Genomic DNA, 71,019 nt, shown 5'->3' with positions numbered 1-71,019 from the left:
TACAAGCCTAATATTCAAGGGGTGGAGGCAGGAGAATCAGGGCATCTTTGGCTTCATAGAAAGTTTGAGGCCATCCTGGGCTACTTGAGGTTCTGTTTCAAACAAAACAAAACAAACAAACAAACAAACAAACAACACCAAAGACAAAAGTAAACAGAGCCAAGACTGTTGAGTGTTCTCTTCTTCACTGGGGCTGTGGCACTGCATAGGCTTCAGGAGGCGGCTGCAAACCATCTGACACAGGGGAGACTTCTGGAACCTGGGCAGAAATTCCATAGCTCTGCGATCATCATCATCATCATCATCATCATCATCATCATCATCAACAACAACAACAACAACAACAACAACAACAACAGTTGGAGTCTCAGTGTCCAGGAAATTAATGTCCAGGGCTAAACTCTATGTTGAGACTGAACAGTGAAGAGGGAGAGAGAGAGAAAGAGACAGACTGTGGAGCTTGTGTGTCAAAAAAAAAAAAAAAAAGCTATTTGGGACAGTGGTTACTTCTGGCAGAGGGGCTCGTTTTACTAGTCCATTGAATCTAATGATTCAACTATCTACATGTGTTTGACACATATTCTTTTTTTTTTCTTTTTTTCAGAGCTGGGGACCGAACCCAGGGCCTTGTGCTCGCTAGGCAAGCGCTCTACCACTGAGCTAAATCCCCAACCCCGACACATATTTCTTATGTACAGTTTATGTTGCCAATGATTCAAAAGTGGCTGGGTGATGGTGGTACACATCAGGAGGCAGAGGCAGGCAGATCTCTGAGTTTGAGGCCAGCCTGGTCTACAGAGTGAGCTCCAAGATAGCTAGGGGCTACACAGAGAAACCCTATCTTGAAAAATAGACAAACAACGAAAGATTCAAAAGTCTGAGGCTGGAGAGCACCTACTGCTCTTGCAGAGGAACTGGGTTCAGATCTCAGCATCCATGTCAGGTGGCTCAAAGCTACCTGTACCTCCAGCTCCGAGTAATCAAACGCCTTCTTCTGTCCTTCACAGTCGCCTGCACAGACACACACAGACAGACAGACAAACACACACACATACAACACAGAGACACACACACAGACACACACACAGACACACACACAGATACACACAGACAGACAAAGACACAGACACACACACAGACACACACACATACACACACATACACAGACACACAGACACACACACATACACAGACACACACACACACAGACACAGACACACACACATACATACACAGACACACACAGACACAGACACATACATACATACACAGACACACACAGACACACAGACATACACAGACAGACACACACACACAGACAGACACAGACACACAGACACACACCCACACACAAATTTAAATTTTGTTTTTCTTTTTCTTTCTTTTATTGGTTTTTCCAGACAAGGTTTCTCTGTATAGCCCAGCTGTCTAGGAAACTCACTCTGTAGACCAGGCTTGCCTCGAACTTGGAGATCTCCCTGCCTCTGCCTCCCTAGTTCTGTGGTTAGAGGTATGTGCTACCATGCCTGGTTAAAAAAATGTTTTTAAGGTTCAAAAGTAAAATAGTAAATCTCAAGTGTCCCCCAAAACTACCTCCCTTTTCCTCGAAGGAATTCAGTCCTCTACTTCCCTAACTTCTGCATACAGGTAATATTTGACTAAAATAAATAACCAATCGGGTTGGGGATTTAGCTCAGTGGTAGAGCGCTTGCCTAACAAGTGCAAGGCCCTGGGTTCGGTCCCCAGCTCCGAAAAAAAGAAAAGAAAAAAAAAAAATAACCAAAGCTGGTCTGGGGATATAGTTCATTACTAGAATGCTTGTATAGGATCTATCCACAAAATCGTGAGTTCTGTCCTCAGAACAACCAATCAACAAACCAAGAAAAATAGAATTCTGAGGACACACAATGGTGAAGATATTATTATATTATTATTATTATTATTATTACTGTCTTAGGGTTTTACTGCTGTGAACAGACACCATGACCAAGGCAAGTCTTATAAAGAACAACATTTAATTGAGGCTGGTTCAGAGGTTCAGTCTATTATCATCAAGGTGGGAATGTGGCAGCATCCAGGCAGGCATGGTGCAGGAGGAGCTGAGAGTTCTACATCTCCATCTGAAGACTGCTTGCAGAATATTCATTTCCAGGAAGCCAGGATGAAGGTCTTATATCCCACACCAACAGTGACACAGTTAATCCAACAAAGCCACACCTATTCCAATAGGGCCACACCTTCTAAAAGTGTCACTCCCTGGGCTGAGCATATATAAACCATCACAATTACCATCCCTATTTTTCAGATGAGGAAGCTGAGGTTCAGCTTGGCTAATGTCACACAACTAATAAACAAACACTCAAATCTAATGCCTCAAAAGGTACAAAGGTTTGTCCCTCGAGTCTTCTGTGTAAAGCAGGAAATGTTGCATTTTGTTAGCCAATAGCTTAACTGCAGAAACATCAGGTGTCAAGAAGAGCGAGTGTGTTTATTTAAAAGAGTAAATAGTCAAGAGTTAATTTGCTGATTGCTTATATGAACAATAAAGGGGAAATGACAGATGTGGGTTCAATACCATATTTAATACAGAGCATAATTTTATACAAGATTTTTTTTTTCATTTTCTTTTTTTCGGAACTGGGGACTGAACCCAGGGCCTTGTCTCGATAGGCAAGCGCTCTACCACTGAGCTAAATCCCCAACCCACAAGATATTTTTATTTGTAGTCTCAAGACATACTGAGGTAGGAGAGTATTTGAAGTCCTTCATCAGAGTGTTGTCTATGTGACTCTAAATGTCATCTGGACCCACGAATGTCATTTATGGCATAAGTTAACCCTGAACTGTCCTCATTGGTCTATGTCTTAGTTAGGGTTTTACTGTAGTGAACAGACACCATGACCAAGGCAATTCTTATAAAGGACAATATTTAATTGGGGCTGCCTCACAAGTTCAGAGGTTCGGTCCAGTATTACCAAGGTAGGGGGAGCATGGCAGCATCCAGGCAGGCATGGTACAGGAGGAGATAAGGGTTCTACATCTTCACCAGAAAGCTGCTAGTGAAAGATTGACTTCCGGCAGCTAGGATGAGGGTCTTAAGCTCATGTCCACAGTAACACACCTACTCCAACAAGGCCACACCCTCCAAATAGTACCACTCCCTGGGCCAAGTATATTCAAACCATGACAGGTTAACAGGATGACCCAGAAGGGCTCATGTATGAGTTAACCCAGTGCTAGGTCAGATGAGCCCAAGGACTGGGCTTTCAATGTCCCTTTTCCTTGTCACCAGTTATTGCAAGGTGCTATGCTCCAGCAGCTCAGCAAGCAGTGATCATTCCAAAGAGAAAACCCACCTTGGGCTCTCTGATGGAGGAACCCAAGAACTGAGAAAGGCCATCAGTGTTTGGGACCCAGAAGAATATGTCTGGTAGCTACCAAGTCAAAGGAGTCAGCTTCCCCAGAAGAGAAGTCATGAATAGTGGCCGCCATGCTGACCACACAAGTGGAAGAAATGCTTCAGTCCCAGCCATGAACTCACCGTCCACATTGAGATTTGAGGCTGGTAGAAGGATAGCAGAGATGTAAGCAGGCTGGGCAGCGCTCTCTCTCTCTCTCTCTCTCTCTCTCTCCCCTGTAGCTGAGAAGTACTAGGTGCTGCTTTCTTGCTGCTGTTCATGTCTGGCAACTACAACACTCGGTTCACTTCTTTATAAACAAAAACGAAAACATGCTGTTTATTAGCACACGTTAATTATGCATCATGGTGGGAGTCGCTCTAGCATTTTTGTAATGTGTTTTGATCACCCTCACCCTATCACTCTCTCTTGTCTTCTTCCCATGCCTGCTCATCCCCTTCACCTTCCCAAATTCTCTACCTAATTCTCTGCCTCCTGCCGTGGGTGCTAGGATTAAAGGGTTTTCCCTCATCTCGAAGGAAGTGAATCACAACTTAAATATTGAAATGGCCTCATCTCCTTTCAGGCTGTCAGCTTCATTCTGGTGCGTGAAAAATATGATCAAAAATCATACACACGTTGGCAAAAGCTAGTTGAAAATAATGTTCACGATGGACATGCAAAGTGCTTTACATGTGTGCAGGAAAAACACACAGAAGAAAAAGTTTTGGAAGGCTGCAGAACAATTTGGTTCTTCTACTTTGGTGTCTTTTCTTGAAAGACACAGGCATTGTGGGTTTGACTCCCCTTAAAAGGAACATTAAGAGAACACTCTGGGGTTGGGGATTTGGCTCAGTGGTAGAGCGCTTGCCTAGGAAGCGCAAGGTCATGGGTTCGATCCCCAGCCCCGAAAAAAAGAAAAGAAAAAAAAAAAAAAAAAAGAGAACACTCTGAAAGGGAGGGTGGCTCTCAATGACCTGGGAGTGGGGAAAGGTCACCTTCCCCTTATGAGTATGGTATCTACCTCATATTCATATATACATACCCATCCCTTAACCCAGCTCCCTCTAAGCCCTGAGTATACCGATTTTTTTTGTTGTTGTTGTTGTTGTTGTTTGGTTTTCTGATTTGCTAAATAAAGTCTTGCTTAAACTCTGTGTCTTTCTGTTGAATGTTTCCCTCTAGGAAGACCAGAATTGGTAACACCACCCCAGCCACTAAAGCGAGATGGCAAAACAATCCTCATTTTATTGAGTGAGTTGTAGAAACACCTACGACAGATCCAATAGATGGTCCTGCCTGTCCCACAAGCAGTGACCAAAAAACTTCTCACAGGAAGCCAGGCACTGTGGCTCATTTTCTGATTTCTGGTGTCCAATTTTACATCTGACAAAGAGTAGGTACAAAGCCAGTAAGATGCCCTGGGCAACATGAAACCTTTTAATATTTAATTTGTTCATAGCTGCAAAGCTCTGGCTAGTATATGTCCAGATAATTTTTTTTCTTGAAATGACTTGGGAAATTACAAGCAAGTCTAGAGTTTTTCTATCATAAACTCAAGAATATATTTTAAATAGTGATACAGGTAAAATTGAACATTTTTAAAACTTTATATGGTTGAGAACATATTCTACTCAAAAATTAAACCTTAGCCAGGCATAGGTGTGCACACCTTTGATCCCAGCAAGCAGGGGAGGCAGGGGAGGCAGGGTGAGCAGGGGAGGCAGGGTGGGCAGGGGGGCAGGGGAGGCAGGGTGGGCAGGGGAGGCAGGGTGGGCAGGGGAGGCAGGGTGGGCAGGGGAGGCAGGGGAGGCAGGGGAGGCCAAGCAGGTAGATCTCCGAGTTCTAGGCCAGCCTGGTCTACATGAGTTCTAGGACAGCCAAAGCTACATAGTGAGTCTCAAACAAAAACAAAACAAAACAAAAAGCTTAAACCAAGAAACAAGTTGGAGAGGAAAGGGTTTATTCAGCTTACACTTCCACATTGCTGTTCATCACCAAAGGAAGTCAGGACTGGAACTCAAGCAGGCCAGGAAGCAGGAGCTGATGCAGAGGCCATGGAGGGATGTTTCTTAATGGCTGCTTCCCCTGCCTTGCTCAGCTTGCTGTCTTATAGAACCCAGGACTATCAACCCAGGGACAGCACCACCCACAATGGACCGGGTCCGGGGTTGGGGATTTAGCTCAGTGGTAGAGGGCTTGCCTAGGAAGCGCAAGGCCCTGGGTTCGGTCCCCAGCTCCGAAAAAAAAAAAAAAAAAAAGAACCAAAAAAAAAAATGGACCGGGTCCTCCCTCCTTGATCACTAGCTGAAAAAAATGCCTTACAGCTGGGTTTCATGAAGACATTTCCTCAACCGAGGCTCCTTTCTTTGTGATAACTCCAGCTTGTGTCAAGTTGACACACAAAACCAGCCAGTACAACCACTATACCTGATTCTCACCCCTGCCTTTCACCTCCCTCCCCAGGAGAACCACCAAATTGTTCTGCAACCTTCCAAAAGTTTTTCTTCTGTGTGTTTTCCTGCACACATGCAAAAAACACTTTGCATGTCCATCATGAACATTATTTTCAACTAAATTTTTCCAACATGTGTATAACTTTTTGATTATATTTTTCACACACCAGAATGAAGCTGACAGCTTGAAAGGAGATTCAATATTCCATTTCAATATTTAAGTGATTCACTTCCTTCAAAGGGGAAGGAAAAAACCCTACGCACATCTTTAATCCTAGCACCCATACCCAGGAGGCAGAGGCAAGTGGATGTTGAGTTCGAAGGCCAGCCTGGTGTACAGAACAAGTTCCAGGACAGCCAGAACTAGGAAGAGAAATCGTTTCTCAGAAAGGAGCAAACAAACAAACCAAAAACAAATGAACAAAATGAAACAAACAAAAACAAAACAAAAAACCCACAACAACAACAAAAACAGAAACAAGATATTGAGTTCATACTAGTGGCATTTTGTGTAATAGTCTTTGGGAGCACTAAAAATAGCCAGAGAAGCGCTATATGGATGTAGTTCAGTTGGGAGAGGGCTTGCCTAGAATGTCTGGAGCAAGGCTTCCATCTCTAGCATCACATTGAACAGGGTGTGGCCATTCACCTCTAATCCCAGAATTTGGGAGGTGGGGGCTAGGGAGTATCAAAGGTTAAAAGTCATCCTTAGTCACATAGTGAGTTGAAGCAAGTCTGATCTACTCGGGTAGACACCCTGTGTCAGCTCTAGAATTTACCACCCCAGCATTGCACTGACTGTGATACCAAGGAATGCTGTAGATGGTATGGGCTGATGTCAACCTCCAAGATTAGAGCTATGCTGAGACACCCGTTATCCTGCATGACCCCCAATGCATCTGTCCTCCGCAAATGTATTGAGCTTCGCGAGAACATGTTTCCAATTCCAACTTGCACCATCTTGAGAAGGCGGTGAGGTAAACCTGTCTCGAGAAGGAGGTTAATGGCTCTTAGCCATCGTCTGCACTTGGTCTCGTTTTCAGGGCTATCAAAAAAAATTTTTTTTCCTCCAGGGAAATACACAGATATTCTATTGTTGGTGTGAACAGTGGAGGGGAAGGGTGAGGTTAGGAGTGATTGGTGGCATCTCTAGCCGCTACTTTCCCATGGCAACCAGAGGCTGTGATGGCCCTGCAGATGAGGAAGATATGGACACGAAATGTCTCCCATTGGGAAACCATCTCCTGGGTGGTATTTTAGGACATTAGCTCAGGCCGCCTTGTCCTCAGTCATCTCCCTGGCATTTAAGCACCCCTTGGGTTACAGAGCATGGCAGGTGCTGGGAAGTGAAGAAGGCCATGCTAAAAATACCGGCCTCTTCGGGAACTCAGCCGACGGAGAGCCTGGAGAATGACTTTCCCTCCTCCAGCAACAGGACCTAAGAAAAGGAATGGACAGTTTCCTCTGCCTCAAGCCCTAAGAGAGGTCTGACCCACTCCCTTGCTGGAGTTGCCAAGGTGGAAAGAGTTCTCAGAAGACACTGAAGGAAGCATTTCTCTCTGGAGGAAGAGTGAGTAACACAAAATCAAAAACCAAAATGAAACAATGACAACAACAACAAAAACCGAAACCAAATCAATCAATCAAGCAAACATAGACAACCAACCCTACAAAAACCCACAGGTTCTCTTAAGGAGAATGCAGGGGCCCATTGGTAACCTTGGGGAAAACGTCTTACCAGAAAGGAATCTTTACCAAAGCCAAGCCCACTGCTCACTCTGTTATCCAGCTCCACCCACATATTCCCAACCAATTCACCTCTCCAGAAAAATGAGCTGCTGGCAGTGCGTCCCACAAAGAGACCCAGAAACAGGATGCGGGACACCTGAATTTGAACTTGATATTTGTTTGGGGTCAAGATTTGGAATTTCTAGGTTCTTGGCCTCTTGTTTGGGGACTAAAATTAAAAGCACAAATAGATTTGCAAAAGTGGCAAGGAAACCGTACTTAAACAATGGAATGGATCTGAACACACTGTGAAAGAGTGGGCCACATGAGCAGGGAGCAGAGAGTAGGTTACCGCATGAGATCTCTTTGTGTGAGGTTTAAAGGAAGGAAGAGCTCGCAACTGAGGGACATAGTTTGGGTGGTTCTCTTTTCTGGTTGATAGACTAGGTTACATAATCATTTTCCCCCTCCAGCACATGTTCCCTTCCCATAAAGCATCTGGTGCTGCCTGTGTGCACTCAACTATACATACGTATTAGCTGATAAATAGCAGGACTGGGGAACTGGCCTGCAGTCGCTGCTCTTGCAGAGGGCCCAGGTTTGAGTCTCAGTACCCACACCGTGCCTGTAACTCCAGTCCCAGGGAATCTAGTTCCTTCTTTTTAGCCTTCATGGGCACCAGAAACGCACATGGTTCATAAAACATACATGAAGGTAACATGCTAATACACATAAAATATTAAAGATTTTAAAATTTAAAAACGTTTTTATAAAAGATGGTAAATAGGGGATTCTCCCTAGAAGTCACGTGGAGAGCAGTGTGTTTCACTGCACAGGCACCCAAGGCCGGCTCAGGCTGGACCCGCGTTTCCATTCTGCATAGCTGGGTATGTGAAATATGCTCGAACAGAAACGACGAGGTTTGATCGTTGTTAGGGGAGGAGAAAACTATTTCACTTTTCAGAAAGGGGCATTTGTGTAGCTCAGCCAGGCGTGGCGGGGGGGGGGGGGGGCGGCGGTGTCCATGGTTGGTCTCCAGGTGCATTGCTCACAGAGAGGTGTGAGTGTGTGTGTGTGTGTGTGTGTGTGTGTGTGTGTGTGTGCATTGCCCATGTAGGTGGAGGAGCTGGGCTGCCAAGTGCAATATTATAAGGGTGTGTTTGTGTATGCGTGTGTTTGTGTGTGCATGTGTGTGTGTGTGTGTGTGTGTGTGTGTGCATAACACAAACCAAACAGAGTCCCAGGTTTCTAAGCTGTTCCCTGGGCTTGTCAGCCTCAAACTTAATTAACATGGAGGCACTCCCTGAGCCTCAGTGAGGTGTGGCTAGCAGACAGTCCCTCAACAAGTGCCTGGTCCGCACTCCTCCACATGTATGGCTTGTGGCTGCAGGACCAATATGGTACATGGGCCAGACGTTCTGAGATGTGTGTGTGTGTGTGTGTGTGTGTGTGTGTGTGTGTGTGTGTGTGTAGGGTGTGTGCACGTGCTCTTCACACTCATGTGCAGAGGCTCTAAGCCAATCTTGAGTATTGTTCCCCAGGCACCATCCACTTGTCTTAAGCTAGAGTTGGGCAGAGGCACACACCTTTATTCCCAGCACCTGGGAGGTAGAGGTGAGCTGATCTCTATGAAATTGAGGCCAACCTGGTCTACAAAGTGAGTCCCTGCCTCAAACAAAAAAAAAAAACACTCTCCCCACCCCCTCCAAAACCATAAAAGGGGCGGGGCTACTCCCTACTGGTCTGGAACACTGGGCTGTCTGGCTAGCAAGTCCCAGGCATCTACATGTCAATGTCTCCCCAGTACTAAGATTACAGGCATCTGCCACCCATCCCCCACCAACCCAGCCCCCAGCCTTTTCGAATGCCGGCCCTGGGGCTTGAACTCAGGTTCTTGTTCTTGCAAGGCAAGCACTTTGCCAACTGAAACATCTTCCCGTCTCCTTCTCCCCCTGTTTGAGACAGGGTCTCATACATACAAGCTGGCCTCAAATGACTGTGTAGCCAAGGATCACCTTGAACTTACAATTTTTCCTCTTCCACCTCCTGAGTCCTGGGATTACAACCTGAGGAGCATCCACTTTATGTTGTGCTGAGGACTCAGCCTAGGGTCTCCTACCTGTGAGGTGCGCATTTACCAGCTGAGCCGCCTTCCCTGCCCTCCGAGGCCATTTTGCACTGGGCTCACCACGCAGGTCCCTCTGCAGTGACTCTGCAGAGGTCACTTCCACATGTGTTACTATTAAGTACATCAGTGGAAACTTGAGAACCAAGTACAAAAATATATAAATGAACAGGTGGCTCTCAATAGGAAAGGAATGCAGAGCTCACTGGGAAGTAACGATGAAAACCCAAAGCCCAGATGTGAGTCCTGCAGCTGCATGGGTGGAGCTCTGATCTACAAGGCCTAGAGGTGCCTTTGTTTTCGCATGGGTTTATCTTGAATAAGCCGTGAATGCTGTCCTCCCACTGTGGGTTTTTCATCCTCTCCCCAACCCCCACCCCATGCCCTACACACACACATACACACACACACACACACACACACACACACACACACACAGCCTGGATGGGTTGGTGGCACAGGCATGGCCAGACTAAGGGTATTGGGGGGTTGCGGGGAAGGAAGCCTTGTGCTTAATCTTCATGGTTGATGGAGATGAAGCTCAATTCCTGGTCTTTCCATGAAAACCTTCCAGGGAGGATTAACCAACCCTGTAACAGAACAGCGGCACCCATGGGCTTGGGCATGGGGCAGTGCAAAAGTTGGTGTAGGAAAAGCCAGCTGAGAAAAAGCCAGCAGCAGGCCAGCGTTTGTTCCCTTTACTTCCTAGCCGGCAGTGATTGGAACGCTCTACTCCAGCACATCTTCCTGGCTGAGGGACTAAGACCCTCTGAAACTGAGCCCGAGCGACTCACTCCCCACTGAGTTACCTCCGCCAGGTATTTGCTCACAGGGACAAGGGAAAAGGAAAAAAAAAAGAACTTTGGGGACCCCTTCTGATCTTTACCTTATAGTATTTTAAAACACGAAATGAAATATAAAAATTACAGTAGGCTTAGGAATGAATGGGGCAGAGCTTTCCTGTTGGGAGCAGGAACACTTGTGTTCCTTTGCTCCAACTGTCATCTCCCAGTGAGGTGGACTCCGACCAGTCACTGCCCTGGGTTTTCTCATCTACAGTGTGGCCCTTACACCACTCAGCCTAGAGCTCCCCTGGTTAGGGAGGTTAAGGAGGGGATGAACTCAAGAGCGAGTGCTTTCTAAAACTTTACCCAGAAAAGGGAAGGGCTGGAGAGATGGCTCAGCAGTTAAGAGCACCGACTGCTCTTCCAGAGGTCCTGAGTTCAAATCCCAGCAACCACATGGTGGCTCACAACCATCTGTAATGGGGATCCGATGCCCTCTTCTGGTGTGTCTGAAGACAGCTACAGTGTACTTATAATAAATAAATCTTGAAAGAGAGAAAGAAAGAAAATACAGCTTGGAAAAAAGGGAAGTGAATTATTCTTAAGATGGCTAAATTCCATTAATAACTGGGCTTGATTAACTTGATTAGGTTCACACAAGGATACTTCCATTGAGAGACGGAAGAGGAAACATAAAGAAGAAAAATCCTTGTGCTTTTTTTCTTTAATGTACCTGGAAAATTACTTTGCCCATGCTGTTCTCTCCAGAGGGTTAGTACACTCTGGGGTCTCAGCAGAATCCAGGTGTGTCACTAAACAATGAAGTCAGGTGCCCACACTGGCTCAAAGACCCCCAAAGAGTGTTCTCAGGGCACCAGCCCCACCTTGCCCCAGGCAGAAGCTGTTTTCTGTGTGCCCTCGATGACCCTTGGGAAACAACACTCCCCTGTGTTTGAAGAGAACATGCTGTATCTTGTTCCGTAGGACAATGAGCCATGGGTATAACATGCTGCATTCCAGAACCTAGTGGAAGGAGCATTGTCTCTGGGTTTAATTATAGAGTCTTCACTTTCTCTTCATTGTGTGAGTCAGCGAGGCTGACTCTGGGGGAGTCACAAAGCACAGGTAGGGGCTCTTGCTGTTAAGCAAGGTGTGACCGTCGGGCAATGAGAGTCTTGTTTTGTTTTGTTGTTTTTTAAAACAAGCAATCCCTCGTGTACACATTCAAGTAAGCATTCCTGTTGATGGTGTCAGTGAGCTCTGCTCATGTTGACTCTCGTGTAATTAAATATTGGGGAATGTAGTGTGGTAAGTACAGGCGCCTTACGGAGGGGCAGGGACGTATAAAACTCTCCTAGGAAAACTGAACTATCCAGACGTGAGGGTACATTCATCTCTGCGCTTGGGGAGGCTGAGACGGGGATGGCCTGTCTAGGCTACATATCAAGTTTGGGGCAGCTTAGACAATTTAGCAAGACTTTGGTTCCGAAAGAAAGATGTGATAAAAAAGAATAAAGGGAAGGAAAGGAGGTCAGGATAGAGAGGAAGAGAAAGAGGGAGAGAAGGGGGAGGAGTAGGGAGAAAAGGAGGGGACAGGGAAGCTGGCCTGCTATCCATGTCATCCTCAGAGCTGTCAGAGACCACAGGCTGGGGCAATGATTGGAAATACATACATACCAAAGAAACAGAGTTTCTACCCAGCATTTCATATAGGTACTTCTCCTAGAAGAAATTATTCATTTCTTCTCTATAGTATGAACCTTGGCTATCCCCCAAAACTATGTGTTGAGCCCAGAGGAGGTGACACACTCCTTTAATCCCAGCACTCAGGAGCCAGAGACAGGTGGATTTCTGAGTTCAAGGCCAGCCTGGTCTACAGAGCAGTTCCAGGAAAGCCAGGGCTACCCAGTGAAACCCTGGGCTACCCAGTGAAACCCTGTCTTTAAAAAACAAACAAAACAAAATAAAACAAAGCAAAACAAAAAAGCCATGTGTTGAAGGCTTGGTGGCCATTCAGAAATGAAGGAACATACAGTTGGTGAGACCTTGTGGAGGGAAGTTACAACATGAAGGCATACCCTTGAAGGGGAGATAAGGACTGTGGCTCCTCCCTCCCTGTTCACTTCCTGGCTGCCTTGTGGTGAACAGGCCTCTTCTACCCCGCTTTCCCATTGTGGTGTGCTAAATTGTCACAGGCCCAAAATAACCACGATCTGAAGACTCCCAAACTCTGAGCCTAAATAAATCTTTGCTTCTCCTGTAAGTTGATTGTCTCAGGTCTTTTCTGACAGGGATGGAAAACTAGCTAGCACTCCTCTTTACCATATTCCTGATCCCAAAAGCCCTAAATATTTTGCACAGAAAGATAGGCCTGGCGTCTCATGACTATAATCTCAGCATTGGAGAGCTGAGGTTAGAAGATTCCCATAAATTGAGTTCAGGCTGAACGACAGAATGAGACTTTATCTCAAAAATAAAGGGAGGGAGGGCGTATACAACCCAATTCATCCAGCACGTTCAAGGTCCTGAGTTTGATCCCCGGTACTGATTTTGTTTTAAAGGTGCCTAAGATTCACGAGCCATGTGGCAAACCTTACTAGATTTCTTATATTCCTTCTTCTGAAGACAGAAGTCCATATTTTGAGTGACAATAATAACTTTTGAAAGCTGTTTGGATACCTTACCTCACCATCTCTGGTGGTTAATCTTAATCGTCAACTTGCCGGGATTTAGAATCACCCTCCGGGGTGGAAATGAAGCATTATCTGGATAAGGAGACTCACCCTGAATGTAGTTGTCACCATTCTATGAACTGGGGTCCTAGACTGAGTAAACAGAGGGCAGCAAACTGAGCACAGGCACTCCTTGTGCTGACTGTGGACACAATGTGATCAGCAGCTTCAAATTCCTACGGAAATGACTTCCCCTCCATGGCGAACTGTATCCCCTCAGACTGTAAGCCAAACTAAATCTTTTCTTCTTTAAGTGTACTTCTCATCAGGTATTTGGTCACAGGAATGAGAAAAGTAGCTAATATGCTGCCCCAGATACTAATTCTCCATCATGTCCATTAAAGAACCATTCAGTAAATACTTGTGGGGAGATGGCTGAATAATGGTAAGCGTGGACTTCTAGCCAAGCGAGTTTCAGTGTTCACAAGGAACCTCACAAGGTTGTCATGCGTGTTCCCACACCACCATTACGTGGCTACTTGTTTTTGGTTTTGTTGTTGTTGATGATGTTTGTTTTAATAGGAAAAAAATTCAGCTCTTTTACAGTCAAGAAATGCGCTCTTTCTTATATATCCTTGCGAAATGAGAAGTATGAGGCTTTCTAGAAAATAAATTAGATCAGATAACCTCTAATCTCCCACTGAATTGTACTTCTGTTCACCTTGGTATGGCTGCTGCATTCTCCTACCTCTATGACCAGAGTTCCCTGCTTTCTCCTATCTGAACTGGCCTATGGGGGTGTATTAGTCAGGAAAAGTCGCTCTGTTTCAGTAACAAACAAGCCCCAGATTTCAGTGACTTAAATCAGGAAGGTTTGTATCTTGGTCTTGTTACATGTTTACCAAGACATAGTCAAGGTGTGTGCATGTGTGCGATGTCACTTGGGAACCCGGAAGGACAGAGAAATGATAATCTTAAAAAATAAATTGGTCTGGAGAGATGGCTCAGCAGTTAAGAGCACCGACTGCTCTTCCAGAGGTCCTGAGTTCAAATCCCAGCAACTACTTGGTGGCTCACAGTCATCTGGAATGGGATCCGATGCCCTCTTCTGGTGTGTCTGAAGACAGAGACAGTGTATCTATATATAATAAATAAATAAATCTTTAAAAATAAGTAAATTAATTAACTGTGAGGCACAGGCTTAATAACATGCCCAATAACAAGCCATTCATGCTCCCATTTTCTTGACCAAAGCAAGCCCCTAACTTACTTTGGTGAAGATATACAACCCTGCCAAGGCACTGGCTGGACAGAAGCAGGGTTGGGGATTTAGCTCAGTGGTAGAGCGCTTGCCTAGCATGTGCAAGGTCCTGGGTTCCTGGGTTCTGTCCTCAGCTTGGGAAAAAAAAAAGACAAAAAAAAACAAACAAACAAACAGTCTGAACATATAAAAATAATCGTAATCACCTTTGCACATGGCATCTTCAGCCCAAACTCTAAATCCTTTTCATTTCATCAGTTAATAATTCATACTTTCTGTGTCTCTTGGTGTAAGCTACAGTGAGAGAAACTGAGTAGCCCATCTCGCCTTTGCCTGACAGGCCACAACACTAGCCCCTTGGTTCATCTTGATATCTCTTCTTAATCATGGTCGATTGCTGGAGAGCAAATATACACCATATAGCAAGTGGCTATTCAGCCTTCTCTTCACTATCCTCTTTGAGGCACAGAAGACGTGCTAGGTATAGAATCTGTTATAGAAATCATGGTATTTGGTTTGCCATATTCCTTGATGAAAGGCAGGTCATGGGCAGTATCATCTGTGAAGCTGGGTGGGACCTGGCCAGCTGTCAGACTATTCAAAGGGGTGAACTGGTAATGACTAAACTCGGGGACACATCATGTCACCCCATTGGTGTTGGTAATGTGGTAGTTCTGGAGCTAGGGAGCTAGCTCAGCAAGCACCTGATTTCACCCCCGTATAATGTATGCACTCCTGGCCATCCCAGCACTGGAGAGTTGGATTCCTGGGGATCTTCACCCAGCAAGCCTAGTCTACATGGCAAGTTCCAGGCCATTGAAAGACCTTGTCTCAAAACCAACAAAGATGGCATCCTCAGGAGAAACACCCAAGGTTGACCCCTAGCACGTGTGCCCCACCCCCACAAAGTTAGCTCAGTGTAACTCAGTGTAACACTTGAGCTCCATAGGCTCCAGCCTTCAAGGATAGCTGTGTGTGAGAGGGCCAGGGCTAAGAAGAGGTAGAAAGAAATCTATAGTTTCTACCCACACAAGAGCCATGTACTTTGCAACCCCAGGACTCAGGAAGCAGAGGAAGGAGGACAGGAGTTCAAGGACAACCAAAATTCCAAGTTCTTTGCCATCTGGCCTCAGTTGCCTATTCAGTCTGATATCCAGGAAACCCTACTGACCAACCAGTGTTAATGGCTTCTCAATCCCTGTTGTGACTCTCCTCTAAAATCTGTTATAAAACTTCCCAAGGAAGCCTTTTCTGTCTGCTCTGACCTGGTTCTTCCTGTGTCTTCCTTTTTGAGGTCTTACATCGCTGTTCATTCTCAACGTCTGGATGAGAAAGTTGTATGTCATCCAATTTTGAGTTCAGAGTCCAGTACTGCCTGTCATGCATGTAGCAGGTATCCAGTTGTGATATATTTAATGAGCTTATTTAAAATGGATTTAGTGAGTTTTTCAACTATGCCTAGCACATGGAGAAAGTCAGTATCTACACCAGTACCTCATTAATAGAAGAGAATGGAGGCTTTAAGGTTGTACCATGGCCAAGGCTATATAAAAAGAAGTGTCCACATCCTTTTTGGAGCTCAGCTTCTAAATTCCAGGGTCCCTATTCTTCTCCTCTGTTAAACTCCAGGCTGGAGAATCAGCTCCCTATAGCCCACATATCTGAGTACTGCTCATGGCCTGGAAGGGTGTCCATGCCCTGAGCCACTTAGCACGTGGCAAGGAAGGGTTCTGGTGCATTTTCTGTGCCACAAAGCCCCTGTGCATCCTGTTCCATGATGTTCTGGTCATTACCAGAGGGTCTGTTTTCCCTGCTGGGCAGCCAGAAACCTGATAAAATCCTAGAGAGGAATTTGATCATTCTTTTCTTGAAGGACTTAGCAAGTCATTTGGCCTGCCTAATCTACTCAGACACTGTCTGGGGAATATTTGATATCCATGTAGTACAGGCTGTAAATTATTCTGTTGGGACTGGTCACAGGACCCTGACAACCCTGTCTCAGTCATCGGTAAGGTTTGGGGACGACCCCCCCCTTGCTTCCTGAAGCCTCATTGCAATGGAAAAGATCAGACTTCTCCTCCTTGGAGACTAAACCAAGGATGGCACAAGCTTAAAGAGATGGGGGGGGGGGTGTCCTCCTGCCTTCAGTGCAGACCTGGCTGGCCCCTTTCCCTCTGCAGAGTTCACCCTACGGATTGAACCATTTCCGTAGGCTAATTTGTAGCATGTTTTCAGCACCAGCACCCAAGTGCCTAACAGAGAAAAGAAGGACGCCCACCCCCCACCCCCAATAGATCCGAGCAAGGAAAAAAATGAAAAGCTAGATCTGAAGGGATTTTAGGAATCCACTACCCTCTGAATTTAGATATGAGGAAACTGAACTAACAAGATGGATGGCTCAGCAGGTAACGGAGCTTGCTATCAAGCTCAAAGACCTGTGCAGGATCGAACACCCACATGGTAGAAAGAACTGATTCTTAAAGAGTTGCTCTCTGACTGCCACAGCCCACCACGGCCACGCCCACGCCCCTATAAGTAAACGACTAAAGTAAGGGAAGCTACAGCATGGAAGCTGTTTCTAATCACAGCTACACAATGTAGCTGTTAGCTGCTAATGACTGAAGACCAGACCCCTCCCACTCCCCACGTTAACTGAGTCTAAACTCAACACACACACACACACACACACACACACACACACACACACACACACACACACACCTTGGCACACTCCTTCTACCCTTTCCAAAGCACAGCACAGGCACATAACTCAGCAAACCGGGCCCTAAGTTCCTAATGTATTTTACTGCCCACCTCCAGCTTGGTGAAACGATTGGAGACTTCCTGTGTGTATCATTATGCCCACCATCACGGGCAGAGAGACAGGGCCTCAGGAATGGCCCCCACACCTTCCTCCACCTCTATTTCTCTGCGTGGGTTGAAATTTCCAGACTGTGAGAGCCCAGGACTATGACTGGTGGGTGGACTCAGAGCTGCTAGAAGGACGCAGCTAGGTACTGAGAACTCCCAGGCCCAGATGCAAGGTGCGGTGGCTGTGACTGGCAGCCCCCGGACCTTACAGTGAGCACCCCAGGACCCGGAGGCCAAGTGAGATGGTGCGCACACACCACCTGCCCTGTTCCCGGGATTCCCTGTGACTCCCGACAGACTCTTCTGGGGACCCTGACCGCCAGGCGACGGCTCTGGGAGGTGGCTAGAGACTCTCGCCCAGTACCGGGCTCCTCTCCAGCGAGGTCCGGGAGCTCTTTCCCAGGCGTGCAGGTTTAGAAATAGGACGGCCTCGCCCGGCCGCGGTCTCGGAGGCTCGGGTCCCCATATATAGTCATATCCACCGTCAACTGGGAGGCCGGCAGGCGGCAGCGAATGGGCGTGAGGCCCCCGCGGGAGGAGCGAGGAGGGGGCATGGGGCGGAGGCAGGAGACTGGGAAAGGGGGAAGGAGGAACAAGCTTTTCCAAAAAAGTATTGGCTGTCCTAAGGAATGCGGTCGCCCCCCTGGGAAAGTACATATCAGGGAGCAGCAGGCAGCTCCGCGCTCGCACTCCGGCTCTGCCACCCTACCGCGCTCGCGTCTCCTCTGGCTCCTCTGCCTAAGGGCCCCTCGCCACCGCCACCATGGACGCCATCAAGAAGAAGATGCAGATGCTGAAGCTCGACAAAGAGAACGCCTTGGATCGAGCAGAGCAGGCGGAGGCTGACAAGAAGGCTGCGGAAGACCGGAGCAAGCAGGTCTGCGTCTACCCCCAACCCCCACTGCCCCAACTCCGCGTCAGTCTCTCAGTCCGGGAACCCGAACTGGCTCCCTTTCCCCATCCTATCCCCAGCACAGGATGTCCAGGGGCGCGCATTTAAAAAAAAAATTAGGAGAAGAAGCTCGAGAGTTAGACTGATTCTAACTTTTCTGTCTCGCCTGAGGACGCTTGTGGCCCTTCTCTGGCTCCCACGGTCCGCGAAGTCCACTGAGCTCCGTAAAGAGGCTCTTGACTCTTAGGATTGGGGATCAGTTTTGAAAGAGGAAGGGAGAAAGGATACAAGTTCCCGGGATGCCTGGAGGGAAGGGCGGGGGAGCGGGGCAAGGATTAAGTCCTAAGGTGTCCGAAGTTCTTTGGACCTTTTGGTTGGGGAGAGAGAGCCCTTAAGATGGGATTGAAAACTTTGAAGCGCACTGAATTATTTCCTAAGAACAAAGATGGGACAGAATGGGAGACACAGACGGAAAGCTAGCCAAACAAGGGCGTGTTTCTTCAATCCCTCAAGTTGGGGACCTGAGCTTGCTGTCTTCGGCCGAGCGTGTGGTCCCGGGGTGGCGTGGGGTGGGGGGTGGGATGCGAGATGAGTCACTGAGTGGTTCCAGCTCTGGGAGAGAGATTACCTAGGGTCCCTTGAGCCCCAAAGCAGCGATCCCTTAGCCCCAGGACCCCAGCCAACCTGGCACCCGTTTGTTGTGTGTCTCACACCCGGTCCATGCCGGCCGCCCGCGCCCGCTCTCCGCTGTCCCAGCTCGAGGAGGACATCTCAGCAAAAGAGAAGCTGCTGCGGGCGTCGGAGGACGAGCGGGACCGGGTGCTGGAGGAGCTGCACAAGGCAGAGGACAGCCTGCTGGCTGCCGACGAGACCGCCGCCAAGGTACCCGGGCGCGCGGTGTGGCACTGCACACGAATGGCTAACTTTCTCTTTCTCTCTCCCTCCCTGTCTTTCCCTCTCTCTCTCTTTCCCGCTGTCCCTGTCCTTTATGGTCTACGCACCCTCAACCCGCACCTTGCGGGATCACGCTGCCTGCTGCACCCCACCCCCTTCCCCCTTCCTTCCCCCCACCCCCGTACTCCACTGCCAACTCCCAGCTGGAAGATGAGCTGGTGTCACTGCAAAAGAAACTCAAGGGCACTGAAGATGAACTGGACAAATACTCCGAGGCTCTCAAAGATGCCCAGGAGAAACTGGAGCTGGCGGAGAAAAAGGCCACAGATGTAAGTGCACGCTCACACTGCCTCCCTCACCCCCTGACCGCGTGGCCGCTCTGGGGGTCACCACAGGGGCTGCAGAGCAAAGGAAGAGGGTGATCCTCCTCCTACAGGACACCTGCACACAGCCTGGCCATAGCCCAGAGCACTGGATGCCGCCTCTGCTGCTGCGCACATTTCATTTATATTCTGTCCTTTCCCCTTTTTCTCCTCTTCTTTACCTCCTCCCCTTTGGTTGGAGGTGGGTGGGTGAGAAGCTGGGGAACACGGCCTCTGAAATGGGGACTGCTGGAAGTGAACTTCGCCTCCTGCTGGTATAAAACCGCTGAAGTGTATGTCATCACCAAGGTCTGTACAAAACAGAATCCCTAGTGTTCTTGTTTGCCACCCTACCCCCAAAACCCCCGGTGGTTTTCGCTGATGGACCTAGTCTGAGTGGGTTCAGAGAGCCTGACCTTTAAATGGACACCCTTTTACTTCCGATGCTAAACTTGAGGGCTACAGTGACACTTTGAGGCTCTTTTTCTCACTAGGCAAGCCTTGAGACCTGCCCAGGGAAGATGATACGCGCTTCGGTCTGCAGTCTGAAGCATTAGATCCAGAAAGTACGCAGGGAGTTATATATAACTCAGTGCTTTATATGGAGTAGGGAGCTGGCTGCCCCCTGCCCGCCCCACCCCCACCTGTCAGCCCTCTGACAACCACCACTTGCGTATTTCCAAGGGGGGGAGGTGATAGACAGTTCCAGCTCTGCTAAGCACCCTCTCCACTCCAGAGCTAGCCACTTCTGTCTAGAAAGTCAAGCTGAGGGTCAGTTTTCCTGTGCACTGACTCCACACCACTGCATTCCACCGCAGAAGCCAATTAAGCCTAGGGGCCCAATTAGAAAAGAATTCCTTGGGAAGCAGCTAACAATTCCAAGAATGTGTGAGTAGCAGAGACAGCTACACCCAGAGGTTGGACCCCCAGGTTCAACAGCAGTTTGTCATTTTTGGTCAGTTTATTTTTATTTATTTATTTAGTTTTGGATAATGTGTAATGCAGATTACCCAAGGACTTTGAAATCTGCACAGGCCTTTGTATCATGAAAGGCTGGAGATTTATCTAATGCTCTTGGTAGTAAGCCACCAGACAACCAACAGTGGGATCAGACAAAAAGAAAAACTTCACTGACAATTACCTTTTCTGAAAATGGGGGTTTGGGGGAAAGCACTGGTTTAGCTAAAACCTACCTGAGTTTATAAAAAAAAAAAAAAAAAAAAAAAAAAAAAACAACAAAAAGTTTTCACAACGCTGAACCTGTTGTTTTGTATAACGGGGGTCAGAAGTCTATTTCCTATGTGCTACATAGGATGTCCAGTCACCCCCAAATTCTCCTGCAGGACGTTTATTTAGGTTTTTCAGAAGGGCCGCTGATAGATCAAGGAGAGATAGTCCATATAAGGAAAGGAATTCAGAGAATTTGCAAATATCCCCAGTACCAATGGAAGCAGAAGGCAGGAAAAAAAAAACCCTACTATAATTCTTAAGGGGGAAAGATAATAATTGTTGTAGCTATGTAGTGGTAATCATGTCTTTAATAAGAAATCTGGGGGGGGGGCGGCACTGGAATGGGGTGGGGCAGAAGTAGAAAAGAGGCTATTTAAAGTCATCTGTGGGGGCGGGGCCAGGAGGGGAGGTTCTTAGAGCCAGTTTTGGTTCTTTCTCTGAGCTGGAAGACTGTCTCTAAATATGGTGTGAGCGTGTATTTCTCTGTTTCTTTTGGTTAGTGTATTGATCATCTTCCTCTGTAAAGCACTTTTAGCTCTTTTGGAGACCAGGAATGTTGAAGGAAGTTTGCAAAGACTCGTTATATTTAGAGAGCTCCTGACTCACTTGAAATAGCTAACACTTGAGGAAAAGACAGGTGGCCCCGGAGGAAAGAGGCGGGAGAGTAGTCAGCCTCTTTGCAGTGGGGACTAGTCTAGTGTCTAAAATATAATTTTTGATTATTATTACTAAAAAACACTGTCCCAATTTACCAACCTACTTTTAGAATCTATATTCCAGAAGCAGGGTCCCAGGTCCTCCCCCCCCCCCCCCATCCCACACACACTACAGTTTAAAAGGCTGCCTGTCACTTGGGAGCTAGTATTTATTCCCAGAAATCTGATTTGGATTTTTTTACCCCACCTAAATGGGGCTGAGTCCTGTTAAGTGTATGCTCTTTCCCCCAAATAACTGTGACGGCGCCGATTATTTACAGGATGTGAGTCTTCATCCCTCCAGGTCTTCTTCCTAATGTAGTGACTCAGGCTTACCTAAGCTCAGGTTTTCCCTTGAGTGAATCACACCAGGATCTCTTCGGATGCTACCCAGCCACAGTGTTTCTTAAGTAACCGAGGGCTTCTAACCTGTAGCTAAGCCTAACTGCCCATAGCTCTTCTATAGGGACATCAGCATGAAAATACTCTCTCCGGAAACTGACTTCCTAGGGGGGTTGAAAAGGAAGACATTACATTATTAAGGTGGCTGCTTACTGCATCGGCTAGTGGCCGGTATATTCCCTCGCTGCTCTTGGAGGGTTGCAGATGCCCTATCTGGGCATCCTCAAGGTTGGAGGTAAATGGTCTGTGGGCTCTGGGGAGGATCTGTTACCACCACCGCTTCGCAGACCGCTGCTTGGAAACCAAGCAAGCGGCTCCACCTACAGGACTCGAGGTACCTAGCTGGAGTTCACAGGCTTTGCTTCTGCAGCAGAGACCAGAGGCGACTAGGAATTCCAGAGGTGTTCCAGCTTTGGAAGATAAGTGAGGCAGGCTGTTTTCTTTTCTACCTTTGTTTCCATTCTCCACCTCCCACATTTAAGCAAGTTCAGGACTGACTCTTTGACAGAGGTGTAGGATTAAAAAGCTCGGAGACTTGACAGGCTTTAAAAAAAACATAGCGGAAGAAGGAATGACAGAGGCGGGTTCTTACAGACTGTGTCCATGTGGCTTTCCAGCTGGTAACCAGAGGTTCTGTCACAGGTGTTTGTGGTCTTGCAGACCCGGGTTCCTCAGATTCCAGATATCAGGCTGAATTGCCTGAAGTTGCACAGTTCGTTATGGGGTACAGACAAAATCTTATGGTAGCGTTTAATTACATAGTTTGAGTTCTTAAATAAGTGAGGCATATGTAAATGTTTTATATCATCTGATAACTTCAACAGCCTTGTGAAGTGTCCTGTACTATTATACTCGTTTTTAAGAGAGGAAATCCCTGAGAAGTCATTTGTCCAAAGGCACACAGCCAGCAGAGACTTAAGAGCCAGATTGAAACCTTAAAAAAGATGTATTTAGAACAGGAGATTTAACCACTACGCTTTGCCAGCTAGTAGTTTACACTTGGTGAGATAGTTTGGGTGTTGGGATTCTTGTAGTGAGGATCTTGTGTTCTGTGTTCTTCACAAGGATCTTTAGGATATTCCTATTTCAGGCTCCGAGTTCCTTGTTCAGACTCTGGGAAATCGGGAGTTGCCAATGCCTTTAGTATTCGGAATGATGGCGTTCTTTACAACTCAAAGAGTTTAGGGAACGTTCAAGGTCTAGGTTCCTACCCTTACTCAGCTTCAGGGGAATCTCGATTTCAGAGCGCTCCAAATGGCCAGCAGGAGTCGCCATAGGCTTTAGCATCCAGTTCCTCTACTTGGAGTCACCCAGGCTCCGCGGAATGGATGCAAACGCCCTCCTGCGGTAGCCTCGCTCTAGGCAAAGCAGCCCAGAGCCAGCCATTCCCGCGCGCACGCGCAGTGGTTCCAAGGGTAGCCAGTTCCTCGGGTCCACCGGGCCCCGCCCGCCTGCCCGCCGCGCCCATCCCCTGCGTTCGCGCACCCGCCCGCGGCTCTCTAGTGCGGCCCTGGGGCCGTGACTTCCGGGCTGCTTCTTAGCCGCAGGGGGCGCCGGCGTTGCAAAGCGGGCCTGGGCGGGACGAACCGGACCTGGGCTCCGTAACTGCAGGAGCCCAGCAGTAGCAGCTGCAGAGCGCGGAGGCAGAGCACAGCCTCAGCCGCCGCCTCGCCATGGCGGGTAGCAGCTCGCTGGAGGCGGTGCGGAGAAAGATCCGGAGCCTGCAGGAACAGGCAGATGCCGCGGAGGAGCGTGCGGGTAGCCTGCAGCGAGAGCTGGACCAGGAGCGGAAGCTGCGGGAAACCGTAAGGGATCCACCCATCACCCCGAGGCCCCCACGCCGCACCTGGCGCACCTAGGCCAACTGGCACCCGGCTACTCAGCCCTGCCGGTCTATCTCCTCGGTCTAAAGTAAAACCTCCAAGGGGGAGCAAGAGTGCTTGCTGTTGAGAAGGTTCTGGGGGCGAGCATGAAATGGGTCCCGGGGATGCGCACTTTGCGCTGCTGCCATTTATTAACTCACACTGTGGTTGGAAGGAGGCGTCCTTCTTTTAAAGACCAGTCCCTGGAAAGAAGCATTGGGACTTAGGGGCCTTGGGATACTGGACTTTTTTCTCTGTTGATCCTGTGTTTCCTAGAAGCTGTTTCTCTATGGAGGCTAAAGACCTTGACAGGACCAGATTCTGATAGAAGAGCTAACTGTCATAGTTTGCAGCCCTTATAGTCTTAGGATTTTTAGCCCTCCCATGTCCCAAGTAGATATTCTTCCACAATAGATAACCCTTTGTAACGAGTTTTGGCAAAAGTTGCCCAGTGCAAAAAAAAAAAAAAAAATGTCCTTGGTTACTAAGTATACCTTTTGCTGGCTATCCCTCCTTGTTGAGCATAGTACCTGGCTTCCTTTCTTCTAAGGCAAATGTATCCAGCAAACAGAACAGAAACAGGGTTTCAAAGGGATATTAGGCATTTGTCAGTCTTGAGTATGTGTTTTAAAATCAAGGTATTCAAACACCTTGGGAATTTTACGACGAAAAATAATATGGTGTCCAGCTGTGCTTAATATACACAGGACTACGCTGAATTGAGTCATTCCTTTTGGCTAAGAATTTAGAATGGTTGTAGTGTCTTGCAGAAACTCCATAGGGTGTTTTGTATAAAATATAGACAACCAGGAGAGTCTTCCTAAGAGGAAGGCCCAACTAGAGGAAGTTTAAGATAAAAATACAGATAAAGATATTTTTAAAACCAATAGACAAAAGATAATTTTCAGTATTTGCTTGAGAGGATTGGTTAGCAAAAGACCCCTGTAAAGGTCTCAAGGTGGCTGGTGATGGATTAGTTCCGATCCGTGCCTGGCTAACTGCTATGAAGCAGTGAGCTAAGAGCAGGGTGCAGAGCACTGAGGCCCAGTTGGCCAGCATTTGAATCCTGGCCCATCTCCTCACTATCTGGGGACAACTATTAGAGCTTTGCATCCCCATGGGTAAACTGTGGTTAGTACCTTAAAGAGGTCACAGTGGGGCTTAGCACACAAGGGTAGTGCTACTTAAACCGCCCTGTTATTATCAACGTCCAGCACCGCCTTGCTTAGCATTCTTTACTGTAATTGTTTGGCAAGGGCTCCTAAAAATGACCGTACTCACTTCATTATCCATAAAATTCCTCCGTTTAGTGCTCTAAATCAACAGGTATTCTCTCAGTTTGAGGGGGGGAAGTTGGCAGGCTGGAAGGACTGGGTTGAGGAGGCATTTCCATGGAGTCCTAGTAGACTCTGAGCCTAGTGGCTGATAGTAAAAAGTACACGTGCTATTTTTATTTTGCACTTTTTTTTTTTTTTTTTTTTTTTTTTTGGTAACAGCATTTCCAGGCTGCTTTGCTAAGGTCAGAGCTTTCATTCCTTTCGAAACCTTATGTCTTTATTTAGAGCAATTTAAATCCTTTTAAAAGAAATTTTACTGTCATTTTCCGGGAATCCTCTAGCGGGGTGATGGGTCAGGACACGATAGCATCTTAGAGCCAGAGGATGAGTGTTGGTGAGTCACTTGCCATTGCTAGCTACTCCTGACTTTTAAAACTGGAACCTACATATGGATGGAGGTAATTTAGGTGGTTACTAGACATATCTTTTTTTTTTTTGAGGTATCTTTGGAAAATTTAATTGGACCATATTTTCTTTCTTTGCTGAAAACATCATATATCCGTAGACATTATGGGCTCCATAACTTACAGAGGGGTACTAGACATATCTTAGGCTATGAGTTAAGCTAGCAGTAACAGTTTCTCTTGGCAGCAAAGATTAAGGGTTAGTGACAAAGCCATGAGCCACTGTAAAAAAAAAAAATTTCACCGTAGAGTTGGCCCAGGTTCAAGTACTCAGAGACTCAGATAGACTTAACGGACCCTACAAAGCTGGTCCTTACCTTGGAAAAAGCAGGTGTCATTTACTTCCTCCTCTTTGTTTTCCCAAGGTGTGTGGGCCCTTAAATCTTGGAATGAAATCACTCTACTTGATGTAATGCTTGACCCTGGGTCTTGTGACTTAAGGGTTTGCTGGGGTGGCGGGGTGTGTGTTTAATGTAGAGAAAAAGCCAATTCTCTTTCCAGCTTTCTGGGCAGAAACCTAGTCGATGAGGAGACGTAGAATTGCTTAATGGATAACTTTATTAATCACAGGAAATAACCAATTTTCAACACCCCCCCCACCCCCAGCCCTTTCCTAACTCTTCAGCGTTGGCAGCTTCTTCTGGAACCAGGAAACTGAGCATGCTCTGTGTTTGCCTTGGTACTTGCAGAGTGAACGTCTGTGACTGAGCATAGCCTGGGCTCCTGCTTTCCCATGCAGTCACAGCAAACGCACCTCAGTACCTTGCCCTGACTCCTCTTGCTACACAAACATGCCTCACAAATTACAGGCTTTGGCCCAGATAGAGGAGGCTGTGTTTATCTGCTCTCCATGGGAGTGCCCCTAATGCAGTCCTTGTGTGGGTTTTTTTTTTTTTCCCCCTTTCTTGACCATATAAGGGCAGAAGTTTAGCTTGGCCCTAAGTCACTTTGGTCTTTCACAGCAAGCAGGGTGAAACCCTCTCTGTGTGACTACGGTTTACATGAAATAAAAGGATCTGACCTTTGATCGTTCCATGCCCTCCTGATTCAGTCAGGACTTTGGAAATATATTCCAGAGCATTGGTTTCCCGAGTAAAGGATTTCCTTCTTTCTGTACTGGCTATTAACATGTGAATTTCATGTAAATCTTAGGTTTTATTCATGTCTGGTTTGGAATAACACTTTGCTGGGTTGGAGTGGGGACACCTTGACTTCTGCATTGTACCTTGTTGGGTAGGAGAATAGAACGTGCCTGTGTTTTCTGAAGGTAGCCACTTCCTTGTTTGGGGGCAGGGTGAGAAGGGTAGGAGTGGTGAGCCTGTAGGACTTCCTAGGTGGGAGCCAGTACTGACAGGGTCGGGGAGTGTATACATTACTAAGGATCTCACACTGGGTGGTGGTTTTAGGGGCTCATAGTCTCGATAGCCAAACATTCTCTTTCTGGGTAACATGCTAGGGTCCAGTAGCACTTTTGAAATAAAAGAAACTAGCAACTCCACTGGAAAGGTTTTGCTGACTGTGTTGATGTAAGGGGCCACTGTTAGAAGAAACCTAATTTAGTGCACTAAGGGGGATTTACATGCCTAGGAATAATTTGCATCTGGGGGTCCATCTTGACCCTCCCCCAAATGCCTTGTTATTTCTGTCTACTTTTAAATAACAAATGGGCATAGGACAGCAGGCTTGCACTGACAGACTGCAACGGGTACTTAAGATAACATGAGTACTGTGATAGAGACCTTCAGAAAATATCTAGAAAAGCCTCAACCAGGAGGGGGAACCCCAAACCTTAAATAAAAGCTGGTAAAAGTTACAGGCCCAGGAGTCTATCGATACAATGTAATAATGAGGGCATCAGGGCATCCTGTGCATGAAGTCTTGGCAGCTGAAATACTAAGGAGGAAACAACGGGTCTAGACAACAAAGTCTCAACATGAGTGTGGGAGAGTAAGAAAGAGATGGGGCTTTAATTATGAAAGCAAACTTGTCTTTTATTCTGAAAAATCTTCAAGATTTCTACTAGACCAGCATCAAGAGAGCCCTTGGAGCCAGAATACAGGGTTTCCCCTCAAGAAGGTGGTCTGTTAGTGACTTCCAGGCTCGAACCTCAAATCCTCATCCTTGAGGGTTAGAGAGCAGTGTTCCTATGTGAGCTGATGGTTGTGCGCTAGGATACTCTGCCTTTTAAATAAAGACTGAGACGATGTGCTGATTTTCTTGCACTCACTGTTCTGCTGATGGTAGCCAGAGTCTGTCCAAAAATCTAAGTTACTTGGGGCTCTAGGGGTAAGAGGATGGTAGAGAACCTTCTTCTCTGGTGTCAAAGAGAGCAAGACTCCAGGAGGCTAGAACTACCAGCCCTGAAGCATCTATAGTCTCATATTTAAGAAGCCAAGGGGCTTGGGTTTCAGTCCCGCCTTGCCTTGCATTGGAGTGCTTCCCAACATGCCTTAGCAATAGGTCAGAGGTCCTTCCCTCCGTCTTAGTAGAGAGTTTGCTAGGCAGCTCCTGCAGTTACTGTCAGCTTCTTTGGGTGGTGATGGAAGAGGAGAGGGTCTTGCCATTTGTATTGTGGCTCCTGCCCCTTCACACTGACCACCCAAATCATGATCTCTAGGCACGGGACCTGGTAGTCTCTGTTTCTATTACATGTCTTAGTGGGTTCATATGACTCCTTTGTGGTTCCCAGGTTCCATGCCAGTTCAAACAACAGGGCTTCATTCCGTAGACTATGAGTGTCCTCCAGAAGTGTTCCCTGTATGTAGTGCTGCTCTATGTACCTGTCCTCCCTCTGCCAAAACTGGCCCAAAGGAACCGGCCCTTAAGCCCAGCGACTGCCTAGGCACCTCTGTGTAAGAAACCCCCTTGGCTGGTCTTGTTGGAGGACATTAGATAACCTGAGTGTCAGAGTCAGAGAGTTTAGGGTTCTAAGAACAATGCTGTGGGAAGAGAGTGGGGGATAGTTACAAAGCAAGATTCAGCTGGACCATGTCAAGAGCCATAGGAAAAATGTGTAGAAGGGCTGGGGGCAAAGAGAAGGAAGCATAGATCGAATGGGATGGGCCCCAGGTTAGTTAGCCTTGTGTGCAGAGAAAGGGGAAAAGAGCATGGGTGCCATGGCTTCCCCTGATGCCCCGCCTGCCCCGGTGGTTCAATCCTGTCTGCACATCAGCAGTCATCCTGTGAACGAGTCAGTCCTCAAATAGGCTCCAGTGTAGGGAACTTAGAATTTGATGCTACCGAAGTCTTTTTAAAATCCTGCTCAGATTTCTCTGATTTTCCAGCAGCTGCTGTAGCAAGGATATTTGCTCTAACCGTAAATGATAATCATTTTATTATATGACACTATGATAAGGAAGGTACTTTTGAACATAGACATTCTAGAGGAATCCATAGAGGTACTTCTTGGCCTTTAAAAAAAAAATGAGTGAGATGACTTGTCTAATGGTGATGCTTTTGCAGTAACTGCCCTGATGCTGGTCAGAGTCTAACCATATATGTTAGACTACCTGGGACACTGGGTATTGGGAGGTGACCCAGGACTTTGCACTCTGGTGTCAGAAAAGAAAGAACTGGGTTGGGGATAGGGGAGTTTGAAATCCCAATCCCAATTGATTTTCTGGTTTTGTTTTTGTTTTCAGGGTGGCTTTCTGACCCCACCCCCACCTCCCTGTTTTTAAGAGGAATAGAATTTTTCCTAGGAACGAAACACATACAAGATGAGGAAATTTAACCCAACCCTGAACTATAGCCTTTATGTGAATTAATGTGTATTAATGTGTGTATATTTCCCACTAAAGAGACTAGGGAGATAGCTCCAGGTTAAAAGCACTTGCTGCTCTTGTAGAGAGCCCGAGTTCTGTTCCCAGCACCCACAACTCACAACCATTTGTAACTCCTGACTCCAGTTCTAGACCTGGAACTGACCTCCATGGGCACTTCAAGCACACATGTCCATGTGCATACATGTAGACAAGATACTAATGCACATGCTATTTAAAAATTAGAAATAAATTTTCAAAAGGAATGGTTTCTCAGAGGGAGTTCTCTGTTGTTGAGAAATTGGTTATTCCTGTTTCCTCCAGCCTTCAAGGAAAAGCCCGGGCATTCACGCCCTTCCCAGCTTGGCTCAGTTACAAACTGGTTTCTGATAGTGACTGACCCTGTGGACTGGTTCAGTTGTAACTGCTCCTCCTCCAATTCATTTCACACTCACCGTGGGCAGCCAGTCAGTATGTTGTAGTTTTCTCTTTGAGATAAATGTGTCGAAAATGTTTATGTATTTAAAAAAAACACCAGTCATTCATGGTGGTGGGAGATGCCCTGTTCATTGCCCTTCTCCAGATAAAACTGGTGAAGAGCTTGATGAACACTGGACTGAATGGTCTCACTTCTCTTGACTCAAGGCCGTGACCATCTTTCTCTGACTGCACGTGCATTTCCTGTCCTCCCAGGAGCTTTGAAAGGTTCTGTTGTTTTAATTAGGGTGTTTTCAGTTGCTCAGCTCTGTAGACACGGAGCCCAGGCCTCTCTGTAGAAAGCTGATGATGTCTTGGAGTTTAAGCAACGTACAATTCAGTTAAAAAAAAAAAAAAAAAAGCCAGTGGCGTGGGCTCTAAAGTGTGTATTGCCATTGTTAGAAAATTGACTCCTAGATATCCTGAGGGCTCTTCAGCCTTTGATGAACATAGATTCAGAGTGGATGGGGATAAATAATTGCTACCTAATTAGCAGGGGTGACCTTCGCTTCCAGGCCATCTGGGATCAGCTGGGTAACAGTGAGGGAAGCATTCCCCAGGCTCAGAGCAAAAGTACTTCTTCTAACAGTGAGCAGTCAGGGCCTGCCCAAGAAAGAAACGCTTTCATTTAAACCTAAATTCCAAATAGAAACAGTATCTGCATCGCCTTTCTCCTTAGTCCTGTGAAACTTTTCTTGTAGCAACCTTGACTTTTAAGACATTCCAAAAAGCTTAGGTCAAAAACCCTTGGGAAATTTATCTTGGCCTCGTTCCAGTGAGGCCAGTTATTTTTAAAGAGGTTCCTGAAAAAGGTGGGGCAAAAGGGAAGTTTCTAGATGGTATTAGATCTCCATATGTTTTGATGTTTTGTTTTGTTATTTATTTATTTATTTATTTATTTATTTATTTATTTATTTATGTTTGTTTGTTTTGGTTCTTTGAATTTTTTGTTGTTGGGGTTTGGTTTTGTTTAGTTTTTCTGGTATACGTTTTTTTAACCAACTGGATTTTTTAAAGCATTCAGTTTTGTTATAAGGCTCCTTTGAGAAAGTAACTCAGAGAAAGGACAGTATGATGAAACTCTGCATTCTAGCTTCTGCTCATCCTCCTGCTGGTGACTCCAAGACTGAACCTGGATGAGACTGGATGTCTCTATCCACGCCTCCAGCTGTCAGTGAGCTGTGAGGAAACTCCCCTTTCAACCAGCAGCTGAAGGAGCCGTGTGAGCATGTTGCGGATGGCCCGCTGTCTCCTGAGTGTTGTTTCTGCTGTGTATTTCCAAGCACAATGCTCCTGTGTGAACACTTGAGTTGGTCAGGGCTTGTCATAACTGGAAGGTAGCTCACACCAGGGCCCAGACTTCCTGTCTGGAGCCAGCACTTCAGTCCTGGCCAGTTCCTGAAGGTACCACCCTCACTTTCTCCCCAGCTCTGAGTGTCTTTCATCCTCTGCCTAGGCTGAAGCTGACGTAGCATCTCTGAACAGACGCATCCAGCTGGTTGAGGAGGAGTTGGATCGCGCTCAGGAGCGTCTGGCCACAGCTCTACAGAAGCTGGAGGAGGCTGAGAAGGCTGCAGATGAGAGTGAGAGGTAAGACTACGCCATCTAGCTCCGGTGTGTGCGCACACCGACACACACACACATATATACACCAAGGGAGTTGGAGAGATGGCTTAGCACTTAGTATTGACTGCTCTCCTACAGACCCTGGTCTGAGTGCCAGCCCCCACATGGTAGCTCACAACTGTCGATAACTCCAGTTCCAGGGTGTCTGATGTCCTCTTCTGGCTTCTGTGGGCACCAGGCATGCATGTGATACACAGACATACATAAACATAAAAAGATAAAATATATTTACCAAGATGTCCCAGACCCAGGAGAAAGAGCCATGGTAGTCAAACAGGTAGAAAAAAAAAAAACCACATAGATAAAGCAGATAAATGTTATGTTTTAGATTTTGGGATGCAGGCCATCCTGGTGGGCAAACTAGTTATGACAGAAACACGAGGCAGCTGGTCACACTGGGTCCACAGTCTGGCAAGGAGTGGTAGCCAGTGCTTGGCCAGTTTTCTCCCTTTTGTTGAGTCAGGGACTCTAGCCTGTGGAATGGTACTGCCCACAATTAGAGTGGGTCTCCCCACCCTCACTAGCCCAGTCTTGAAGATCCCGTGCTGACGCATCTGGAGGTCTGTTTATTGATGATTCTAGATCTTGTCCACAGTCCGTTTTAATCATCACACCATACAACTAACCTCACTCATTCTGTGAGGCTTTTTTTTCCCTCTGTACTCTGTCGTGCAAGCCACAAAGTGTGGGACATCATGAGACTAGAGAGAGCATTCTGTTAGGTGAGGGGTAGCACAGCAGAATGCACCCAGAACAGTGCAGGCATGCTGTATTCCTGCTGGAAGCTGGGCGGGCGAGGGTCCATTTCTCCACCACTCCTTCGAAGTGAGCCTCTGCTCCTTGGCACCAGGTATGAAAAGTCGCTGCAGACTTTAGGGCTAAGCAAGTTTGTTAGCTAAAGTTTTCGGCTTGATATTAACTACCACTTACTTTTTCTTTACTTGCCAAGAGCTCAGGGATTCTTTAAGGTGACTAATTGTGTCTTAGTATGTCAAATAGCAGTAGTCTTGTGAATGACTTCTTCCTGCTACTGAACTTTTAAAGGCAGTTTGGCAGCACAAGACTGGAGGAAAGGAACGTTGGCTATGACGCCCTCTTCTGGCATCTGAGGGTACTGCATGCCCATGGTGTGTATACATACATGCAGGCAAACCCTCAACAGACACCAAATAAAAATCAATGTCTTTTAAAAAATAACTCTTTGCTAGAACTGCTCACATAAAATTTGCCAAGTGAAACCCCATTTATGGTTTGCCTATGCTGTAAATCTGTAAACTCTAGATCAGTTAACATTTTCTGAACTGTAACACCATGCCATAACATCCAGTGTCAGCACCTGTTCACCTGTCTCTCTCTCTCTCTCTGTCTCTCTCTCTCTTCCTTTTTTTTTTCACCTGCTAGACAGGGTTTCTCTGTGTAGCTTTGGTGTCCTGGAACTCTATGTAGACCAGGCTGTCATCTAACTCAGAGATCCACCTACCTCTGCCTCTGCCTCTGCTTCCTGAGTGCTGGGCTTAAAGGCAGTGCCACCACACCCAGCTCTTCATCCATTTCAATCTACGGTTTCCCTCAGGAAAGGAAGGAGGTGGAGAATCTCTATTTAACAAATAAAGCACGTTAACTTCCCTCATTTCCATGCCTCCCAGATTCACACGGCATCCTGACATAGCACCTCCCACCTAAGACTAGGAAGTTTCTCCAGTACCCAGAGATCTCATTCACAACAAACAGAGGGAAATGTGTGTCTGGTCTGGAAAATCATGCTCTGTCTTTGGAGAATAAACAGCCCTCTGCTCTCCTGTGGTCGGCCGCATGCGTGGGGCCTCACGTCCCACAGCAGCGGTCTCCTCTCCATCTTGGGTCTTCCTGTTTGTCTTATCTTTCCAGAGGCATGAAAGTCATTGAAAGCCGAGCCCAAAAAGATGAAGAAAAGATGGAGATTCAGGAGATCCAGCTGAAAGAGGCCAAGCACATTGCTGAAGATGCTGACCGAAAGTATGAAGAGGTCAGTTTCTGGGGCCCAGAGCCTCACCAAACCCCAGCTGCAACTGCGGGGAGTGGGGTGCTATCTGGGTCCCTGGGTGGAGCAGTCAGCTTCCCGGATAGAAGTGAGTGGTTCTGAGAAGCAGGATTCCTTTACCTGCAGAAACTGGTTCTTACTGTGATAACCCAGCCAGCCATCTGCACTGGGAAAGATCTATACTCCCCCACACCCTAAAGGCTGGGACAGAACATCTTTACTAGGAGAAGTGGGCCCTTAGAAGAGCTCTCCTATTGTCATGGTATAGATGTTTCAGTCCAGGCATCGTAGAGAACATAGACCCCACAGCTCCTTGGGAGACTCAGAGAGGCTTCTCCGGGGTGGTACAAATCCTGTTAGCACAGGCTCTGTAGTAAAGGAGTCCCTGGTATTGTCCACATGAACAACCTGATAAAAGCCAAAATGGCTGTAGGTTCCAGTTGGTTCCTTTGTTTTTTATGTTTTTTTTTTATTTATTTGTTTGTTTTTGGTTTTGGTTTGGTTTGGGGTTTTTTGTTTGTTTGTTTGTTTTCTTTTCTGCATTTCCTCATGGCTGCTTGAAACTGCCCAATGGAGTTGGGCTGCCTCGGAGGAGCTTCTCTGTTTAATATCTGATGGTAGATTTGACCTTCCAGGCATCTCGCTGGCTCCTGCCTTCAGCAGTGCGGATCTCTGCATGGTGCAGGCCTTGGGTTTATTTGTGGTGCTCTCTCGGCAGCACCTTCCTTTCAGTCTAAAATGCCTCCTCATGTCTTGTCATCCTGCTATTTTTAAGACTGCGGATTTTATATTTCTCTCATTCCAAGAATTGGCCTGGGTGCTTTGTAATTATCTAGACTCCACCTGGGAAGAGCTAACCATTCTGGTCTCAGTAAGAGGGGCCATGGTTTCTCTGCTGGTGTGCCAAGTGGGAGCTGCCTGTCTTTACCCTAGGGAAGGAGTAGCATCCCATTTGCAGACAAGAATCCCTAGGGCCGATGCATATAATTTCTATAACCACCCCCTACACGGAGTGTGCCAAACCCATAGCGTGTCTGCTGTGCTTGCCCCGCTGCAGGTGGCCCGTAAGCTGGTCATCATCGAGAGCGATCTGGAGCGTGCGGAGGAGAGGGCTGAGCTCTCGGAAGGGTAAGCGGGCCCGTTGTCACCGTGTGTGGGGGGCGCTGCAGAGCAGCTGACTAAACGGCATGACCTTCTGGCAGCTGCACATTGACCTACCTCAGCTCCAGGCTCCTTGGGCGCTCGGTGTGATGTGGATGCGCCTTGAGTGTGGAACGCAGAGGAACCACGTGGGGTGTCTGTGAATGCGTGTGGCACTTGCATGACTTACCTGCACTGATTTTGTGAATGGCCTTGTGCATTTCCTGTGTCCACTAACAGCCAAGTTCGACAGCTGGAAGAACAGTTAAGAATAATGGATCAGACCTTGAAAGCATTAATGGCTGCAGAGGATAAGGTACTGATGGCTCACGTGTAGTCTCTAGGTTTAACCGCATCCCAGACAGCTTCGAGCTTCCAATGCCTACTGGTCGGTTTGGTGTAATGACTGTACCTTCACTACACCGTCTGCTACTTACATCTCGCTTCCAGTGCTTTCTCTTGGTCCTTTATGCTCTTCGTTTTCCCCTTCGTAAATACTCCGAGGGGTGGCCAGTAAGAAGCCAAATTATCACACCTAGGAGATTCTGGATCTCTGCCCCTCCACTAATGGAAGGCAGAGCCCAAGGCGAGCAAGCGCTTCCCTCCTGGTGGCTTGGCTCCTTTAAGGCGGCCCTCCGGCTCTAGGACTCCGTTTTCACTTTTCCCATCCCTCTCCTTTTTTTCTCTTCTCGTCCCTTGGGCTTCTCCCACCCTTTCTGCTTCTGATCGAAAACATTAGCAAATGTGCCGAGCTTGAAGAAGAGTTGAAAACGGTGACGAACAACTTGAAGTCACTGGAGGCTCAGGCTGAGAAGGTAGGCCAGGAGCATGGAGTGGGGAAGACATCTTTTTAAAAGCTGCTCAAAAGAGGCCCTGGTGGTGACAGTAACCGCGCAGGAGGCATTTTTAGCAAGGGACAACATTTCGAGACGATTTTCTAATGGTTATTGGCTAGTAGGATTTGTTTTTTGTTTTGTTTTAAGTGTTAGCAGAGAGACTGTACCTTATGTTGGGTAAATCACCAATTTAATTTAAACAAAGTGCCAAGTGGATAAGTTATCTCCTTATCCCATGTAAAGCAATAGGCAAGAAAGCAGAGAATGTATTGTAGTGTGTCATGTGATACCCGGGGTTCTGTTACCTGCTAGGAGATCCCAACATCTGCTGGTTGGGCTGGCACGGTCCTCGGGTGTGAAGGCGTGAGTGTGAGAGCTGCAGCCTGACATCTGGACTGCTTTTCTAATTACAGTACTCTCAGAAAGAAGACAAGTATGAAGAGGAGATCAAGGTTCTCTCTGACAAGCTGAAGGAGGTAACGTGTGAGACAGAGACTGGGGGAAACTGGCTGGACTGTGACTAAGGGTCAAAGCTTGTCATTTGGAGGTGCGTGGTCCAAGATGTATTCTCAGCGTTCGTGGAGATAGCTAGCTGCTGTCATTCACAGTAGGGACTGAACCTGACATTTCCCGGGACGCATACACTTGAGTTTTGTCCTGGTTTTCCTTATATCTGTAGCTACTGGATGGGATCCCCCTGACCTTGACTCAAATGAATTAAATCATTACAGGCTGAGACCCGGGCTGAGTTTGCAGAGAGATCAGTAACCAAATTGGAGAAAAGCATTGATGACTTAGAAGGTAAGATCTTTAATATTTTAAATTCAGTCCTATGGTTGACTATAACTCTCTTGATAAAGCAGTCGTCCAATCCGAGGGCTTCCACCGGGACACGCCTGTCTGTTGTCACACTTCCTGTCTGACTTTCCTCTGGGGTTCTCACCTGTTAGGATGAAACTCTTGAACCCGAGTCCTCAGTTCTTGGGGCGACTTAGCTGCCAGACAGCTTCCGTCTAATTTCTTGCAATTCAGAAGTGGGTCTGGGCTGCTTTTCACTGAGCGAAGTAATTATAGAAGAATGTGACTCTGGTTTTCTGTATCTCTGGCAATATCTCCTAATTGTCAGAACAGTGGAGATTTGTTTTAGACACAGCCCATCTTCCAAGTGTGACCCCTGAAGAAGGGCTTGATTTCAGTCATTCATTGGCAAAATATTCTATATTTTGAAAGGTTGGAGGGTAGGAATTAGTAAGGCATTGAGTGTCAAGAATACACTTTAGCATTTCTCAAAAAAAAAAAAAAACAAAACAAAACAAAACCATAAAACAACAACAAAAGACCCACACACACCATACGTCACAGGAAGAAGGGGTTGGAGGAAAATAAATAACAAAAAGCAAGATGTGTGAGAGGAGAGAGAGCGGGCGTCGTGTCCGTGCAAGCTTACAGTGAGTAGCAGACACAAACCCAGCACCATTACAAAAGCTAAACTTCAGACAAGCCGCAGTAAAGCCCCAAACTGTGGCTGCCTTTGCTTTTCAAGCCTCTGATACTAGCAACAGTTGGCTTGAAAGGGAGGAGCATGGGAATAGTTTAAGTGCCACGAGGAAATCAATATCCCCTGGTCTGGCTTGGGCAGGAAGTGAGTGGCTTGAAGGTAGCATCGTAGCAAACTAAACTTGCTGCCTTTGGCTGTTTCTCCCCATAGCTTACAGCCACTGGTGGCTGACTGCTCCGGTGTAATTAATTGACAGCTTTGTAAAAAGAAAGCTGCTCCACTGCCCATCAGGAGACAGTCTTCCGTGGGGGTCTTGGATTTAACGGATTGCCTACCCTTGGTGTTGTGTTTTTCATATTGAGTCCTTCTTATTTTATTTTCTAATGGGTTTTTTGTTCTCTTTGTTTTTGTTTCATTTCCTTTAAAAAAAAAAACAAAAAACAAAAAACAAAACCGCACGCCTCCTGCATTGGCCACCCGCTGCGGCACCAACCCCTTCATGCATTGCCCTTTCCTTCCTGCCGTGTCGGGATGGCGCCTACGCCGCCCTTGCTCACCCTCCATCTCTTGATCATTCTCCATGTCCTTGCACCTCTGCCTTCCACTTCCTGCTCGTAGACGAGCTGTATGCTCAGAAACTGAAGTACAAGGCCATCAGCGAGGAGCTGGACCACGCTCTCAACGATATGACTTCCATGTAAATGTTCATGCACCCTGCCTGCTTGCACCCTCACCCTCATGCTTGTTTGATGACCTCACCGTGGCTCCCCCCTCCGTCTGTGGTCTCCATGTCTGCACCTTTTGTTGGCTTTCTTGCATAACCTAGGATAGGTTATCTTTTCCACGTTGCACTAACAAGGGCCACGCGCATTCGGTCCGTGAAACCACCTCGGCATCCTTTTATCTCATAGAGGCAAATCTAGCTTGTTTCTGCCGAGAGATGACCTGGACTCCGAATGGGCTCTGAGTATCTCCTTTTAAAACCTTAAACCAGACTCAAGTAAAGTTAGGAAGCCATGAGGCAGTGGTGCAGGAAGTTAGGAAGAAATACCGGGTTGTTGGTTCCTGGGACTCTGTGAGGTACCATATGGCCGTTTTCAGTTAAAACTGCAAGTTTAAAGTCTCAGATTATTAAGGATCTGAAGAAAAGGAACTGGGCATGACCCAGGAAACTCCTCTCCTTCCCTCGTTATGAATTCCAGAGCAGGGCTGGGCGAGGGAGCACATTCCTTTTGTCCCACTGTGTGGAAAGCAGAGGCAGGTTTATCTCTGAGTTTGCGGCCAGACTGGTTTCTAGCAAGTTACAGACCAGCCAGGTCTTGGTAAGACCCTGTCTTTAAAAGAGAAAGAAAAGAATTGAATTCCAGAGTAAAAATTAATGGTCTCCTGAGGAATCAAGTCTTCTATTTGATATGTTTATATCGAATGAAAATAAAATAACCCTCGGCAGGTGCTTGCCGCAGCCTATGTCGGAGAAACGAGAAATAAAACATTTATACAATATGAATTTGGAAGCTAGTGGTCCATACTTTACTTTTGCGAGGCAGTAATAGTTGTTTGGGGATCCTCAAACATACCGGGCTAATTTACATATTACTAACTATTAACATATTACATATTACTTGTGCCACTTGGGAATCTAACCCCAGGAGTGTTTCTTCTCCATTCTAATCCTACTGGGTTCCATCAAAGCTGAGAATGGCATTTCTCTAACTGTTTGGAAACATAGTAACTTTGGAGTGCTACATGTGCCTGCTGCCTTGGAGGTTCCGGAACATCCTGTAGAGACCTGGCTGTCACCATAGAAACAAGGGCAGGCCTCTTCTCCACAGTTAATAAAGGAAGAGTAGAATCAGCTTATCTATAGTCACAGTCCTCCGGATCAATCAAATGGCGTACTCCCCAGGGGGAACTCTTTAGAATGACAAAATGCCCCAAAAGGAGGATTTAGCTCGAACTTTGTTTTTATGTTTCTGTCTCTTCCTGAAGGCTGGCCCATGTCAGCCTTGAGTCCAGGCAGTAGTTGCTGAGGAAGGCCTCCCCCAGGTGCAGCTGGCAGTGGGTTTCACATGGCTTCCTACTGGCTTGCATGTCAAACACTGCTATCATCTGTTTGGTTTTCTTCCTTTTTCCCTTTTCCATTGCTCCACTTTTTCTCTTTCACCTTTTATTTCACACAGATAAGTTTCTTTGCTTCTCTCCTCCCAAGACTCCTTCATCAAGCCGGATGTCCCACCTCTCTGAGCTCTGCATCTGTCTGCTCTCCAGCTGACCCAGGTTTCTTTCTAGTGCCCACCCACCCTAGGGCCAGGCACAGACCGTGCTTTCTATTGTACAGAGGTGATCCTCCCAGTGTAAAATAAACACTGTACGCTAGTCCTGTTTGCTATTCCTCTGCTCCTTATTTATTGACATTTTTGTCTCAGCGCTCAATAAAACTACAGTTCTGCTTTGTGCATCTAAGGGTACTTTTTTTTTTTTTTTTTTTACATTATATACCCCCAGGAGTTTTTAATGTAGTAGTTCCGTGTACAACTTTTTAAAATGCTACCCACACCTGTGCCCCTCTGAGTTGTGGTTTCCTGGTGCTGGAGTGAGGCCCAGGTAGCTATGGCTTTAGGAATTGTGACAGTTCTGACATGCATTTTAGGCTCAGAACCTCCACAAGAGTAGATAGTGGGAGTCAAATCCTGGCTTGAACAGAACACTGCCAAACACTGCCAATCGTGTAGTTTGGGACATGGCCCCTCTCTGTCTTACAGAGATGGCTCCACCTAGCTAAGTCATGGAGGTCTGTGAAGCCATCCTGTACTCCAGGCAGTGAGAGCGTACGCACACTGTGAGAATCTGGGATTGTAGCATTGTAAGTCATGGTTCTACCTTTTGTGGCCCAGAGATGAGTTGAAACCTTTTTTTTTTTCTTTACATATATTCATTACACAGACACCTTCATTTTGAACACAAAAATGACATTATAAGCATTCTAAGTATTTGAGTTGTAGTCAGTTCCAGTGTTCTTAAGCACATCCTGTATTGTGCCAATAGTGTGCCTCTGTAAGTCCAGCCCCCACCCTCCACCTTGTTTACGCTCCATTGCAGATGATTTAATGCCACCCACCAAAGAACAATGCTTGATTTCAGTCACAAACAGTACTTCCATAACTTTTATTTCAGAACTAGGACGTTAAGACAATGTGGCCTCTAGCTTCTTGGTTCTTACATCAGCCTAGCTCTGTTCTCCAGTGTTTTAAGCATGAGTGACCCTCATCTGTCTCATGTATGGTGCTCGTTAGTCTAACAGGGCTGCAATTCCACTCTCCTCAAGCAAATCTGAGCAAACTCTGAAAATAGTCATTTACTCTGAAGTCTTCAGGGCAGAGAGATTTAAAAAACAATAACAACAACAACAACAACAAAAAGGGTCTGAATTAAAATATTTTAGTCAGTGGCATGGTAGACTCTAATTTCAGGATCCAGGCAGTGTCTGTCCACCAAAGACTGCAAAGGCTTCTACACTTTTCTGGTTTTTCCTTTCCCTAATGCTCCTCCAGCCTCCTCCTCACCATGATTTAGGAACCTGGTTCTTCTTAAAATTTAGACTAACAGCAATGCTCTTTCCGCCACAGTGGAAGCAAGATGCTTGGAGTTCTGCCAGGCATCTTGGGGTAGAAATTTCTTGGCTCTCCCAGAGAGTTCTCACACTTTCTGTGAGTGTTCACTGTGGGAGAAACGGCAGCATGAGTGGATCATAAAAGCAGATCCCAAGTGTGCAAAGAGCATAGACAACAGGTTGAATTTATCAGGAATCTGTTTAACAGGCTTCTGGTTGAGCAAAGGCCAGCCTGTATCAGCAACTCTTCCAGGAGCCTCAGTTGGCCCAAACCAGCAGCACCGCCAGCTCTGAGACCAGAGACCTCACGACGCTTGGGGTCTGTGCAGAATAATAGGAGGGTGAGCGCTTACAAATGTGTCTGGCCCCTGCCCTCAGGTCACCCCAGTCCACCGTCTCCCCTGCAGCTAGAAGGAACAAGGCCCAAAGGGGGTTGAGATGGGGAACACTGAGGTGTAAGCTGAACTCCCAGTTGGCCTCTGGATTCCCTTGGGCTTCTCCAGTGTTCTTTTCTTTTTTTTTCTTAAAGATTTATTTATTTATTTTGTATTTGAGTACACTGTAGCTATCTTCAGACACACCAGAAGAGGGCATCGGATCTCATTACAGATGGTTGTGAGCCACCATGTGGTTGCTGGGATTTGAACTCAGGACCTCTGGAAGAGCAGTCGGTGTTCTTAACCACTGAGCCATCTCTCCAGCCCCTTCTTTTTTTTTCTTTTCTTTTCTTTTTTTTTTTTTTTTTTCTTTTCGGAGCTGGGGACCAAACCCAGGGCCTTGCACTTGCTAGGCAAGCGCTCTACCACTGAGCTAAATCCCCAACCCCTCCAGTGTTCTTTTCTAATGGCTAAACATTTGGGTTCTGCAAATGGGGCGTCTTGTCAGCTGCTTATGGTGGCAGTTTCCCATCATGATGCTGTGGGTGTAGTAATGGGGTTTCTATTGTGCAACCTCTTAAGTATGTGGGAGACACTGGAAGGTGGCAGGATATGAGAGGAGCTGAGCAGGGCGTAATCTTTGTCCTGTATAAGCTGACCATGTGTGGGAACAGAGGTGAGTGTACTCTGGTAGATATTATGTGTTTTGAGCCAACAGAGAACAGAAAGTTTCACTGGGCATTGCCTAGAGGCGATGAGAGCTGACTGGAGTTTTGAATATTCAGAAAACTTAAAGAAGAGGGAAAAAGCATGGATTGAGTGTAGTTCCTCATAGTACAGAGCAAAATAAGGACTATAGCAGTTTCCCTCGCCTTCTACCACTTATGGGAGGAAGTTGACGGAACCACTCCATTTCCCAGCACTAGTGCCATGGTTGACCAGTAGGCAGTGGGATTGTCAGCTCTCCAAGATCATCAAGTAGACTGTCCAGGACCATAGAGTCACTGTCATTCAAAGCAGTCACATATGCCAGTTTCCCTAGAGTGTGCTAGTCTTTACCTGTCACTGGGTGTCCCCTGGATCATCAGACACAGGCAGAGTCCTGTGGTGGACGGCTTTGCCACCCAAATGGATCCCATGGCAGTACATAAAGTTTGTATCACACTAGGCAAGTATGGAGGTTTGAGAGGGTTTGTGTGGTTTTTTTTAGGGGTTGGGGAGGTTCACAGTCCACAATGTGAAGTCAGAAGATAACTTGTAGAGTTGGTGTTTTCCTTCCACTGTGTAGAACCTGGGGATCAAACTCTTGCATCAGGCTCTGCAACAGGCACCTTTGCCCGCTGAGTCATCTTCCTGGCCCAGTTTTATTTACTCTATGCATGCCGTCAGCGCCCAACATGAATGTCATCCTCTTGAAGCACACAGATAAGCTCTGAATCAGTGTGGAGTGGAGATAAATGCATGTTTGCCGTGGGGTAACACACTATCAAAGTCGGGAGAGAGTTCAGTGTTTGTATGTGCCTTGGTGTAGGGAATGAAGGTCGTGGAGAGGGAGATGGAGAGTTTTCCAAAACCTGTCCATGGAGCAGAAACGGCAGCACCAGCTCAGCAGCTCCTGAGCAGAGAGAACAGGGTTCGGGAAGAGTGTACAGACGTGGGCTAGTCAGGGGCTCGCCTAGAATCTCTGCTGAGCTCCCACAAAGCATGAGTGTCTGGGGCTGCCCTCCAGCCTGGCCTTAGTCCCCAAATCTGTTGTCCTAAACTACACATAAGTGAGTCACTGGGTGGCTTTAATGAGGTGCAGAAGGAGCATTGGTTCTGCACCTCTTCGCCTCTGCTCTACACCAAGGAAAGATTCTGGCCCCTCCTTTATTCTGCCAGACCTCCATGCGCCCTCAAGGGCACAGGGCAGAGGGCCTGGGGTCAGGGTACCTTGCCGCTGTCCTTTGTATTGTGTTCTCAGTCTGTTAACCGTTTCTCACTGACTCTTGCTAACCTCTTCCTTCTGCCTCTTCTTTTCTGCTAACCCTTGCTGACCTGCCCAGATCAACTCTACCATCAACTCGAGCAAAACCGCCGTCTAACTAATGAACTAAAGCTGGCCCTGAATGAGGATTAAAACCCTGGGCCAAGTTCTAGGAACGGAGTCCATGTTCAGAAAATCTATGACTCTCGGGGTTAAAAAATGATAACTTCTAGAGAAATGGGAAGGAAATGCATTGGCTGGAAGGCCAGCCTTGCCTATGTTTTCCTCTGTATATCTTAATTAAATCTTCAATAACCAAGAAGTTTTTATGATACATTATGTATATGGGAAAATATTTATACCAATCAATTCAGCTCTTCCTGCATCAGCAGGCCCTCTTTGAAGTGATTGATAATGAGGACTCCCCCACCACCACCATCCCCCCCAAAAAAGGAAAAAATTTTCTATTTCCTCTAAACAGCTGTGAGTCCTGCTTTAAATATCTCTTCTACATTTGTATTCCTAACATCCTCCTAACATGTATAGTGTTTGAAATGTGATCCAACGTGTACCTATGCTTGGGCAAAATAGCTTTTGAAAACAGGAGCTCGTACCACAAGTCCCTGGTTGAAAGGTATGCTTTGTTAAGTTTAACGGTGTTGGAATCTGATTATCGTGTCATGCTGTTAAGCGGGATACTATAAAAAGACTAAGAGAATGTCCCTAATGAAGTGTGCATGAGATGTGTTCATATAACCATTTGCGAGCCGTAGAAATAAATCTATTTAAAAAGTGGTCAGAACCTTCCTTACGTCATCTTCGTTTTCTGTGAGGTCGTGTTCTGACCCACCTACCCGATCTTTAACTGCCTGTAACTCAGAATCCTGTGCTGGTATTAACGTCTTCTTCGGTCTGTGTAACAATGCTGTACCTGTATTTGGTTTTTGACCCTCCCTTGTTCCCCGTAGCACGCAGTGGGTGAGCCTTCACCAAACACACCCTGCACGTTACGTCAGGGTGGGTTGCAGGTGTAGGTGCACCCGGGGGCCTTGTGTAGATGTGAGTGACTTCCAAAGCATGTGTAGTGCCACTCATCTGTGTGTGACTGGTGTTTGCTTACTAAATGTACAAACCACTACCGAGTGTGAAGCTCAGCCATTCATGACTCAATTTTCTGATCCCATCACAGAGAAAGTGGCACATGCCAAAGAAGAAAACCTTAGTATGCACCAGATGCTGGACCAGACTTTACTGGAGCTAAACAACATGTGAAACCCTCCTTAGCTGCGGCCACATTCTCTCGTTTCCCCCTGTTGTTTTATTTTGTCTTTAAACACATGCTTACCATGAAACCCCTTCAATGCTTTTTTTTTTTATATATATATATACCTTTACCACTGTCACTGCAACATCTGCAGAGAGCCAGCTAGGGCAGGGGGTGGGGAAAGACACACAGAAAGTCAGGGTACTTGTTATTTAAATGTGCCATTTCCCAGGTTGACATTGCCACACTTCACAGAGTTTAGGCATGCAGTTTGCTTAGCCAGTGTAGGAAGCCTCACGAAAACAAAAGGATTAACAGCCTAAGTGCCAATGGTGGGGTCATCAGGAAGACTGATGTTGGAGACAATCAGGTGCAGATTGGTGCTAATTTAAACAAAAGAACCCCTGGTGTCTTTTGTTCAGTCTAATACAATTTAGACTTCTGTCCAACACTAATTTATTTTTGTCTTGAGTAGCACTGCGAGAGGATATGGGTTCCATGTGCCCGTGTTCCTCACAGCCAAGGGTTTGAAAGCCACGCTGGTCTTGTAAGATTCCCATTCCTTCCCAGCTGACATGCTTGTGGTCCCTTCCAACTCAGTGGGGAGAGGGCTCAGTGCTGTTCGCCCCCCCCCCCAATTCTCCATGTCAGGGTAAGAGATCTAGGCACTACATATGTAATTGGTAAAGAAAAGGCATTTTCTCGAGAGTTATAACTATGTAAACATTGTATAATGATATGAAATAAAATGCACATTGTAGGACATTTTCTAAATCTGGTGGTCCTGTCGTTTGTCTGGTTTTGTTGTTGTTGTTGTTGTCTTGCTTTGTGAACTCAGCGCGATGGACCTGCCTGCCTCCTTGAGAGGTTGCTTACGCAGAGGCTGGGTCCCCTGGTTAGCCTCTCAGCAGTGATTTAAGTCAGAAAGCCCTTTCCAAACGTTGTTTTCCATGGTCAGTCCGTGGCGGAGTTCCGTGGAGTAAGAGACCTTTTATGGTGATCTGTAAAGTGCTCTGTGGACTTTTCCCTCAAGTCTTAGCTAAGTCTTTAAAGATTTATTTATTTTATGTATGTGAGTACACTGTCGCCTTCTTCAGACACACCAGATGAGGTCATCGGATATCATTGCAGATGGTTGTGAGCCACCATGTGGTTGCTGGGATTTGAACTCAGGACCTAGGGAAGAGCAGTCAGTGCTCCTAACCACTGAGCCATCTCTCCAGCCCCAAGTCTTAGCTAAGTCTTGATGCATCCACACTTCCATCCAGCGAGTGGGGGACCTGGGGTACCAAGCCACTTAGCTTTTGTGGAGCTTCATGATATTTCTGATTTTAAATTCAACGAGTTCTCTCCACTTCTGTACGTCTTCATTTTCTCAGAGAGAGAAACTGAAAATATCTTTTCCCTAGCTCTTGAAGACACTAAGCAAACAGAACATAAACAGAATTGGGTTGGCTTTGGTTGCACTACAGTGAGATTTAAAGGGACTGGGAGAATGGGCATTTATCATCACTCAAAGCAAACGCAGTAGAGTGTAAATAAGTGAGAACTCACTTACGTACACAGATAACGTTTTGGTTCACAAGCATTAGCTGTTCTGGTTTTAGGGTAAAGAATCCAAACAGCCTGGAGACCTGGCTATCTCAGCTATATAGAAAGCTAGGCCAGTAAGTCCTATGAAGTCTCAACCTTCCCCTACTGCACCACTCCCAGCTCTCTCTGCCTCATTGTAGTCATGAAAGTCTTCTCTCCCTTCAGATCTGGCTTCAAGCCAGGACTCACCACAGAGATGAAATGAGTTCCCAGTACTGCTCTAGTCTACACACCTCAACACATTCTGTACCTTTGTGAAGCTAGGAGAACCCTCACGCTGACCTGCGTAAAGTCCCCCAGATACCATCTTGACGTGCTGTAGGCTATGTTGAGCTTACAAGTCAGCCTGTATGCATATGGCTCTACAGCTCACAAGTGATGGCCAAGACCTCAGACTTTGGCCTGGAGACACTAAGTTCAATTTGGATTCTTACGTCGTTGCAAACATGTGCCGGGCAACAGAAAATTGGAAACGTTGCAGCAGCAGATCATGCAAATTCAGTCATTTCTACGTCTTTCCAATGAGATACACAGGAGAATAGCCATGTCTCCCCCATGGCACATGCCTTGAGTCTGACCCAGTGTGATAGCCTCTGGGCAGGCCACCCTGTGAGGTCAAGGTAAAGAGATGAGGAAAGCCAGGCTGGAAGCTGACGGGGACAGTGAAATGTATTCGAGATGCATTACCGTGGACTCCAGTGCTGAGATTGTAGGCGGAAGGCTGTAGTAATTCAGAATTCACTGTGAACTCCTAAGAGAAGGACATGAGTGAGAATGTGTCTCCAAGACAAAGTCACAGGAGAGTTCTAGAGTCTTCAGAGGGAGAGAGAGAGAAAAAAAAAAAAAAACAAAAAAAAAAACTATGTCTATTCTGAACTTAATGGAGCTGGTAGGGAACAGAACAGTTCCTTTTCTGGCTGCTCCTGGAGACTGTTAGAAACAAAACCTGCTGGTGGTGAATGCTGCCGTGTGTCTTCTGGAAGCCTGGTTTTCTGTTTTTCTCCACGAAAATATTTTTTACTTGGAACAAATGTTTGAGTGTGTTAACAGTTCTCTCAGCTTGCCAACACTATATATACAAATACACTTTTCTACAATCATGTCTATAGAGGGGAAAATGTGAATTCTCTAGCTAAAACAAAAAAAAGTGGTAGATTTGGGGAGCCATCCCTTGCAGAATTATTGACAGGTTTGGAAAAAAAAATGAGAGATACCAGGCAACATAAGACGTGCCCCCTTCTGCTAATGTCTGGCATTGAGAGTTTTCAGAGCTACAGTCCTTCAACAGGTGACATAAATTTTGTGTGTCTATGAGTGGAGCGTTTCCTCTTAGGAACACAACTTTGTCAAGTGTCTGACAGATGGGCACTGACCCAAAGGATAAGGCTGGTTCTTGCTGCCTGAGAGCTCACTTTCCATCTGCTGCCAAGCCCAGGAGAACAAAGAGTGAAGTCAGGGCCTTATCGGAGCCTGCCAAGGCTGATCTCTGGACACAGATGCTGAGACAGGGATCTAAAGGCCTCCCCTTTGGCTGGGGACTCCTTCAAGGCCACTTGGGCAGCTTACTTCCGCTCCGCAGATGGGCTGGCTTCTCCTCGTGCTCCTCCGCTCATAGTGAGACCTGGTTAATGTGACCGTTTACACGTCTTCATCCTTTACAGAAGTGGCTTCACCTCTTCCTATGTTGTGAATTTCCTTAAAACTAAGTCCTCAGTGACATAATGAATCAGTGCCACCAACCGACAGTCCCTTGTCTGTTCCTCAGCCCTGCCCCTGAACTGAGCCTTTAAGGAAATGTCAAGGTGACTCTTCTTAAATAGAATTCCTGGGCTCAAGGTGCTCAAGGTACAGTGCTCGAGGTCTGTCCTCAGAACCCACAGTAAAGACTGAGGAGGGAGTAGCAGGAAAGATGCCACTCTGTTCTTCCAGAAGACTCTTGATTCTCGCCATCCACACTACCTATAATTCCAGTTCCATGAGATCCATGCCATCTTGTTGGACTCTGTGGGCCCCAGGCATGTAAGTGGTGTACAGACACACATGCAGACACAACACTCCTACATATTAAAAATAAATAAATACCTGGTCGTAGTGGTGAAGACTGGCAGATCCCTGGCTGACCAGCCAGCCTAACCTACTTGGCAAGCACCAGGCCGATAAAAACAAATTGGACAGTAGCTAAGGAATGAGAGCTGACATTGGCTCCTGGCCTCCACACATACCCTGCCCTTATCATATATGTACCCACACGTGTGTGCATGAGCAGGCACCCGAGTGCACGCAGACACACACACACACACACACACACACACACACACACACACACACACACACACAAAATAGAAATCACTAGTGCTGCTACCATGGCGGCTAACACCACACATAAAAGAAAACTTGTTTCTTGGTGAGACAAATAGCCCAGCAGGAGAACATGGGGAGTGGTGGATTCTATGACATACATTCAGATTTTATTTTTAAGCAAAGGACTAGCCTTTGAAGACAGGATTCTGGGTCTCTGTTCTCCGCATGTGGACCAGCAGCTGCTCAGTGCAGAGTTCTGAACGTTGCTTGGTTGTCAAGGTGTCGGGTATGGAAATTGGGAGCCTCAGTTGAGGAATTACCTCCAGCAGACTGGTCTGTGGGGCATTTCCTGGTAACAGAAGGGCCCGACCCACTGTGGGTGTTGCCCCTCCAGGCAGGTGGGTCCCCGTACAAGAGGAGCAGAATGGTGAGCCTTTGGACTCTGCTTCCATTTCCACCTCCAGGTTTGGGCCTCGAGGTCCTGCCTTGGCTTCCCTCAGAGATGGACTGTGACTGGGAAGTGCAAGCTGAAGTAAACCGGAGAGGACCGAGTTGCTTTTGGTTAGTGTTTATCACAGCAGCAGAAAACCCAGCGAGGACCCCGGAGACTCAGCAGTGGGGATCCACAGGAGCAGCTCAACCCTTGCGTGTTCAACAGGAGTCGTAAGGCAAGACAGATGTGGAATTGTGGAACACACTGGATCCAGAAGAGAGCTGATGACAGGTAACCGCCCCCTGCCCCCGCTCCTTTTTGGCAGAGGGGCATTCCATGGTGATAGCTTCTAATTTATTTTCAACTCGGTTGTGATTAGAAATTCTAACTTCCCGGCAGAACTCACGTTTGGAGCCTGAGGTCAAGCATTAAAGTCCCAGCAGAATAATAGCATCCCTCCACCTTCCAGTGAGCCTCGCTTTGATGGGCTGACCACAGTCTGCACCAGCTCCATCCCATTGACTTCCTCTATAAAAACTACAGTTCACAGTAAAACAATCCCCCAACAGTGACTAAGGAGACCATTATCTAAAGTATGACCAGCATTTGGGCTTAAAAGAATTATCTCAGTCTGTCGCTAGAAATCCAGTGCAGTGACCTTCATAGAGGTTGAAATCAGTGCCCAAGAGGCAGGAGTTTTATTCTGAGGAGCATGCTGGCCTCACTGGTAACTTAGAGGGTATGTATTCTGGGAACCTAGAGTCGGCCAAACTAACTGATGTCTGGTGTGGTCACCATGAACCTCACCATTGTCTTCTTTTCCTGAAAGTTCTACAGACACATCTTTCCAGAACACTCCACCGCTGTCAGCCTAGTCCCTCCACCTGAAACCCAAAAGGAGCAAGGAATAGTCTAACCAGAAACAAGAAGGCAATGAGCATAAAGAAGCCACAGAGGAGATGCTCAGTTGATAAAGGGTTTGCCCCAAGCTTGAGGACCTGAATTTGGCTCCTCAGTGCCCAGGTGAAAGATAGGGTACAGTGGCGTTTGCCTGTAATCCACTGGGAAGGTGGAGACAGAAGGATCCTTTGAGCTTGCTGGCCACCCACTCTAGCCAATGAGCTCGAGGTTCGATGGGAGAGCCTATCTCAGAAAAGTAAAGGTGGGGCTGGGGAGATGGCTCAGAGGTTAAGAGCTCTTCCAGAGAATCTTTCCAGCCCCAACATGGCACTGTGCCTGTGCCCTCGCAACTGTCTGTAACTCCAGGGGATCTGACACCCTCACAAAGACATACACGCCAGCAAAACACCAATGAACATAAAAGATAAAAAGGAACCATCAAAAACGTTAAAAGATCCATACTTAGAGAGAAAGCATCCGTGTGTGCTCACACATACACACACATTTCTTCGTTTCTCTGACCTGTTCTGCTCACTTAGGCACAGAAAGGGTTCCAATGCTGTCTGCTGTAGGAGACGATAGATTGCTATTAAGCTGCATAATTTGGCCTAAATGCTAAAAATCAAGTTCTATTCCCATTTGAGACTGGGGTGCATCATATTAGGGACTTAGGTTGTAACCTACAAGATGATGGAAAAAAAATAGGTTGTGTGGTGGTGGTGCACATCTTTAATCCCAACAGTTGGGAGGCAGAGGCAGGCAGATCTCTGAGTTCAAAGCCATACTGGTCTACAGAGCGAGTTCCAGGACAGCCAGAGCTACACAGAGAAACCCTGTCTCTCAAGTCCGTGCTCCACCAAAAAAAAATAATTTTTAAAAAAAGGACTTGTTGGGGTTGGGGATTTAGCTCAGTGGTAGAGCGCTTGCCTAGCAAACGCAAGCCCCTGGGTTCGGTCCCCAGCTCCGAAAAAAAGAAAAAGGAAAAGGACTTGTTGCTCTCCAGGAGTCTTAAGTAATGTAGAAGATGCCACTGATAGACACACACACACACACACACACACACACACACACACACACACACACACACACACAGAAAGAGAGAGAGAGAGAGAGAGAGAGAGAGAGAGAGAGAGAGAGAGCTCTGATTACACAGCACTTAAGAGTTAATGATGCAGACATACATCAAAGGCAGGCATTGCCTCTTCCAGGAAGTGCTTATCCACCTAAAAGCAGTTTTAAAAAAAAAGGCTTCCTTCATCCTGATGTATAATTTTCTAAAAGGTTCTCTGGGCAGGTCAGAACTCACCCTTAGCTTCCAAACCTTAGAATTGAGAGTTCTGCTGGCTCATAAATGCATTTTAAGGTTTGCTGTGTCCACTAAGGTTTGGGTTTTTGTTTTGTTTTTTATTCATTATTATGGCTTTTTTTTTTTTTTTTGCCAGACTCATTTAAAAGTTTTCTCTCAACTACATCCCACTGCTTGCTTTGGGGCATTTAACTTTTTCTAGCTTTTGATCTTAGCACACCTTTGTGTTATCCTAAGGGATCTCCTAGTCCTTAAAGAAAAGGGTAGAGCATAAATCAGGACATAAAAGTGGGGTTTGGAGACAGGACTCGGGAGGTAACGGCCTGTGCTGCCAAGCCTGAGGACCTGAGTGTCGTCCCTGGACCCTGTAGTGGAAGAAGGGAACCGACTCCCAAAAGTTGTCTCTGATCTCCATCTGTGCACCTCGACTTCCGCATGCCCCGGGCTCACACACATACACACATGCAAATAAATAAGCCCGTGTAACAAAATTAAAAAGAACATTTACAAAAACTCAAGGCTGGCAGTGTGGATCAGTTTGTAGAGTATTGGGCTAGCATGTGCAAAGCCCTAGATTTAACCTCTAGCATCATATAAACTAGATAGGGTGGCACACTCCTGTGACCATAGCATCTGGAGGCGGAGACCGGAAGATAAGAGTTCAAAGTCATTTTCAACTATATAGGGAGTTTGAGTCCAGTCTAGGACACGTTAAGATCCTAAGATCCTTAGGGACTGTGAGATTAGCTTCCCGTGATACTGGGAAGTTATGAAAGGAATCTTGGAAAGGTAGATGGTTGAGAAAATTGTCCAGGGAAGCCCCCAACGGTCCCTGGCCACTGCCCAGTGCTGTCTCATGGTAAAGAATTCAGCAACCTGCTCTGAGTTTCCTCATCCAAGTTCAGAGCCTCCCTAACAGGTTAGCAGCTTTGGGCGTCTCCTTATAATCCACTTTCCACCCTTCCCTGAGAGATAAGAAATAGGTCAGTATGCGGAAGAGTACGGCATTTCATTCCAGTGCTAGTGTGAATGTGGTGGGGCGGGAGCGGGAGCGTACTCTGACTTATTTCTTTAGTTTTGATTCCTATCCGAGGAAAATAAAACGTTACTGAGGTGCATGGATAATTGATGTTGGGTAGAAAAGAGATCTACCCTTAATTCCAATTTGTATATAGCAATAGATGTGTACTGCATATGTAAAGGTATATGCAAATTTTAGGTAGCAATTTGCCAGTGGGAGTAAGAAGCTGCTTGCTACAGATGCAGGGTTGCCAGGTAAACAAATCAAATGTGCATCCAAGGTCAAAGCCGCCATTTAGTTATATGTTCCCTGGTTTCCCTTCTTTTTCTCTTGTTCATTTCATTTTTATTACAAAGCATTATAATTCAACAGAGGAAAAAAATCTATTCAAGAAGAAAAGTCTGTCTATAACCTCAACCTGTGGGGGGATGGGGGATGGGGGTGATAGCGTCTCACTGTTATAGCCCTGGTTGGCCTGGAACTATGTAGACCACAGATACCTACCTGCCTCTGCCTCCCAGGTGCTGAGATTAAAGGTCTGTCTGTGCCTCTGACTCACCTAAACCAGCCCTTAAACTTGGTATGTAGCCAGAGATGAGTGTGAACTCTTAACTCTCCTACTTCTACCTCTAAGCGCTTGGTTTTTGGGGTTCTGCTCTCAGCCAGGACTGATTTGAGACTGTTTGTAATGTGAATATTATCTGACATGTGGAAAGTAAAAATATACACTCTAAAAAAATAAAAACAAAGCCGGGGACTGGAGAGATGACTCAGTGGTTAAGAGCCCTGACTGCTCTTCCAGAGGTCCTGAGTTTGATTCCCAGCAACCACATGGTGGCTCACAACCACATGGGATCTGTTGCCCTCTTCTGGTGTGTCTGAGGACACCTGCAAAATATATATATTCTTAAAAAAAAATGGGGCTAGACAGATTGGCTCAGTGGTTAAGAGCATTGTTTGCTCTTCCAGAGGTCCCGAGTTCAATTCTCAGCAATCACATGGTGTTCCACAAACATCTGTAATGAATTCTGATGCCCTCTTCTGGTGTGTCTGAAGACAGTGACAGTGTACTCACATACATTAAAATAAATAAACCTTTAAAAACAACAACAGCCTTTGCCACACAACTTGAAGACCCAAATTCAAATTCCCAAAACTCACCTGGGGAAGAAGGATATGGAGCAATTCCAAAACAAGGGAGCTAGCAACACAAGCCATAGGGGAACCTCTACATTGAATGGATATACGGATGTGTACTCACATGCAGGTACAGATGTGCACACACACACACACACACACACACACACAGACACACACACACACACACACACACAGAGAGCACAAAATATGGCATTAAGCAGTTTCTTTGAGTGTATATTGATTCCTGCTCCAGTCTGGATTGAACAGCACAATTTGGGTCTTATGAAAGAAACAAAGCACTTGTTGTGATCTGGTTGAGATGGAGGCCTGTAAGACGTAAGGCTCTGCAGACAGGAGGTGGGATAGAGTTCTTGCCTAGCTTGCCCAAGACCCTGTACTTGGTGCCCAGCACTCAAAAGAAGGAAGGAAGGAAGGAAGGAAGGAAGGAAGGAAGGAAGGAAGGAAGGAAGGAAGGAGGGAAAAAAGAAAGGCTCAAGATTTCTGGGGCCTGCTGGGAACAGGACTTCTAAAAAATTCAGTTATGCCTGGAAGGCTGTGGTGCAAGGCCATTTTTGCTGGCTAAACAGAGACATGGTTTCTGCCAAATTACGAAACAAACTTCTTACAAAGGCCATTGGACACAGACTCCGTGTGGTGCTGTACCTTCCTTGATTTAAACTAATGCAAAGTAAATAAATAAAGGTGGATTTGTGCTCTTTTATTTTTTTCACCAATAAAGAAAGAGACAGGGGTGGGGGGAGCTCGTATCCACCATATATGAACTTTTAATTCGGAACGAAAAAAAGAAATAATTTTATAAAAGTGACCAAAATGTATTAAAAGACCTCTAGCATCCCATGTTCTTTCTATTTCTCTCCTGTTTCCTGTTCCATGCCCCACAAAACAATGAAAAATCGATTTCCAAGCCTTATGTCCACCGAGTCCACCCATTCTATCCTGTGTCTCTTGTCCAAACCCAGAGTTGATAAATGTGATACTGGGCTCAGACGAGGGCCTTATTTTGGGGGAGACCCTTCATTACTGGAGAATAACCAGAGACAAAGGGAGGAAGCAGGAAATGTAAACCTTGCTCCTGCAAAGATAGCACAGACTGTGAACAAAAACCCAGACCTCGAAGTAAGACCAGAATTTGAGCCATCTCTGCCACTTACTGTGTGACCGTCAGTAAGTTATTTCTTTAATTATCGCCCCACCTGCAGAGTGGGGTAGAATAATAATAATTTAATAAATAGTACTTGCACCGTGAAATTCTGGTCATGGTTAAATAAGAGCTCAACTCAAACTCAGCAGTGGACAGCTTTCCAGGCCTGTAACTGACACACAATGGAGTCTTGCATGGCTGTAATCAGCCGTTAGAATCATCCTCCCCAGGCCTCAGAGAAAAGCCTGCTCCTCACCTCTTCCCTACTCACCTGTACAGCTGCCACTGAAGCTCACTCTCCAGGACGCCATCAAGCTGGGTCAGTGCAGTGGCCAGTTCTCTCGGAGGCTAATTCTTATCTTCCCCTGAAATCACAAGGAAACCAGAGCTTCGCTGCCCTTCAGGACTGACGGCCAGCATTAGTGTACAGCACAGACAGCCCCACTGCGAAGGAAGAGGAGTGACCCCCGAGTCTCCAACAAAGCGCCAGCTGCTCTCCAAAGAGCCACCTCCCCTGCCTCACCCACAAGACAGTGCCTAGCTCCAGTGTCTCTCCCAGGGCATGATGGGGGCTTGCTTTCAGGATTAGGTTTCCCGGCAACTTCTTAATGACACTCTGGAAACCCAGCTCTCTGCTCACTCGGGCACTAGAAGTTTACCTAAGGCACTAGAATGCTGACTGAAAATAACACTTTCCTGGTGCTCCTATCCTGAGATCCTGCAGGTAGCCCATTCCGTGTCTGGCCGTAGCTTCTGCCTCTATGTCGTTAGCCTGTCGACAGTGGCGCTAACAGGAGGAAGCAGGCTATGCTCAGTCTGAGCAGGTTGTACATAGGCAGGATCCTGAGCTTCATAGCCAGCTGTGACTTTTTTTTTTTTTTTTTTTTTTTTTTTTTGGCCTGCAAAGTATTTCTGGTACAGTGCAGGCAATGGGAGCCTCAGCCAGCACAAGGAGTAAAGCCAAGCATCTGGTTTGTGCTTTTTGGTCCGGTTTGCCAGGCTATCTGACACCAGGGAACATCTTTCCTTTCACACTCTATTATCCAAGGGCTTCAGTTACATTCTTGACTGAGAGCCCTGGAACGGGCTAGCAGGCACTTTAGAAATCCTTAGGACAATAGCTACGTGAGTGTGTAGCCTCCCCACCTCGTCTCCGAACGGTAGCGCACACCCCCGGCTGTCTACATGGAGACTCTCTGCCTGTGTGGGTTAACTTTGCTCGATTCGATGAAGTCACCGGGAAAGGGAGAGCCTTGGTTATGGAATGGCCTCCATCGTACCCTGCGGGCATGTCTGTGGGGAATTTGCTGGATTTCTGGTTGATGTGGGAGGGTCTAGACCACTATAGGCAATACCAGCCCATGGCAAGTGGTTATGGGTTGTATAAAAATGTAAGCTGAGTAGACCAAGGGAAGTGAGCCAGGAAGCAGCATACCCCCATGGTTTCTGCTTCAGTTTCTGCCTCGAGTGACTGCCCTGGCTTCTCTTGATGACCAATAAATGAAGACCAAATAAATAGTTTCCCATGCAAGCCGATTTGGTCAGTGTTCTGTCATAGTAACAGGAAGCAAGCTGGGACATGGCCGTCTCCAGGGAACCAGAGAAAGAGACCCCAGCCTCAGTTCTGATACTAAAGAGAGGGAAAGAGCAATTTACCATCCCAGAGCCAAATTAATTGTATGGCTTTGTAGTGAGTACAGTGACGGAAAAGAGAGAGAACATCTAAGGCAGTAAGGAAAAAAGGTTGTGAGGCAGGAGATGACTCAGTCAGTCAAGTGCTTGCCATTCAAACATGAGGGCCTGAGGTTGATCTCCAGAACCCACATTAAAGGAGTAAACACATAAAGCTAGGCAGACGGAATGCACTTGGAATCCCAGCTCTGGGGGAGTTTTCACTTCCTCCTCTGATGGTGGCCACACTTTGGTCATCCAGGCCATTCATCTGCCTGGTCTGTACCTCAGTGTTAGAATGGGGTCAGAGCAAAGGGAAAGAGGGAACAAGAGTTCGACTAACCTGAAGCATCCGTATATCTCAATTACCTTAGGACGCACGTCATCTAACCCAGTGCCTGGCCAAGAGTGTGTCCTTCAGAGACGCTTGTTTGGTGAACTGAGGGATCCATTATTACATGAAAGGGACTAACTACTGTTTGGATCCTGAGTGTCCTCCAAAGGCCCATGTCAAAGGCTTGGTCCTCAGAGTGGTACTGTGGGAGGTGGTAGTATTTAGGAGATAGGGCCTACTTTAGGCCATTGGAGCATGCTCTCAGTGAGACCATGGCTCCTTCTCTTTCCCTCTTCACTTCCAGATGCTAAGATTTTATTCTGTCATCTGCTCTCAACATGATGTTGCTACCTTGCCCCAAGCCCAAAAGAAACATGCCTAACCAGTCCAGGACAGAAAAATCTCTAAAGTTTTGAGGTCAGATGAACCTTTGCTATTTATAACTGATGTGATTATCTTCAGTTCTTGTCAGGAAGCTGACTACCACAGGACCTTTCACTATTTATGGCAGTTGCTCCCCTCTGAGGGCAGGAGCTGGTTTTACCATCTGTGAACTCAGTGTGCCCCTGAAATGTAGTCATAGCCAACTGAAGTCATTTGGTGGAGATGGAGCGTTCCCTGCCTGAGGGAGAAGCTGGTAAGAGTTTACGAGAAACCAAATGATAGCCAGGCAGCTATAGTGGTGTATACATTTATCCCAGAGGCAGGCAGACTGTGAGTTTGAGGCCAGCCTGGTCTACATGGTGAGTCTCTACAGAGTGAGTTCCAGGACAGCCAGGGCAACACAAAGAAAACCTGTCCCAAAAAACAAACAAACAAAACCAAACCAAAACAAAAACAAATGAACAAGGTAGTTTCCTCTTACTCTTCGTTTTTTTTTTTAAGTTTTAAAATTATATTTACTTCTCTCTTTTTCTCTATCTTCTTGCCTCCCTGTCTCTCTCTGTGTGTTTCTGTCTCTGTCTCCCTGTCTCTGTCTCCCTGACCCCACCCCTCTCTCCTGTGTACATGTACCCAATATGTTTTTAGAGGTTGAAGGATAATTTGCTGGAACTGGTTCTGGAGATGATGCTCAAATCACCAGGCCTGGCAACGTGTGCCTTTACCCCCGAACCATCTCCACCAGCCCTACTTAAGCTTGAGTAGCTTCTTTTAATAATTGTCCTGTTGGCTTTCATTTTCTTTCCCCATCTCATTAAGATGCTAGTATCACCAGGAGAAGGTTACCTTCATAAAAAACTAAATTTTACCTTCTTTATTGTTTTTTTCTCCTGGGAACCAGCTAAATCAAAGCTTGGTAGACTATGGCCTGGGGGGAATTCAACCTGATTTTATACAATCTGAGAGTAAAGAATGGCTTTGGAACGTTTAAATGGTTGTGGGGTGGGGAGGGACTCAAAATTAAAATAACAGTTCCTGGGCTGGAGAGGTGGCTCAGTGAGTAAGAGCCCCTGCTGTGCAAAGCATGGGGACCTGAGTTTAAATCCCCAGCACCCATGTAAAGCAACCAGGCTGCAGGAACCTGCACCCCCGGAATTGTTGGACAGAGAGATGGACAGATCCCGGGAACTTCCTGGCCAGTAAGCCTAGCTTCCTGTTCAGGAAAAGACCCCATCTCTAGGCAATAAGAAGGAGCATAGAAAAAGACACCAACTGTCTTCCTTGGGTCTATATATGTGTGCACAAGGCTGTGTGGGCACATACAATAATAAGAACAATCATTTATGATACATGAAGGAGTGTGAACGTCTGGTTTCCATGCTTAAAAAGAATACCCTTGGCAGGGAAGGGAGAGGCAAAGATTAAAACAGAGACTGAAGGAACACCCATTCAGAGCCTGCCCCACATATGGCCCATACATATACAGCCACCCAATTAGACAAGATGGATGAAGCAAAGAAGTGCAGACCGACAGGAGCCGGATGTAGATCTCTCCTGAGAGACACAGCCAGAATACAGCAAATATAGAGGCGAATGCCAGCAGCAAACCACTGAACTGAGAATAGGTCCCCTATTGAAGGAATCAGAGAAAGAACTGGAAGAGCTTGAAGGGGCTCGAGACCCCAAAAGTACAACAATGCCAAGCAACCAGAGCTTCCAGGGACTAAGCCACTACCTAAAGACTATACATGGACTGACCCTGGACTCTGACCCCATAGGTAGCAATGAATATCCTAGTAAGAGCACCAGTGGAAGGGGAAGCCCTGGGTCCTGCTAAGACTGAACCCACAGTGAACTAGTCTATGGGGGGAGGGCGGCAATGGGGGGAGGGTTGGGAGGGGAACACCCATAAGGAAGGGGAGGGGGGAGGGGGATGTTTGCCCGGAAACCGGGAAAGGGAATAACACTCGAAATGTATATAAGAAATACTCAAGTTAATAAAAAAAAAAAATAAATAAAGTTTTATTGCAAAGCATCCATTCACCAATACCTCCGGCTGCTGTAGTGCCCTGGAGCCAGAGCCGCGTACCCATGACACACTCCTTATTACTCATCAGGCCAAAGGGTTTGCTGTCTGATGTTACAGAAATAAAGTTTGGTGTGGACTAGAGAGATGACTCAGTGGTTGAGAATGAATACTGCTCGTGTAGAAGACTGGAATTCAATTCCCAGCACCTATATAGCAGCTCACAACCTTCTGTAACTCCAGCTTAGAAAGTCCGAGTCCCCCACTCCCACCCTCACCCCCCCACCCAGCCTCCGCATACACATAAACTCACACAGACACACACACACACACACACATACACACACACATACACACACACATACACACACACATACACACACATGCATACACATGCACACACATACACATGCACACACATACACATGCATACACACGCACATACACACACATACACATACACACATACATATACAAACACACACATACACACGCATACACATACACATACACACGGGTGTTTTATTTATTTTTTTATGTCTGTTGACTCCAAAGGGAGACTGTACTCGTGTGTGTATTTGATCCATGTCGTTCCAGTCTTTGTTACAAAATCACTAAGGAATAATAAACCTCTTTTCAGCAGGCCTGTGACACTCACTTCAGGAGAGAGAGTTGCAGAAAGTTACATGTTAAGCAGCAGTAATGGAATAGTAGTTTTGATATTTTTATGTTTGTGGTTTAGATAATTCTTTAGGCTTAGAGACGTGAGAATATACTCTCTCTGAGCCCAGGCGAGAGGCCTGTTGGTGACAGGGATTATGTCACTGCAAATGCCTGCTCATCGTGTCTGCTCACTGCTCATAACTTTCAGTGCTCTGACTCATCGGCCCAGGCACACCCCATCCTTACTCCAGCGACTCGGCTCAGAGGAGGCAGAATGTTTGAATTATGACCCAGGCCGGAGATAGGTTTCCCTGAGGGGCAGAGAAGGAAGTGATTTACTCCGGGAAATCCCAACACTGGGCCTAGGAAATCATCCTCCTGAAGTAAATTGTTTCCATACTGCAAGGATGGGGGAGGAAACAGGCCAGGGACAGAGATCCCGGAAGGTGAATTCTTGCACTTTAGTCTCTGTGTGGACTCAGTCCACAAACACTCGCTGCTGGGCAGCTTTTAGGGCCTAGTTGCCACCAGGAGGCTGTGCAAGTCATATGTCACCCCAGGTGGAGGAAGTCATGGCTGAGATTTCCTGTGGTTCTTTGAAATGATAGATTTTCCTGGATTTGCCAGAGGGATTTTGTTGGTCTCGTTGGTATGAGCCTTAGAGCTGTGTTTCCTTTCTCACTTGGAATGTTGCACCGGAAGAATGCATGAGACTTCCCAGGTGAGGAGAGGTCTGTGGGCCTTCCAGCTTCGCTCTGAATTGCTGGCCGTGTGTGTGTGTGTGTGTGTGTGTGTGTGTGTGTGTGTGTGTGTGTTCACATATGTATGTACAGGTGTGAATAGAGGTCAGAGATCAATGTCAGCTATTTCCCTCGGTTCCTCTCTACCTGGTTCTTTGAGACAGGAGACAGTCTCTCACTGAACCTGGAACTCAGTGATTTGACTAGACTGACTGCCAGCCATACCCCAAGGATGCTCTAGGCCCCACCACCCCTGTGCTGGGATTATAGATACTCACTGCCATATCCAGCCTTTTACATGGGTGCTGGGGACTAACCTTGGGTAGGCCCTCATGTTTGCAGACCAAACATTTTGTCAACTGTGCCAGCCCCACTGAGGGACAGTTTTAAAGTCATTTCTACCTTGAACGTAAGAGATAAGGGTTGTTTGTGGAAGGCAGCAGATGTTCTGCCTGCCCCGAAGTGAAGGTTTTACCCTTTCTGTTCTCACACTGGAACGGGGTGGATTTCATGACATGCCTTTAGACTAAGCATCCGAGTCTTTTCCTGAAGTGAAGAAACTTTCCAAGTTGCCCAGAGTCATAAAATCATCAAAGATGTTAGAACTGGAGGAAGACAGATGTGGAGCCAGAGGCCAGAGAGTTGATCTCACAGCTAAGGGGCAGCAGGGTTTGTATTTGATCCAGGGTTCCTAACGTCATACCCAGAGCATTTCCTGTGAGGCTCCTCTGTCTGCCTTCTTGTAGCTGATGGAAATGAGGTTGTATATAAAGTTAGAAAGGCTCAGTGAGTAAAAGTGCTTGCCATACAAGGATCAAAAGCTGAGTGTGCCAATACAGCAGGGAGGGTCATGGGGACAGTGACCCTGACAAAGGGAGAGAGTGTAGAGCAGGTAGGATACCTGACTTTCTCTGGCCTCTACACGTATGAACACTCATGTGTGCCTGCACACACATGTGCATGTATTCTATATATGCACACCCTGTATACACACACACACACACACACACACACACACGTACATGAACCAATGAAGAAGACAAAGAGAGGGGCTCTTTACACCAGACAGAGGAAACATCACAGGCTGTCAGGCTGTCCTTCCCATTTTTGCTTTGGTTCGGCTCAACAAATGACAAGCGTGTAAACCCAGCTTTGAGACACACGCCCTACATCTTGCTGCCAGACAGACAACCCTCGGCTCCCACAGATCGATGGTTTGACTTTGCATATTTTATGTGCATCAACTATGGCAGGACTCAGTAATGTACCCCCGCTCTGCACGGGAGGTAGAGCATAAGGCTGGCTATATCCGTCTTAGACCCTTCGCTCCTAAGGATGAGGGAGTTGGGAGAGGAGGGAGGGGCCGTAGGAGTGAACCGGGTAAAGGTTCTGGCCCTTCTGATAGACTATCCAGATGCCCTTCAGGGACCCTAGACCTGAACTATAGAATCCAGAGTAGAAATCAGACTCCACCACCAAAGAGCCGATCCCCTTCCTGCAGGGCACGGCCCTGGCTGTGACTCTCGGTCCCTGTGACAGTACACCCGTGCCCAGGTACACAGGCTCAGCAGGAGACAAAGAACAGGTATGGCCGGAAACCAGGCCAAAGCCTTCTGCTGCTTGCCTGCTCCAAAGGAAAACAAATGCAATCACCCTGAACGGCTTCTCAGCTTAAGACAAATCGCCCAAGAGAGCCGGGCACTGCAGGCTGACTGTGCTGACAGAAATGGCCTCTTAGCTCATTTCTGGGTCCAGCTCTGACCCTAAGCAGTACTCCTGTCTTTCAAGTAGATTCCTGCCTGTTAAGCAGGGCCACACTATGACTGCTACAGACCCTGGCAATCTTTGTACTTTAGCTTTAAGAGCCCCTTCCTCCACAGATATAGAGCTGTCCTGCCCTCCCCTCACCGGCCCTTTCTTTCATCCTCCAGACCAATGTTTGCTTTCAACAAGCAGCAAGCCTCTGTTTGCTGAAGGACATTCAAAGCAAGGAAAAGTCAGGTAGTGGAAAAGGCCGTGAGGGGGAAAGAGGTCTTGAAAAGTCCACTATGGTGGACCTGAGGCCTGGAGCTTAGCTAGGACTTTCCCACCTGACTCGTCAGAGTCTGGAGGAGATAACCCAGAGAATGCAGCCACCTAGGTATCTTCTGAGACTGAAGTTCAGAGGAGCCCAGAGACAGGAGGTGGTGCAGGGGAAACAAAGCCAGAGTCCACATTCATCTCCATACTTCTTGTGGGTGGGAACATGTCAAAAGACAAACAAGAGTGTCACCCCAACAGCTGGTGTAGTCCTTGTCCCGGGGCGTTTGTAGTGGCAGCTCCTGCCTCAGAGCTTTGAGGGAGAGGACATGTAACAGTTATGCTTGTGACAGAATACTATCATTCTGAGGATGCAAGGCTCAGGGTGTGGGAAGCATCCTGCTTTACAAAAAAAGCATCTAGAAAAGAGAAATGGACCTTGTAGCCTAGGCCCTTGAAAAACTACCCTGAGCCGGGTGGTCAGGCACAGGCAGGTTGGGCAGTGCCGAATGAGAGATGGCACAGACAGAGAGAGAATGCAGACATTGAATGGACAAGGGTGGAGCCAACCAGATGGCAAAAGGTTGCTAAGTTACCAGCGTGGCAGCTGCCCAGGCCTCAGACTTTGTCCATTTACCAACTGCATGATAGGTCCAGTGTAATCATGAAAGGGTTGAGCATCGTAGCCAGGTTTGATGACCCTGAAGCAGGCACAGGGTGATAGGAGGGACAAGGAGTCAGAAACGCACCGGATTGGAGGTGAGGAGCAGGCCAAAATCTCCACAGTCACTACCAGCCACAAGCAGAAGCATCTGGTCAGTAGGTTCCCTGGCACAGGGGCCCCCAGCCAAGGAGCTGTGTCCAAAGACCTGTGAAGACACAAGAGACACACACATCAAGAACATTTTTTGGATCTAAAATGTAAGAGAGGAATGGAGTGAAAAACAAGGCATTTTAATTAAGTGTCCCGAAAACACATAACTATGTCAACCTCATTCATGTTTAACTTTAGCAACCTCTAAATTCTCTATTCGGAACTACCGCTGTGGCTTGACTTTTCCCCTGCTCTGTCAGACTTCCTTTGTCTGTGTGAGACAGCCCAGAGAATGTAGCCACCTAGGTAGTAATGTGGCTTAGCTGTTTCAAAAGAGAAAAGAGTAAGACCTGGGACTAGGAACATGGTTCAGCAGTAAATGCTCCCTGAGCAAGTGTGAAGACCTGAGTTCAAATCTCCAAGAGCCCACATAAATGCCAAGCAGGCATGGTGGTTCTCTGAAGGCAAATACGGGCTCACCATAGTAAGATGGTCACACTGACTGACTCTGAGTTTGATCGAGGGACCTTAACTCGGTAAGTTGGAGGAGCAATGGGAGATGTGCCTAACCTCAACCCTAGGCCTCCACATGCATGAACACATAAGCTCACATACAGCCCGTGCAAACACACGCATGCCACACACCGAAGGGGAAAAGGATTAAAAAATTAATAAGGTCTCTTTGATCTTTTCCACAGTAAACATTTTCTAGCTAATGTAAAATGTAAGCGTCTTTAGTGTGTCAGATGTGTGATGTTGAAGGCAGATTCCATTCTCAAAACACCTTTGGGCATATAACAACAGTCTTGGGGTTCAGGCTTCATTGAGCCAGATATCTGAGGAGATGTTGGGACTCTGTTGCTGCATGACAATTGGATTAGCTGAGCCTCAGAACCTTCCAGAGTCTGTTCATTTCTCAGTACTTTTAACTCGGAAATGTTATTCAGGGGGATGAACTCTTACATGGCGGGTAGAAAAGTTCCTTGGGAGGAAAATGCACATTGCCTGTGTGATGAGCTGTTATGGTAAGGTCCCCCTGGGGTGGATGGAGTTGGGGGTGCACGCATGCACGGGGGTGCACACACACAGACACACACACAGACACACACACACACACACACACACACACACACACACAGCAAGGAGAAGGGGGAGTGGGATGGAGGAGGGAGGAATATGAAAAGAGGGAGAGAGACCAAACACAAGAAGAATGAACAAACACAGAAGATCTGGGGGTAAGGTACTGCTTGACTGGTAGAAAGTGGCCTGGGTAAGGCCCAGCACCTGGGCCGCTGCCTGGCAGTGTCACCTACAGTGATGGGTCTACTGATTCTAGCTGGAATGTCTGCCACCATCAAGCACTAAAAGTGGATAGTGATGGCAGACCGGCTGGCCCTTTGTCCTTTGAAGGATGTCTTCTTCTCCTTGTAATGCTTTCGCTCTTAGGCTTGAGAACAGGAAGGACAAAGAGTAAGCAGCCTTCTCCAGACATCTCTGCCCCCCAATCCTTCATGTTTCCTCTTTAATGCTGTTCTCAATCCTGGACTGTTGCTGTGCCAGCTACCCCCCAGCTGGGTTCTTTTCTCCCCACCCAGATCCCTTCACTGTGGCCCTCAGGCTCCCTTTACCCCACACAGCAGGCTGACTGTGTCTGTGCAGGATGAAATGGGAAGCCAGCCTGATCTAGGCTTCCTCCTCCTCCTGCAGCTGACTCCAGGCAGTGACTCTGTCCCTCAGCAGACAGTAGAGGCACTGGTAAGAGCACTGACATTTTCCTGTCCCTCACTGGCAGGTGACTTGGCGAAGACAGTTTAACAAGTGCATGTCCCTGTCTATTGTGGGTGTTAGTGACCAGGAAACCAAGAGATTGGAGAACAGGTTTGACCCTCCTCCTGCTGGGTCTCCCTGGTCTCTAACAACCCCTTCATCACCAAGCTTGATTTTCACAAAGATGGACGGTGACCCATGCAGCACTTTCCTGATCCCAGGGAACTATGTAGTTTATGTGTCCTTAGCCATGCTAAGGAGAAGTAGGCCAGACCTCAGACTTATCATGGTAAGTCCTCATGACAGATGAGGAATTAACTCAAGGTAAACTGCCAAGGCCAGTACTCTATGGCAAGTGAGTGGATGAGCCAGGCTTGGCTCCTCTGGAAACTGTTACCCACGGGGGCTTCAGGGATCACTGACTCTCTTTAAGTAGCCTCAGAATAAGCAGGGAGTGCATTGTGGGTAGGGCTGTGTGGGAGATGTGATGCATTGTGGGTAGGGCTGTGTGGGAGGCAGTTTTCATGACTCAGAAAGCTCAGGGATCTTAAAATGCTGACATCACATGAAGTCATTGACTAGAGAGGACCATTTTAATGATGTCGAGATCCTTCTAATTCATCTGTTCATGCATTAATTAATTCGGCAAGTGTATAAGTACATTGAGTACTGCTCTGTGTTCAATCAATACAAGTCTGTTTGCCAAAATCAGTGCAAACCTGGGTTGGAGAGATGGCTCAAACATTAAAGCACTTACTGCACTTTCAGAGGGACTGCATTCAGCTCCTAGTGCCCACATACGACGCCCCCTTCTGGTGTGTCTGAACTCAGCTACAGTGTACTCAGATATAATAAACGAATCTTTAAAAAAAAAATTCAATGCAACCAATCACCGAAATCCACCAAGTTAACAACGTAGTCAACTGTTGAATGATTAGTCTACTGAGGACATCTTTAAACCAAATTTATCTCTTTCAGTTATAACAACTTAAACAGTAATATTTTAACAGCTAGAGGGTTGGCGAAACAAAAATATTTAAACATTCTTTTCTACATGAAACACCACATTTTCGGTCCTCTCTAGCCCTTATCTAATACTGTTTTTGACTGCTTCTGAATTCTTTCTTTGCATAGTTTTTTAATTATTTCATTATTAGATTTATTACTTTATTTACTTATCTGTTTATTTGGGGCCCATGCCACAGCTCATGTGTGGAGGTCAGAAATCAGTCCTCTGCAAAGACAGCAAATGTTCTTAACTGCTGAGCCATTTCTTCAGCCCTCTTCGTCTTAAAGCTCTTAAGGCATCTTCCAGATAATTATAAGATGGACTTTTGGTTTTTTTTTAAATCCTCATAATAAATCTGCACAGTGACTTATAATATCACCATTTTACAGGCTAACCGAGGCATTAAGTACTTTGCACAAACACTTCAGCCGAGTCTGACTTTAAGTCTGTCCAGCTCGAAGCTCATGCAAATCTTTCTTCCTCTACCACAATCTAAGTGTCCTTCTTTATGATCTATTACATGGGCAGGGCATTTGCATCTCAAAGTGTAGTGGGAGAGTTGAATGAACGGTTGAAATGGAAGCCATCCACAAGGACCCAGCCTCCGAGGCAGGAACTTTTCCATAGTAAATGTGGAAATCGATTTTGGAAAAGAGACCCAGAGACCCAGGAGCCCCTGGAGCTGGAGTTACAGACAGTTATGAACCTCCTAATTTGGGTACAGGGAACCAAAATCTACAAGAGCCAAGCTTTTAACCACCAAGTTATCCCTCATCTGACTCTTCCTTCCCAAACTCATTCATCCCTTGGAGATCGAGTGAGAACACACACGGAACGGCTCACCCAATTTAGGAGAAAATGGACGAGAGGTGGGTCACAGGTTACTCTGTGGCTGTCCATACTGACCTTGCTTTCCGAGGACTGTGAGGCACAGCCCGGAACACCAAGGGCACTGCGCCCCCTGCTGTTGACAGTCTGCACTCACCTGTTCTTGTCTTGCCCGGATCCATCTGGCAACCTCGATGAGTTTGCCTTTTTTCTTAGGTTAAGATTGGGAAGGGTGACTCCTTGGTAGAAGTAAAGACTTGAGTAACTTTTATTTTATTTTATTTTATTTTATTTTATTTTTTTGGTTCTTTTTTTCGGAGCTGGGGACCGAACCCAGGGCCTTGTGCTTCCTAGGTAAGCGCTCTACCACTGAGCTAAATCCCCAGCCCCTTGAGTAACTTTTATAATCATTTCTGAGGCATGTGACCTTTGGGAGATTTGTCCCTCTGCCCCCCTCCTTCCTCTTTCTCCTCTTCTTCCTCCTCCTTCTTCTTTGAGACAGGGTGACACCATATAGCCCTGGCTGTTCTGGAACTTGCTCTGTAGACCAGGCTGTACTCAAACTCCAGAGAGTTTGCCTCTGCCTTCCAAGTACAGCGATTAAAGGCAAGCACCACCACCACCCGGCCTGATTTTTAGCTTCTCAGAGTCAATTTCTGTAAGTAAAATAAAAACCACAAGAATATTATTTCACCCTAACATTTAGATGAAATGAGGTTTCAGTTTTTTTACTTCTCATTATTTTACTTTATTTTATTTTGAGACAGGGTCTCATGTAGCCTAAACTTGCCTCAAATTTGCTTTGTAACTAAGGATGACCTTGAATTAATTAATTAATTAATTTATTTATTTATTTATTTCCTTCAATGTTTATTTGAGTACATTGTAGCTGTCTTCAGCCACACCAAAAGAGGGCATCAGATCCCATTACAGATGGTTGTGAGCCATCATGTGGTTGCTGGGAATTGAACTCAAGGCCTCTGGAAGAGCAGTCAGTGCTCTTAGCCGAGGAGCCATTTCTCCAGTCCTCGACCTTAAACTTTTGATCCTCCCATCTTCACCCTGCCCTGAGTGAAGGGAAGAAAGGAGTAGGCTTTCTGAACAGAACGTTGACAGCACAGGCACCAAGAACAACAATTAACAAATGGGACCTTGTGAGCTAAAAAGTTTCTGTAAGGCAAAGGACACTGCTATCCCAACAAGGCGGTAGCCTACATAATGAGAAACGTTTATTCTTGGCTTTTAACCTGCTGAGCCATCTCACCACTTTTTAATGGAAGAAAGACTTCCATAATTATATAATTTTTTCTGCCATCTGCATCCATCTGAGTGTTTCCAAGATTCTGATTCACAAATTTCACATCATTTCTTTCGAGCAAATGAGCAATTTAAAAACCAAGAAAACTGGAGTGGTCTTTTCCCAGTTCAGTTCCACTGGGAGCCGATACACAGAGCAAAGCTAAGAGGCTTGGCTCCCTCCAAGAAGCTATAAACACCACAGCAGATTCTGTTTGCCTGGAGATCTTTTCTGAGTGTGGATGGCAGTCATCAGATGGTAACTTGCACACTGCAAATCTCATCCCTTCTGGACCATTAGCTTATGCTGCTGTTTTAGAAGTTCAACAGTACCAAATCTGTCTATCCGTGAGCTCCAACAGTGCATGTAATAAATGCAATACAACCCACTTGACTGGGTATTTCAACCCTGCAGTGATGGGGGAAAGGGAGGCTGGGTTGACTGCTCTCACCCCCTCAGAAGGGATTAGATTTGGTACCAGCTTCCCACCTCCTTGGTGAAGATACAACCAGCCACCAGGACTTCTCTTCTTAGTGCCAAATGTTTTTACCTCTAAAACGTAGCTTCTGAAATTTTTCTCATTTGTAGAAATAAAAAAAGCACTTAAGAAAGATAGCATCTGGGACTGGTAGAGCTGTCTCGGTGGTTAAGAGCACTTGTTGCCCTTGCAGAGGACTGGAATTCAGTTCCCAGCATCCACATAAGGTGGCTCACAGCTCACTCCAGTTTCCAGCTTCTGCTGGCACCCACACACAGGTGGGCACACACTCAAGAAGATACACAGCATTCACGTAAATAAAAGCAAATCTTTACAAAGATAGCATTTACCTTTACTAAAGTTAATAAAAATCTCCTTAAGAACCGCCTGTTGAGGGGTTGGGGATTTAGCTCAGTGGTAGAGCGCTTGCCTAGCAAGCGCAAGGCCCTGGGTTCGGTCCCCAGCTCCGAAAAAAAGAAAGAAAAAAAAAAAAAAAAAAACCACCCGTTGCTGGGTTGGTTTTGGTTGACCTCTCACACAGGCCCAGTGGTATAATTCGTGAAATCCTTTTGGAAAGCACAGACATACGCTCTCGAGAAAGCTGAATATTTTCCATACCTTTGAGTTACTAAAACCATTTTCGAGACCTTATCTTAAAAAGGCAAAGTGTTGCATTTGAAAGTCTGCCCAGGTGAGGCACGGTGGTGCATTTTAATCCTAGCACTTGGGAGGCAAAGGCAGGTGGGTCTCTGTGAGTTCAAGGCCCGAATGGTCTACAGAGTGAGTTCCAGGACATCCAGGGATGTGTAAAGAGACACCATCTAAAAAACAACAACAATAGCAGCAGCAGCAACTGCACCTGTCCCTTGAAGTAATAATACCCATAGCACCAAGATAAAAAAATAATAATAGAAAATGTAAATCCTGACCTAAAGGGACCATGACTGTAGTGTATCTATGGACCACTATATTAACATTAAAATGACAATCATAGGGGCAGGAAAGATGGTCCAGGAGGTAAGATGCTTGCTAGGCAAGCATGAGGAGCTGAGCTTTGATCCCCAGCACTCACATAAAAGCAGGTGTGGCTATGTGCATGTGCAGCCCCAGCACTGGACGAGGGCAGAGGCGGGAGGATCTCTGGGCCTTGCTGGCCATCGAGTCTAACACATTCAGTGAGATCTGGGTCAGCAGAGATGCCTCTCAGAAGAGAAGGGGATTGATTGAGGAAGACATCCGCCATGGACTTGAGGCCTCCAAGTGCACATGTGTAGCATTCATGTGCAAATGTACTCACACACACACGCACTCACAGTGACAAACATGGAAAAGCTTGCTATAGTGCTAAGTAGAGAAAAGACAGAATGTGTTACATGTCCATTATCTGTCAATGCTCACAGATAATAACTAGGCTAAAATGGACAGATACATGAACAGTTGTGTTCAGAGACTGGGATTCTGAGTGTTTTTTTCTGGAAAGATTTATTTATTTATTTTTCTCTTTTTTCTTTTTTTCGGAGCTGGGGACCGAACCCAGGGCCTTGCGCTTGCTAGGCAAGTGCTCTACCACTGAGCTAAATCCCCAACCCCGATTTCTTTATTTTTTATGTGTATGAGTACACTGTCGCTATCTTCAGACACACCAGAAGAGGGCATAGGATCCCATCACAGATGGTTGTGAGCCACCGTATGGTTGCTGGAATTTGAACTCAGGACCTCTGGAACAGCAGTCAGTGCTCTCAACCACTGAGCCATCTCTCCTGACCCAATGAGTAATTTTTCATTTGTTTGTTTGTTTGAACCTTCTTGCAATGTGGTTGCATTACAAGAAGAAAGCCGTTCATGAAAGAGAGTTCTGTTTCTAGATCAGCTGAGTTATTTGTGCCTCTTGTGGGAACAGGAAGGGAACCGTCATCAATTTGAGAAGCCTAGAGTATCCCTTTTCCATCACGAGTAGAAAGTCACTAAGCACCACAACATTTGGATGCAATGCATTGCAATTAGAAGCAAAGCAGGGGTGTGTGGGGGCAGGGGGATACCCCCTGGGTAAGACTCAGGTTCCTAAGTCTTCAGTGTGTTATCTGTTGTCAAGATGTCACTCTCGTCTACTTGATGGAGGAATCATGACGGGAACATCATTCGCGGCCCGGTCTGCTCCTCTGTCAATTTGCAGGTGGGTAGCCCTCTGTGGTTTCTGGGATACTTGATTCAATTTGCGCTTCACAGCAGCTCACAGCAGTCAAGGCCTGGGGCCAGCAGGGAGTTTCTGGGAGCGGGGTGGAGTGGGGTGATGGCCATTTTATAGACAGGGACACCGAAGCTGTCAGGTTCACAGGGCAAGTATGTGGAAGAGCTAGAACTGAGCACTTGAGAGGATATGATCTGCTCCCAGGGCTGACATGTCACTCTAAGGTCCGGGGATTATACTGATTTTATGTGCATGCATGTGGGTGCTAATCTGTGTGCAGATCCATGCGTGTGCACGTGGAAGGCAGAAGGCAACCTCCAGGGTCTCTTGTTGATGTGAAGCTCATCAGTAGACTTAATTGACTGGCAAGTACACCCTAGGTATCACATGTCTCTGCCTTCCCAGAGCTGGGGTTACACACGTGAGTCACGCTGCCCCTGGCTCCTTACATGTGTGCTACAGATCTAACCCAGGTCCTGGTGCTTGCATGGCAAGCATTTTATCAGCTGAGCATCTCCTCAACCCCTGATCCACGTTTTAAAGAGAGAAAGGAATGTTTTGTGAGGCTTCAGAGGAAGATATGGCTGGGGAGAACCAGACAAAATAGTCTAGGAATCCCCAGAGCACAGTGACCACACAGTGTGTTTAAGGCAAGAAATGGCTCAAGGTATCTGTGGTCCCTTAGAAAGCCAGAAAGCTGAGAGGGAAGATTTCAAACTTAGACAAACTAGGACACAGAAACAAAGGAGAAAGTCTTTAAATGATTTCCAGGTATTGTATTTATGAACTAAGCCCACATCAGTGGCTTTCCCAGCCTCTCTCTCTGATTCATTGTGTGAACCTGGCCTTGAAACGCTTTAGCCTGAGTCTCTCAGAGCAAGTTCTTCAGGGTCACCGTCACGCATGTATGAGTGTTTCTCAATGGCGGAGCCTTCCTGGGTTCAATTCCTAGGGTAGAATCCCTACCAAAAAGGAAAAAAAAAATGATGTTTGCATATT

General features: G+C 46.6%; 1 protein-coding gene and 3 long non-coding RNA genes across 42 annotated transcripts in view; 2 read left to right on the top strand and 2 right to left on the bottom strand.

The window, feature by feature from the left end:
* The first annotated feature begins 17,953 nt into the window (after positions 1–17,953).
* Positions 17,954–44,723, top strand: Tpm1 (tropomyosin 1). Of its 38 annotated transcripts, none has more exons than XM_087560506.1 (10): positions 17,983–18,173; positions 18,945–19,411; positions 31,069–31,202; positions 33,126–33,243; positions 34,316–34,386; positions 35,138–35,213; positions 35,648–35,710; positions 35,966–36,035; positions 37,351–37,429; positions 38,913–39,108. In XM_087560506.1, exons 4-10 carry the CDS (start codon positions 33,130–33,132, stop codon positions 38,914–38,916), a joined length of 477 nt encoding a protein of 158 aa, XP_087416632.1. In that variant the 5' UTR covers positions 17,983–18,173; positions 18,945–19,411; positions 31,069–31,202; positions 33,126–33,129; the 3' UTR covers positions 38,917–39,108.
* On the bottom strand, positions 44,033–54,373 carry LOC148004217 (uncharacterized). 2 transcript variants are annotated; one of them, XR_015627805.1, is made up of 3 exons: positions 54,077–54,373; positions 46,230–46,293; positions 44,033–45,370 (listed from the first exon to the last, which is right to left on the bottom strand). It is a non-coding gene; the product is annotated as an uncharacterized LOC148004217 (long non-coding RNA). The 2 variants fall into 2 exon arrangements; XR_015627804.1 differs by lacking the exons at positions 44,033–45,370; positions 46,230–46,293 and adding an exon at positions 47,989–48,370 and having other exon boundaries at positions 54,077–54,363.
* On the top strand, positions 48,308–52,610 carry LOC148004218 (uncharacterized). Its single transcript, XR_015627803.1, has 3 exons — positions 48,308–48,567; positions 48,676–49,917; positions 52,025–52,610. It is a non-coding gene; the product is annotated as an uncharacterized LOC148004218 (long non-coding RNA).
* A 16,408-nt stretch (positions 54,374–70,781) lies between the features above and the next one.
* LOC148004216 (uncharacterized) overlaps positions 70,782–71,019 on the bottom strand; it is a 1,806-nt gene continuing 1,568 nt past the window's right edge. Inside the window, exon 2 of the long non-coding RNA XR_015627802.1 lies at positions 70,782–70,982. This is a non-coding gene — a long non-coding RNA (uncharacterized LOC148004216). The remainder of the gene's footprint in view (positions 70,983–71,019) is intronic.

Source organism: Rattus norvegicus, chromosome 8, assembly GCF_021556685.1.
Source record: "Rattus norvegicus strain SHRSP/BbbUtx chromosome 8, alternate assembly SHRSP_T2T, whole genome shotgun sequence".
NCBI classification, from domain to species: domain Eukaryota; kingdom Metazoa; phylum Chordata; class Mammalia; order Rodentia; family Muridae; genus Rattus; species Rattus norvegicus.
The sequence above is the reverse complement of the archived record's forward strand: the minus strand, read 5'-3'. Positions and strand labels throughout refer to the sequence as shown.

Coding starts and splice junctions, on each gene's coding strand:
- Tpm1 (XM_087560509.1), top strand. CDS start 18,060: ATGGACGCCATCAAGAAGAAGATGCAGATGCTGAAGCTCGACAAAGAG. Junction 19,071..19,285: donor CCGACGAGACCGCCGCCAAG/GTACCCGGGCGC, acceptor GCCAACTCCCAG/CTGGAAGATGAGCTGGTGTC. Junction 19,412..31,068: donor CGGAGAAAAAGGCCACAGAT/GTAAGTGCACGC, acceptor TCCTCTGCCTAG/GCTGAAGCTGACGTAGCATC.